At 37.6% G+C, this 72,089-nt stretch overlaps 1 pseudogene; it reads right to left on the reverse strand.

Moving 5' to 3' along the window:
* Window positions 1–24,721: 24,721 nt before the first annotated feature.
* LOC104417173 lies at window positions 24,722–51,061 on the reverse strand (annotated as a pseudogene).
* Between the last annotated feature and the right edge of the window lie 21,028 nt (window positions 51,062–72,089).

The raw sequence follows: 72,089 nt of genomic DNA on the forward strand, positions 1-72,089 counted from the left end.
AAATCACGTCTTTTACAAATGGTAGGTACTTGAAAATATGAGTTGCTATTAACAGAGCATTGCGAGGTAAATATTTTAACTATTAAAGTTCTTATTTGAAGAAGGCAGCCATGCATTATTACCACAGTCTCGTGATTGTACCGTGCCCACATAAGTAAGGTCCAAATGTACTCCTTTGTCTTATAGAGCTTTGAGTTTGGAGAATAGCTTAGCAGATTCCTCAAACCTCTCGTTGCTCCTTTTGTCACTTCACATCAATGATGCATAGTCAAGCATCTTTGCCTCGTTCACCAAGTGATCTGTTTGTCTTTTTTTTACTTCAATGATTAAATATCTACAAAGGATTCATAATCAATTGTCCCTCACCAATGGTGATAAAGTGCACTATGCTTGATTTGGGTTTCCACAACATCCTTTCAACAATTATTTACTATTCTAAAAAGAAGAGTAGTTGCATAAATACATAGATTTAATCGACAAAAATTGATGCAACAAAGTAATGGCCTTGAACTTACGTGCATGTTCTCAGCCATCGAATAAAAGAAAATTAATGTCAACTGTTGGATTTGGCATGACCATTTTGTTCGACCAAACCCCACTATGCCATACCTCACACCAAAAATAATAAGTTGTTCCATATCATTATTGCACTAACAAGTGTATAAATTATAGTTTGGATTCTCTAGCTTTACGCTTGTGAAATGAAACAATTATCACTAAAATGCAATGTTGTCCTTAGCTCATACAATCAGAATTGACAAGGTGAATTGGACCATATATCTCCAAGATGAAACCGGCCTAAAATTTTCCTGTGATACAAGTTCCACCAGTCGCTTCATGGTGGCATGTGTTCATGGAACCATTGTCACTCTTTGTGACATCTTGAATTTCCCAACCTATTTTCTACAGAATTAATCGGGCATTTCGTTGATGCGTTTATAGGGCTATTCTTAGAGCCGATCACTCTTGAGATAACTAGACTGTTTGGGTAAGTAATTAAGAAAATTTAAGGCAATAAACTTGAGAGTTTGATCAAGAATCGGCTTCTCGACCATGCTCATCTTTAGAGGCCATTGCGGCACAGTTAAAAATCAATTTAAGATCATGGATAGGTTTGTTCGACTGAGATGTATGGCCGATCGTGGGTGACTCCACTAAATTGGAAAATTCTCGTCAACCAACACTAATTTGATTTTACTGTCGTTTTGGTACCCTGTGTCAGTAATTGAATTCTCGAGATTTTCACGACAATCGACAGTCGCCATTAAGTCGAATGGGTTCATAGTTGTTTGAAGAAAATCGACCACGGATCACTTGCTTTAAAAAGTTATAAAAACTACCCGATAGTCCAGGTCATGCTAAAAACACGCTAAAAGGAAATTAACGGTCAATTCAAGTCCGATTTCAGAAATTGAAATTTCTACCATGTCACAATAAATTCTAGGATCCACGACTCAGTCTCAGAAGATTTTTCAGAGATCTCGAGATTTTTACAGAAAATGGATTCAGACGCCGTGGAAAAATAACGAAAATTCGGATTGGCCGAATTGAAGGGATTTTTGGCATCTTATCTGAGTGAATTGGTGAATGGAAGTTGTTTGGACTTTTCTGAATTCAATTGGGACCTCAACTGAATTTATTTGTTCAAAAATCGGATTCGAAGAAAATGAATTAAAATTCGGAATTGAAGAAAATAGCCGTTTTTGTTGCCGAGATTCTTTGTCGAGGGAAATTTTGTGCAAGAAAGCAAGTGGGGATCAAATACCTTAGTATGAGAATTTTCAGGGATCAAATTGGACTAAGCAGAAGCATTTGGGACAAGAATGATTGATTTTTAGGATAATTCCTTTTAATTCCCTTTAATTTCCCCTTTTCTTTCCCCCTTACCCCACTTGGCCGACACCCCCACTCATCCGCAATTCTCTCTCTCTCTCTCTCTCTCTCTCTCTCTCTCTCGTGCGGAACACTCCACGCCGACGTCCCCCTGCCGTATCCTATTTCCCCACCTCTCTCTCGGTTGCTTTGATTTTAGTCAAAGCTTATCTCATTTTTCTGCTTTCTTTGACCAATACTTTCATCCACACACTTCTCTCTTCCTCTGCACGTCTTGGAGCTTCGGTTTTTGCTGCACCTTCGTTCTTCTATTTTGGTTTCATCCGAAGTCTGCAGCATCACAAAATTAATAACAATCTTCACTCAAGGCCGCTGGATCGACCGAAGCTCGCGCGTCTTCTCTCCTTCGTCCGAGGTTGCTGCCATTCGCTCGTTCAACCCAACAGCTTCTGATTTGAATTTTTTTCAGCTTGAGCAGCAAGCTTGCGGGCCATTTTTCGGGCCTGAGCCGTGCCCCGTTGCCATCGCCACTTTGGAAAGGATTGAACCCCATCGCGTCCTCGTCGCATTGATCCGAGTGGATCACTAATCAAATGAGTAATCTCACTAATCCTCGCTTAGTGGGCTAATTATGCTTAAGGGTTGTTTAGTTTTAATTAATTAGGTTTAGGTGGTTAGATTAGTATGATTAGTGTTTATTAGTCAATTGTGATGCGAATTAGATAAATTGAATGTGTATTTAGCAAGTAGACATGGTCTACTATTTATTGAGGGTAACCCGGGATTTTTCTCGACCCTAATCGAGCTTCAATTAGGCTTTTCGGGCCTAAGTGGAATTTTTGGTATTTAAATATTATTTTTCGGAATTAAATTAAATAATTATTTATTTTCCAAAAATTCAACTGGGATGACTAGTGACCGGAATATTATGCTGATGACCATGGTGAAGTCTGTTTATTTAATCGGGCTTTATTTTGAGCTAAATTGAGTTTTTAATATTAATTATTTAATGTTCGAAATTAATTAATTATTTATTTATTTTTCGGAAATTAAGGTTGAGATGGCCGGTGACCGAAATTTTATGCTGATGATCATGGTGCAGTCCGTTTATTTAATTGAGCTTTATATTGTGCTAAATCGAATTTATTGTATTTATTTATTTAATTTTCGAAATTAATTATTTAATTATTTAATTTCCGAAAATTCAACTGGGATGGCCAGCGACCGAAATTTGGTACTGATTGTCACAGCGTCGTTTATTTAATTGAGCTTTATTATGTGCTGAATTGAATTATTTGTGAAATTGGGAATTATTCTTTAATGGAATAATCTTGGATAATTAATTGGAAAATAATCGGGTGTCGGTTGATAGCACCAAAAGTGTTTTGATGGATCCAAATAATGGTGGAGTAGAAATGAAATTATTATATTTCGGCTAAGGCCAATCGTGTACCCACGCACGATATTTTATCGATGATGATAAAAGATGAGAAGAAATGTTGTGTGATGTGGCTCGGCGATTGTTACATCGCTTTGGCATGTAGGATGCCTTAGAGAATGCACGTAAATTGTTGAATATTGATCATGCCTGTGTGGCGATAATTGATCATGCCTGTGTGGCGTAGATTGTGTCTGCGTGGCCGTATTTCTATGTGTCGAGTATCGTGCCTGTGTGGCGTAGATCGTGCTTGTGTGGCCGTATTTCTGTGTGTCGAGTATCGTGCCCATGTGGCTGAAAGTAATTAGAATGCCTAAAAGCCCGCACATAAAGTGTGTATTGTACATCACTTTGGCGAATGGATGCTCGAGAGCATTACTGTAGCTCGGTGACTGAGTGTACTATTGGGTATTATATAGTGTTGAGTGAGATGACCTAGAAATGGTCTAACTGACATGTAATCGACTAGGTCGATTGATCATTGCTTTGATTTGATGTTGTGAAATGACGGATTGAATGTAAATGACCGTGAGTGGTCTTGTTGGCGTGTGATCGACTAGGTCAAGTGATCGAGATATCGATCTGTGATGTGATTGCTTGGGTGCCTATTGAACCGTGCTAATATGCAGGTGGAATCTGAGATCAAAGTAAGTCCTCTGCCCTGTGCGTGTTTAGGCAGCCTATAGTATAATGGTTTACTAATCGGGCCTTAGTGGGGTAGAACTCGCTGAGACGTAGTCTCATCCCGGTATGGGGAAAACATCTCAGGACCTCGATAAGGAGCTGAGGAGGAGGAATTTGAGAAAGAGAACTCTGAGGTGAAACCCGAGGAGAAGATTATTGGAAGAAGAAGATAATCCCGGGAGGGGCCTTGAGTACGGCCTGGATGGACTGAGATTCCATCTTCTTTTGAGAACTCCATTTTGATGTGAATAGTTATGAAGTACTTTGGTTTGTGTTTTGTATAAAAGTTTGGTTATAAGTTTCAATATGAAAAAATATGGCCTTGCTTTTCTATCCCATCGATTTATTGTCTGGGGATTTATAACTGCTTCCGCATGTGCTTAATAAATGAAAGGGTCGACGATACTTAGTCCTAGGATATTGCATTATAAAATCGACCAAGTGAGAAGGATGTGTGCGTGCCCGAGGATCGGGGCGTGACACTCCTTTTTTCATTTGCCTTCAATGTCTTACTATCAAGCATCTTTGCCTCGATCGCCATGCAATCAATTTGTCCTTTTTTGGGACTATAATGATCTGAATATCTTCAAAAGATTCCAAATCAATATAGCTTTGTCATTGGGGAAAGAAAAAAAAGCTATGCATGTTGCTCAAGTCCACAAGATGCAATAATTTGATAAGACATCGGATAAATGGTGTCACGTCCTGAACCTCGAGCGTTTGAACATCCCTCGATGGTCGATTGAAAATGCGACGTCCCAGGACGCGTCACCGGCCCATTCTTTTTTCTTTTTTCTTTTTTATCTTATCAATTAAGCAGATGCGAAAACAAATTAAATAAACACCTGGCCAATAAACAAACATAGGGATAATAAAACACAACCGCGATTTTCCCATAAAAACCACGACTTATTTATCCATTGTTGTCCCTAGGAAGTTTAATGATTTACAAGTCCTTACACTAGCAACTTCCAACCAACCTTCTCAAAAATCTCAGGGATCAAGGTCATCTTAAACTTCGCTAACGGCAGAGCCAGCCAAAAGGTGTCGCATCTCGCGCCCACCGCGTCCACACTCGACAAATCTCGATGCTACGGCCCTGAAAAAGGTTGCCCATGACGGGGTGAGATAAAATCTCAGCGAGTCAAACCCTAAGCCCCGATTAGGACACAAATTTTCCTTGAAGGTGTCTTTGTTCTCTTTTTTGAGCTCATTTGTCATGCCCCGATCCTCAAGCACGCACACATCATTCTACTTGATCGATTTTATAATGCGATATCCCAGGACTACGTATCGCCAACCCTTTCATTTTTAATAGTACATGATGAAGCAGTTATAAATCCCTAGACAATAAAACGATGGGATAAAAAAGTAAGGCCATAATTTTCATATTGAAATTCATAACCATACTTTTATACAGAGCATAGCTCAAAGTACTTCACAAAACTATTCATAACTTTCTAGTTTCAAACTATTCACATTTAGATAGGATTCACAAAATAGGATGGGATTTCAGTCCTCATCCGGGTCGTACTCAGAATCATCCTAATCCTCTTTTGACTCTTCTTCACTAAGCTCACATCCTTCAAGCTCTTCATCTTTTACCGGCTCATTGTCCTCTTTTGGTTCCTTCTTCACAGGCTCATCTACTAGCCTGAAATATTGTCCCACAACCGGGATGAGACTATGTCTCAGTAAATTCTACCCCACTAAGACTCAATTAGGAAACCAATACGCTAACTAGGCTGCCTATACACGCACGGTCAGAGGACTTACCTTGGCCTCAAATTCCACCTGCAAATTACCACAATTCAATAGGCACCCAAGCAATCACATCACGGATTGATATCTCGATCAATCAACCTAGTCAATTTCATGTCAATCGGACCATTCATCGGTCATCTCAGTTCAATCAATCATATTACGACATCATATCAAAGTAATGATCAATTGACCTAGTCGATTACATATCAAACAGACCAACTCTAGGTCATTCCTAGACATCAACTCTCTCGGGCGTCTTTTCGCCAACTGCCATACCATCACCGATCATGTGCATTCTTTAAGGCGTCGTTTTCGCCAGTGATGTCCCAATCACCGAATCACGTATCATTTCTAGGTCACTGTTTTTGCCAAGGTGAGGTATGCAATGGACAACACTCGTGTGTTCTTTAAGGCCCTATTTTCACCAATGATTTTCTTATTACTGAACCACGTATGTCTATACTAATGCAGGTAATAAACAATACTCGTGTGTTTTTTAAGGCGCCGTTTTCACCAATAATTTCCTTATCACCGAACCATGTATGTCTATACTCGTACCTAATCGATCTCAACCAAGAGTATTTTTAGTTTAATCTCCCGATTCCTTTCGATTTACAACTCATCAAAGCATTATAAATGCTAAATAACCATACTCGGTTATCTACCGATCAATCATTCAATTTCACTCAATTTCAATCAATTTAGGAATAATTCCTCAAATTGCACAATTAATTCAATTCAGCACAACATAGAGCTCAAATAAATAAATGGACTGCACCACGACAATCAGCACGAAATTTCGGTCGTCGGCTATCCTTGCCTAATTTTTGAAAAATAAATAGTTAAATAATTAATTTAGAAAATTAATAAATAAATACTAAAAATCCAATTTAGGCCCGTAATGCCTAATTGAAGCCCGATAAGGGTCGGGAAAAATCCCAATATGCATTCAATAAATAGTATAGGCAGTTCTCTAGCTAAGTACACTAACCACCTAACTAATATGCAATGTAATTAACTAATAATCACTAATCCATTCTAATCTAACCACCTAATTGCATTTAATTAAATTTAATAAACCCTTGAGCATAATTAAAAGCAGGGGATCGGGACACTGTGACGGTGGACAAAATCGGGCTTTTGACGACACCGGCGAGCTTGGACTGGGCCTTAAACTTGGGCCCAACAAATCTCAACCCAACTGAGATTTGTTCTTGCATTGGATTGGGCTCACTCTTGGGCTTGGGCTTGGCTACGATTGGGCCTTCTTCGCAGGCCGGACTTGGGCTGAACTTGCTGATTGGGCTCAATGGAGCTGCTGGATTTTTGGGCCAAAAACTTGGGCTGATGTACTTATTTAATGGGCTGAGTTGGGCTGCTAATTCCACTGGGCTTTGTTGGACTCTTGGGCTTGCTGCAGGTTGGGCTAATCGAAATTTACTTGGGCTTGTGGACGGGCCCAACTGTTGGACCGTTGAAAATTTGCTGGGCCGAAGACACCCAGACCAGCTGGACAAAGGAGAACGCACGCGAAGCAGCTGTTTCGGTGGACTGTGGGCTGACGTCGACGCCTGGATTGGAGTCCACCGCGGGACTTCGAGGGAGAGAAGCTGACTCGGGGACGTGCGGGTGTTGGAATTGAGCTGCGGAGTCAACAATCTTGCTGAGATTGACTAAAATCTCGGTGGCTTGGTCTTCGGTTCAGCTTGCAGGGAGAGATCGACGGGGGAAATGGAAGCAGGCTGGTGGGTGTTCGGACGTGGCAGCAAAAAGGAGCGGCTTCAGTGAGTCTTCGGTGGACTGCTTCGTGCGGCTGGCGCTGTGGACGAGAAGCAGTCAAACCTCGGTGAAAGAGACACCGGTCTATTGACTCCACGGACATGTGGCAGCGGCTGGGAAAGATGGGCCGTCGGCGGAGAGAAAAATTGAAGGAAGCGGGCTTGTGGCGGAGAGAGAACAACGTGGAGATGCTGGTTTCTTTTGAAGGAGAAGCAAGGAAAGCGAAAGCAGCTCGGCACCATCAGGAGGGCAGCTCGCACGAAGAAGAGAGAGACCGGCCAAGCGTGTCCATGAAGCCAAGGAAAAAGGGACTTAAAGTCAACACTTATCCCCTCCATTGATCGCATGTCTCCTAGATCTTTATGCACAAATATCTCAATGTTTTCTCCTAATACTTTCATGTAATAAAATCCACAAATTACTCCAATTTGAAGCCAAAATCCAACCCCCCTTCACAAGCTCCGAATTTCATTATATTTGCTTCGATTATTCCACGAATTTCTCAATTCGACGTCCAATCTTTGACGAATAAAATTCCGAATGATTTTATGTAAGTCCCCAACACTCAAAAGCTTGGCTTGAAAGTCCAAATTTTCCCTGGACTTAACCCATCTGAATTTCTGTTAATTTTCTACGACGTCCGAACCGATTTTCAGTAAAAATTCCAGAATCTCCGAAAAATCTTCTGAGACTAATGCTTCGTTCATTTCGCGGAAAGAACTTCCAGAAAATATTTTCCAAAATTTCCGGTATTCGGGTGGGCGGAAAATACACGGTCAAAGAAAACATTTTCCGGTCAACGGAAAATCCCCTCTTGACATTGTGGAAAATGATTTCCTCTTTTGAAAAGAGGAAATCATTTTCCCGGCCTCTTTGCACTCTCTCTCTCTCTTGCTCTCCCTGCTGCAATGGCTTCGACGACGTCCTTCTCCGGGATCAGCCTCTGCCCTTCCCGGCCGCTCCTACCCACCTCGCCCGGCCGGGCGCGCCGCGCCGCGCTCGCTCCGCTTCCCGACGGCTCGAAGCCGCTCGAGAGGATCCGGCTCAAGAGGGAGCACCGCGGCAGCTTGCCAGGAGGCTCGCGGGAGCCCGCCGCCCAGTGCCGCTCAGCAGTGCGGTGTGAGGCTTCCGGTGGACGGGTGATTGCCCCCGATTCCTTTCCTTGGGATTTTTTTTAGTGCTCCGCGTGCTTGCTCGTGTGTTCGTTCATTGCTCTGTTTTGGGGATTTGGTTATGCTTGTTTGGGGTGATGCGATGAGGTCGCAGATGGGCAATGGAGCTCGCGGCTCGCTGGATCTAGCGGTAGAGCTCGGGCTCTCGATCCCGGGCGAGCTCGAGCTCGAGCTCGTCGCCGCGATCCGGCGAGCTCGGGTGAGATCGGCCAAGCCTCGAGCTCGCTGGATCTAGCCACCGAGTCTTGGTCGGCCGGGCGCGCCGGCCATCGTCGGGCAAGAAGGAGGTGGCAACGGCGGAAGGAGGAGGAAGGAGGAGGAGGAAGGAGGCGATGGCGGAGGAAGGAGGAAGGAAAAGAAAAAGAAATAATAAATAATAAATAATAAAAATTTCGATTTTTAAAAATATAAATAATTAAAAAATCGTTTTAAAAAATATAAATAAATAAAATAAATTTTTGGTCAATTAAAAATATTAAAATTCAATTTTTGATAATTTTTCCGAAATATTAAATGATCTAACGAATGGTGGAAAATATTTTCTACTCAAATTATAGATTTTGGCCGAATACCGGAAAATAGAGTCATTTTCCGGAAAATGACTTCCAGAAAATGTTTTCCGGAAACATGATATTTTCTGCAAAACGAACGGACCCTAAGTTGACATTCTTAAAATAGATCGTGACACCATAAAACTTTCAATTTCTGAAATCGGACTTGAATTCACGATTAATTTCAATTCGACGCGTTTTTAGCGTAACTTAGGCTACCGCGTAACTTTCAGAAACTTTTAATGCAAATGACTAGTGGTCGATTTTCTTCGAGCCACTATGAACCCACTTGACTCATTAGCGACTCTCGATTGTCGTGAAAATCCCGATAATCCAAATATGGACACAGGGTACCAAAACAATAAGAAAATCAATCTAGTATTGGTCAACAAGAATTTTCCAATTTAGTGGTGTCACATATGATTAGCCACACATCTCAGTCGAATCAATCTATCTCTGATCCCGAATTGATTTATATTTGTGTCGTAATGACCTCTAAAGATGGACACGGTCGAGAAGTCGATTCTTAATCAAATTCTTAATTCTATTGCATTAAAATTCCTTAATAGCTTCCTCAGATAGTCTAGTTATCTCTAGAATGATCAGTTCTAAGAATAGCCTTATAGACGCGTCAATGAAATGCCTAATTTATTCAATAAAAAACATGACTGAAAATTTGGGATGTCACATCATTTTTAGATTTTATATGGGTTCTTGTGATGTTGTGAGTTGCTAGGATCACTCTCTTGACTTTGCAATTGAAGAATGCAATTCTACTTCAAATTTTTCGAGATCGTGGCTTTGTTCTTCTTCAAACGCATGTTAAGTCAAGCCTGTGAAATATAGCCGCGAAGCTTAGGTGCAAGCTCATTCCTGTTGATGATCTCGAATAATTGCCGCAGCCGTAGTAGGATCTTCTGCTGCAATTTATGTTTAAATACATCCATAAACTTGAGGTTATTCATCTTGTCTTGTCTAACTCGGTGATTGTGATCTTGTTAATGTTAAATCATAAGCATTTAATTAACCAATCTGCAAATATATATATATATATATATATATATATAGATAGATATATGCGAGCATTTACTATATCAAATCTTAATTTTGATATATAATTCATGTTTACCTTGCTTTGACTGGAAATGACCTTATTAGCATAACCGAAGCATTAAATAAGATGTTAATATAACTATCAATAATGATAATTCCATCCAAATTAGTTAAAAAGAGAAATAATTCCCATGATCCCTTATTCTCAATTCTCAACTCAACATGCTAAACCATGAAATGTGGGGATTTTATCTTGCGCATGGATTTGCCTCCTGATACTTTTATATTCTCTTTGAATTGGACTTAACAACAAATTTGGATTCATGAAATTGAAGGTATCCAGTTGTACATCAAAATATTATATATCTTTTGAAACCTTTATTAATATTTTTGAGAAATTTAAAAATCTGATCATTTATGCTACAACCTTATTCAAATGGTTTTAATTGTCAGAAGTTTCATTATATCAATGTTCAACGAGAAATAAAATTTACGATTGACCACAAAAGAAAATGATTTTATGTTTCATGCCGAAGATGTAAGAGTTTTCCTAATGTGGACTATATTAATTGATATTGTAATTTATCGTTTTATGGTTACCGTTTAACGGAGTTTGGTCTAAGATGAGATAGAATGTTTCTTAATTAGTCTAATATGGGACTGGCTAATGTGGACCGAGTTGAGCCTAGCCCGTAATGAAGGAGACTGGTTGGAAACTCTATAAATAGTGCTCAAGTCTCTCCTCTAACCTTAATTCTCATATGTATCCTCACCTAAGGGGCGTTTACCTAACGCCAAACGTGAGGGGGCCACCTCATTAAGACAGTGATATGGAGGGCAATAGAGAAGAATGACTTGATGCGTGGATCCCCTTGATATGTGGGTAATCCCTTTTTCTGCTTCCGTTTTATGTTTGATGGATCTCAAAACAGGTGCGTTAATCTTTCTATTCAATTATGCATGTTCTTGTTCTGGTTATGGAGATATTGGGGTTGCGCAATTTGCGTCCAATAGAAGACACTACATAGCTTCAAGGCCATTCTATCCGGCGAACTTCGGTGTGAAAAGCTTCTGAGAAAGTGTGCGGTGGAATTGGAAAAAAAAAATGTGATGAGATGATTTAGTTATCAAAGGGTTGGAATGAATATATGAGGGCCAATTCTTGGTGTCTAGATAAGAAGGGGGACTCAATTTTCCATGAAACCGTATTCCATATAAGCAGCGTTCGATATAGAATATCCACCACCAAATGTCGAATGTCATTGAGGGTGGAAGATGATGGCCATGATGCTTCGATCTGAGATTGAAGTCTTGGGGAAATGAATTGCATTCACCTAAGTAGCATCCTCAGCTTTGCGAGTTTACGAAGTTCATGGCAGTCCCTATTTTGCATCTATTTCGGCACGGAGTTTGGGGAGAGACCGAACCTCGAATTGCTCGTCGCGAGATTTTTGAATGTGAATCTCTTAATCTACAAGCTCATTCTCCCAGTCCCCATGACAGTGTTGTTCTCTTGTTTGATTCGAATTCAATACAAAAACTGCCCACGTCATTAGGCAAAGATAGACTATGTTAGAGCATATTGATCCTCATAACATTTCCCTATTTGTAGCTCAACCGTGTGTGCATATCTATGTGCTAGGGGATCCCATAAACGTCATGCCAACGGAAACAAAACGAACTGGCCATACCGGATTTGATTGTGTTGAAAGTGATATTGGTGTTGTGCATATAGGCCATAAAAGCTAGACCATTAGAAAGACTCGATCTATTAATTTAAGTTCACTACATTGGTAGTTATGAGTGTCGCATATCGGTGTACGCCTAGAAAGTGAAAACTTTCTTCTCATGTTCTATCTGTAATTGATGCAGGTAAAGCTAAAAGAGCTAGGTGCGTGCAAAGCCCTTGAACCAGCTAGCAAATTTAAATACAACTTGTGGTAAGGCAAATATATTTGAAGAAAACAATGTGGTCAAATCCTTGTGAAAATGACTGCTTTCGGATTTAAATCACATAATCGAAATATAGTAAACGAAAACATCACCTAATAAACCAAGCTCATAATCAAGGCATCGAAAGTAAGTAAAATATAGAAAGTATCGTCCAAGAATTTAATCCGATACAGTGTTGGCTAAAGAATATATATTGTCTCATCATCAAGCCTCGGGACAAAAAACTCCATGAGTTGAGTCCAAAAATTAAACCTAAGCCTAAATGAAGACTTACGTCCAAGTGACCCTAAAATGAAATCATAATAATAATAATAATAATAATAATAATAAAAGAGGACTTTTTTTCTATCATTTAATTTAATTTAATTTAATTTCTTTATCCATTTCATATGAGAAAACACAACGTAAAATTTCAAATTATTTATAGATTCAAGAGACATGACTCCTAATCTTGAAGGACATGAATCAAATGAAATTCTATTCTTAAACCGTAACAGCCTAACCGAGACTTGCATTTCTCTACAATTTTATTTTTTATTTTTTATTTTTATTTTTTTAGTTAGTGAAAAAAAAAATATGAGAATTTATCCGGAAACAAATGTACCCCAAATATATCCATTCCAAGCTATCTGACTCCGTCAACGAGTCCTCTAAGTATGGGATACGAAATGAAAACCACAGCATCAGAAAAGTCACATTTCCAGAAATTTTCCACCTCTTGTGCACGCATCAGCAGACAATGAGGAAGAGAACAACACCCAAGGAAGATCGATGGCGATTCTGACGCTCCATTCTTCGCACACGACCATGCAGATCTCGCACTCTTTCACCACAGAATTCACACTTTAACTCGAACTAGAGAGATCCTCAAGCCATGACATAGCAATTTTCACATCATTTGTTGAGCATACGAACGAATTTGGCCATAATAAGGGCTCAATAAGTCGAGAGCAAATTGAATTGATGCAATATGATTTTGCATTTCAAGAATTGAATTGAAGTTACATACTGATCTAGTTCGAACGTTTCATCCAGCAAGTGATAGGCATTTCAATCAAGGTGCTCGTACGCAAAAATAAGGCAAAGATTCACATTTAGATCATCACAAAAATAACATTGTGAGTTCGAGTTGCTAATCGAGCTTCAATCGCAACTGATCTACTCACACAAACATTAGCTAAAGCTCACTGGCTCTCTTTCGTTCAGTGACAAAGTTCCCCGCAGTGTCCACCGTCGATAATCGGGGCCGGCGAAGGGGGAACGACCAAGGATTCGTGCACTTTCGGGCGTCCACCATCTTCATTTTCTCTCCCCTAGGCGTCTTTTCTCTTTTCCTTCTTCATTTTATTAAAGAAAAAGGAAAAAAAAAAAAAACCCTCCTTTCATTGACCCATTGATGGAGAGACCAAAGAGAAACGTTTTTTTTTTTTTTTTTAAATTCTAATCTCCCCTCACTTTTCTTCTCTTTTCTCGTGAATGCTGCCCCCTCCCCGCTTTTGTTGTGTAATGAGTCCCTTTTATAGACAAAGGGCTTGAACTATCCGAAAGTCAGCAAATTTTATCTCCTTTGATTCACTCTTAAAATATTTTACCCGTCCCTTTTTGGCTTACGCACAGAATCTCCCTTGATCATGCAATCTCTCTTGTTTTGAGACAAATAATATATCACTCAATATATGCTCACGTGCAATATTCATTCTTATTATTTCGATATTTCATCCGAAATCTTCTAATCTGCTCTGAAATATATCACTCAATATATGCCCACGTGCAATATTCATTCTTATTATTTCGATATTTCATCCGAAATCTTCTAATCTACTCTGAAATATATCACTCATATATTGCATGAATACATGATAGATTTACCGATATTGAAAGAATAATAATACAAATCTATTATGAAAATATCAAATCACCATTCCTCATAAGTCAATTTTCGATCATCAAAGAATAATGGATTTTGGCCAATTCCCTCTCTCTATGGGCTTAGTCCAACTCGTCAAATTAAAGCTCAAAATCATAAATTCAAACCAATCCGTTATCGGTTCAATGCGAATGCAATAACAAAATATAGAATAAATGCTTCTAAAACTACATCTATGTATTTTAATTTTAATTTTTTTGTTTAGGATTTAGACATTAAACCCTAATTTTCTACGTAATAAATAAATGATCAAGTTGCCAAAATTTATGTGTCAACAAATAAGAGAAAGAATTCAATTAATCCCATCCTCCTTTGTGAGTGCTCTAACAGGATACTTTCTCATGCTTTGGAGCAGCGGAAGAAGCGGTCTCATCAATGAACTTCAAAAGCCTTTATAAGTCCCGCGTTGGATCGAGTGAAACACCAGACTGAGTGAAAGATTAAAGCTCAAATGCTCATTAGTGTCTTTAGTTCATGGTGATTCTAGTTCTAGCTCCAACTCGATAGCATCGCCCCCTAGGAGATGATGCTTTGTAGACTCCGGGTGTAGTCTCCTTAGAGATATCCTAAAGGTATGTATAAACCCCACCGATTCATAAACGTTATATAATTTTTAATACTACATACGCCATTAATTTATTTAGATGCCAATTGTCTTTGCAAGTGATAATAAACATATCTAGTGATTATGGGGTCATTGCAACCCTTCAACCACTCGAATGAAGTTTGCCATTCATGTGCCATGGGGGTGTCTATGACCTCTTTGTTATTGGGTTTTGCTTAGTCCCCTTTCAAAACAAGAGGAAACACCTTATGAAGCATGGCCCTTATATGTCGGGTTGGATAGTGATAATGGGTCATCTTCCAAATTCCTCAGTAGCAAAGCATTAGCATAAAAGAGTAACAAAAAAAGAATTCAGTTAATCCCTTCCTCTTTCACGAGTGCTCTTACTGGAGACTTTTTCACACTTTGGAGTAGCAAAATAAGCAGTCTCATCAACGAACTTCAAAAGCCTTTATAAGTCCCGTGTACGCCAAGCTGAGTAAAAAATTAAAGCTCAAATTCTCAATGGCATCTTCGCTTCTTGGTAACTCTCTCTCCAACTCCAGCTCGATGACATCGCCTCTCCTAAGAGATATTTAGATATTTAAAAGGTATCTATATACACCACCAATTCAAAAATGTTATAATTGTTAATACTATATACGCTACTGATTCACTTAGGTGCCAACTATCTTTGCAGGTATCAACAAACGCATTTAATGATTATGGGGTCATTGCAACTATCCAAACAGAATCCACGGACAACTCCAACCCTTCAACCAACCGAATAAAATATGTCATTTTTTGTGCCATGGGCCTCCATCAACTCAATGTTATTAAGTTTGAGTAAAAAAAATGTTTTAGTTAATCCCCCTTAAAAATAAGAGGAAATAGCATGTGAAGCATGGCTTATATATTTTCCCTTAGATTATGATAATGGGTCATTCCCCAAACTCCTACTTGCAATAATGGCATTTCAAGCAATGGTTAGTCTACGAAGAGATGTATATTCGCAAGATTTGGCCGAAAGAGTGGGTACAACTGTATTGACTTCCAAAAAATGATGGGAGTATAATTTTTTAACCAATTGCAATATGGCTTGTTTTTTTTTTTTTTTTTTTTTTTTTTTTTTTTTTTTGTCATTCACCATGTTTATTATGTGGTTCACTCTAATTTTTGCTTCCATAAGATTCTCTTGAATGCTTTTGCGAGCTTTGGTGTGATTAATTACATATTCTATTTAAGTTAGTATATACTAATTTGAGATTTTTTGTGGCATTTTGCAAATTTTGTTTCCATTTGATGGAAGTGCACTAATTGAAACAAAACGTGCAATTGATCACACAAAAACCCATAAAAGCATTCAAAAGGACCTTACAAAAGCACAAATTGGAGCCAGCCATATGTTAAACATGGTGAGTCTGGTGCACATTTGTCTCCAAAAGGATATGCTGCTTATGAGAATTAATTACAATAAGTGACATGAGAAAACAAACTGTATTGCAATTGGTAAAATATTTATACTCTTACAGATATTTGAAAGCCAGTACAATTGGACCCGCTTCCGAATAATAAAATGGGCAAACGATAGATACTTTCCCAAATTAACGATACCTCCCCCTATAAATTCCTCGAGAGGGGTCATTCATCTTTCATCAAATCACTCTCTTTTCTTTCATCCAAAAAAACGTAACACTTTTATTTGCAAGGCAAGGCTACCACCAAGAGGGATTTATGTCTGACGCGTGTAATTCAACCAAATGGAGGAAGGTAAAAAGGAAATTATGGGAGAAAGGTACGCAAAAACTGTCATGATCATCGCAGTCCCACTCGCAATAATTGCGTTTCAAGCATCGGTAAGTCCACTGGGAGGCATATATTCATAAGACTTTGTCACAAGAGCGCATCTAATCGTATTGGCTACCAAATTTTTGTGGTAATATAAATTTTTTACCAATTACAATATGAATTGTTAACTGATGTCGCTTACTATAATTATAATGCTCATAAGCGGCATATCCTTAAGGAAGCGGATGTGCGCCAAACTTAGCATGTTTATCATTTAGTTGGTTCTAATTTTTGCTTCTGTAAGGTTCTCTTGAATGCTTTTACAGGTTTTTGTGTGATCAATTCCGCGTTTTGTTTCAATAGGTTGCACTTATAAAAAAAAAAAAAAAAAAAGAAAAATCATAGCTCTCCTTGTCAAATAGCAACAAAGTTTACAAAATGCCACAAAAAATCTCAAATCAGTATACACCAACTAAAACAAAGCATGCAATAGGTCACATAAAAGCCCATAAAAACATTTAAAAGAACCTTACATAAGAAAAAATTAGAATTAACTACATGATAAATATGGTGAGTTTTGGCGCACATCTGACTCCTCAAGGAGAGGCCGCTTATGAGAATTATAATTATAGTAAGTGATATGAGAAAACAAATCGTATTGCAATTGATAAAAAATTTATACTTCCCTGGATATTTGCAAGCCAACATAATTGGACCTGCTCTTGTGGCCGAGTCTTCCGAATATACGCCTTCCAGTGGACTTACCGCTGCTTGAAACGCCATTGTCACGAGTAGGACCACGATGACCATTACAGTTTTTAACATACCTTTTTCCATGATTTCCTTTCTTCCTCCCTCTCGTTTGGTTGAAAATATATGGCGAACATACAATTGCAATACAATTTGTTTTCTCATATCACTTACTATAATTATAATCCCCATAAAAAACATATACTTAAGGAGGTGAATGTGCACCAAGCTCACCATGTTTATCATGTGATTGACTCTAATTTTTGCCTATGTAAGATTCTTTTGAATGCCTTTACATGCTTTTGTGTGACCAATTGCATGTTCTGTTTCAGTGTATACCAATTTGAGATGTTTTAAGGCATTTTGTAAATTTTGTTTCCATTTGATGGGAAAGCAATGAGTTTTTTCTTTTACAAGTGCAACCGATTGAAACAAAATGTGCAATTAGTCACACAAAAGCCCATAAAAGCATTCAAGAGGACAGAAACAAAAATTAGAGCCAACCACATGATTAACATAGTGAGTTTGGTGCACGTCCGCCTCCTTAAGGATATGTCACTTATGAGGATTATAATTATAGTAACCTACATAAAAAAAAAAAAAAAACTGCATTGCAATTGATAAAAATTTATACTCCCGCGAATATTTGGAAGCCAATAAGATTGAACCTGCTCTTGCGGCCAGTTTTTCGAATATACGCCTTCTGATGGATTTATTGCCACTTGAAACGCCATCGTCATGAACCGAGATGACCATGACGGTTTTTTTTATACCTTTCCCCATAATTTCCTTTCTTGCTCTCTCAATTGAATTACATATAGCGAACGGGAATGCCTATCAATGATGGCCATGCCTTGATGAATAAAAGTGTCATGCTTTTTTGGGGGCGAAAATTACCCAAAAATTTCTAAGGTTTGTGAGGAATTCTAATTTTTTTAAGATTTTTTTTTGGAATTTTATTAATTTTTATGAATTTTCGAATTTCCCAAAAAATTTAAAATTGTTGAGTTGTTGATATTTTTATGCATTTTCTGGATTTTCTAAATTTTAAAAAAATTCTGAATTTTTGCAAATATTTAAAAGTTTTCTGAATTTTTAAAAACCCTTTTATGATTTTTTTAAATTATGATAATAATTTTTATATTTTTTATTAATATTATATAAGGGAAAGAGACTTCGACCGGGTAAATCCAGTCCGACCCGCTAACCCAATCTGCCTAGCCAAATCCGACTCGCTTCGAATTAAAAACTAGGTGTCTTTTTTTTCAATATATTTTTTTCTCTTTTTTATTTTCAGTTTTTTAATTTTTTTTTTTTCCCTAAATCTTCTTCTTCCTTGCGTTCTTCTCCGTCCCCGAACAACGCCTGCATCTTCCCTATTTCACCGAGACAGGCTTTCCTCAAACCTCACCCAAAAACAACACCGGCCGAAGCAGCCAGCACCCACACCCGTCACGGCGGACTACTCGTCTCGGCTTCCACCGAGCTTGGCCGGGAAGATAGAACTCGGCCCCATTGACCGGGCACCGTTCGAGGTAGCCCTGATGCCGACATCTTCCAACACCCACCCGTGCCAACACCATTAACCTTTCCTTTCCTCGAACCGTCCACGACCAACCCACAATACCAAAGAAAATCTACGCGGATCTGGCTTAGACAAAACGTCAAACGTCTGGGTGCGCCCACTAAAAAGTCGACCGGGAGATCAATCAACAGCCCAAACAGAAACAACAACCAAGAAAAGTCTAGAGACAACAAATTGCTGCCCGCCGGGGTTGGGTCGGAACTCGGGCGAACCGAAGAGCCGCGAGCTCCGATCCGGCGAGCCGAAAAACAGAGCAAAGGGAGCACGTTCGTGCGCTCGGGTGACATGGCCTACTCGCCTAGACGAAGGCGGCCAGCAGGCAGGCCCGAGACGGATCGAACCGTGGCCGGCCGCCCTGGCGTCGTCGTCGAGACGAGATCCTCGGGTCGAAGGGGATTGAACTGGAAAGGAGACTTACCGGAAAGATGGACGCCCGGAAGCGCGATCACGGGCGCGGCCAAGCTTCTCTCTTGGTCTCCACTCTCGATTTCTCGCTCTGCTCACTCACGACGCCCTCTCTCGGGATCTCTCCTGGTTCTCTCTCTCTCAAGGACGACGCCAGCTGCCCTCGTACCGCACGACATTGTCCTCGCCACCGTCTCGCGCAACGTTCGCTTGCCATCGTCGTGAGACGTCCTCCCCGTCTGTCCTTCTCCTCGCGTCGTCGTCCTTCCTCTTGTCCTCATTCGCTGCAGAGGTGCGATGGGTCCGTGATATCCGTCTATGGAATTTGAGTCGTGGGTTAATGCTTGCCAAAAAACCTCCTCTCTCTCTCTCTCTCTCTCAATAACTCAAATTCCAACCTTCACCCACAAACGCATACGGTCTTGATCGTGCGGTCGTGGGTAAACGCTTATTTCAGTTGCCAATTCAAGTTCATATTGTCTTGTTAGTTAAAATGCAAAGTTATTTTACTAACGTGGTTATCCAGAACGGCACACTTTGATCAGGATAAAATATTTATTTCACTTTAATCTTAAAAACTTGGATTTTAATCTTGACCCTTTTCTTAAAAAAAAATTGTAAGATCACTAAAGCGAACAAATAAACAAGAATGAGAAAAAGGATGGAAAAATCCAATAGCCACACCGTTCTGTGGTACTCGAGGGGTGGCGCCGCTGTTGCCGTAGCCCAGCAAGGATCCTTCCACCCATGTTGTGGCTAGGCAACTATGCCACCATCCTATCATCGCCTTTTCCACCCCAACTTCAACAATTTTTTTTCTCTGCCTTTTTCCCTCTAACTGTCCTTTCAATGAAAAATAGTTTTAATGATACTTTGAACTTTCTAAGTTTTTAATTGCTAGATAACATATGTTAGGAAGGCCAACCTAAAATTTTAAATTGATAGATAGAAGAAAACCACGTAAATATTAAGAGCATTAGTTTATATTGTCAAGCAATGTAAAACAATTGTGCAAGGCCCCTCTCATGTGCAAGCTAGATTATTGAGTGATAACACATGGAACTTTAACCATGACATGTGGAATTTGACTAATAGGGATTGAGACATATATTTGTGAAAGAGATAACACTGGCTTTGACACTAAGTTGGGAATGAAGACAATAGAAAAATGTAATATCGTAGGGAAAATAATAGGACTGAATCGTGCAAGCGCAAAATTCCGAAAACGACGTAGAGCGGTGTCTCTATCCACGAGTGCCTTTTGATTGGGCCACCGCAACGCTTGCTCGTCGGCGCCGCGATTTTCTCTGCTTCTGCAACGTCAAACCTCTCTCTCTCTCTCGGACACTATTGGTTTCGCCATCTTCGTGAAACCAAGAGGAACAGTCACTCTTGCCCTAAGCTTATCTCGCTCTCGCTTTCCAAATAACAACTGAAAATATGAACCAGAATTTTAGGGGAAAAGTACCAAAATAGTCCTAAATCTTTTGTATTAGTACCGATTTAGTTCTAAATTTTTTAATTGAATCAATTTAGTCCTAAACATTTTTACATTGATATCAATTAAGTCCATCCGGCTAATTTAAGCCAAAAATTACTGATGTGGCTGCTTTGGCGGTCTTATGTGGCACAATGTGGATAAATTTTAAAACTTTTTATAAAATTTTAGATTTTTAATTTTTTTTTTTTCTTTTCCTCACCCTTTGCCAATGATGAGGTTGACCATCGCCGCCACAGCTGGTCGGGGTGAGGGCCCTACACCCTCGTCAACCACCGGCAGGGCCGCCACGCCCTCGCCGGCCACGGTGAGGGCGTTGGTCCCCACCTAGATCCGGTGAGGGCCGAAACCCTCGCATGTTGGCCAACGAGGGCCTCTACGCCTTGTTGGCCATAGGCAAGGGCACAGCGGCCCTCACTTATGGCAGCTCAAATCCAAGCGAGGGCCGCCGTGCCCTCGCTCGCCACAAGTAAGGGTTGCCACACCTTGCCGGATCTAGGCGAGGGGCCAACGCCCATGGCCGGCGAGGGCGTAGAGGCCCTCGCCGGCCAATGAGCGAGGGTTTCGGCCCTCGCTTGAATCTGGCGGGGGCGATGCCCTCACCAATGCCGGCGAGGATGCGGCGACCCTCGCCGGTGGTTGGCGAGGGCATGGGGCCCCTCACCCCGACCAACTTGTGGCTGGTGATGGTTGGCCGGTCGGCGACCTCGCCGGCCAAGGGTAAGGAGAAAAGAAAAAAAAAAAAAAAATAAATTAAAAATCTGAAAAAATAAAATTGTAAAAAATTATAAAATTTGTCCATGTGGCGCCATATAAGACCGCTGACGGCCACATCAGCAATTTTCGGCTTAAATTAGCCGAATGGACTGAATTGGCGTCATATAAGACCGCTAACGGCCACATCAGCAATTTTCGGCTTAAATTAGCCGAATGGATTGAATTGGTCTCTCTCTCTCTCTCTCTCTCTCTCTACGTGGCACCATATAAGACCGTTGACGGTCACATCAACAATTTTAAATTAGCCGAATGAATTGAATTGGCGCCATATAAGACCGCTAACGGCCACATCGGCCACATTAGTAATTTTCGCAATTTTCGGCTTAAATTAGCCGAATGGACTGGCGCCAATTAGTATCTTTTCTCTCTCTCTCTCTCTCTCTCTCTCTCTCTCTCTCTCTCTCTCTCTCTCTCTCTCTCTCTCTCTCTCTCTCTCTCTCTCTCTCTCTCATTAATGTAGGAATTTTTCAAATATGTAATATTTGTATAATGTGACATGTTGATATGATGCAAATCGGTGGATAATAATGTTATTTAGAAAAATTAGGTATTACAAAAAATTTAAAAATCAATGAAATTTTTTTAGTAATATTTTTGGGTTTAGTATAGATTTAGAGTACATACATAGTTTATGATATTTGACTTTTTTTCTTTTGAAATGCAAGTCTCTCCTAACATCATTTGTCAAATCATAAAAAAATAAAAACACCCAGAAAAAACACAATGTATACACTTACGATAATTTTAACGCAATCTTTCAGACATTTTTTAAAAAATAACCTTTTACACTTATAAACAATTTTAACATGATTTTTAAAACGTTTCAAATAAAATCATAACTTTTTACACCCAAGATACCTTTAACAATACTTCTCAGATGTCTTAAAGAGAGCAAACAGTTTTTTTTTTTCCTGAGAGACAATTAATATCCCCTAAGTTTTCCTAGAAAGATCGCCGTTAAAAAATCTTCCATGACTGGATGTCAATTTATAACATCGCTACCACATCATTGCGCAATATTCTTTCTTCAAGATGAGGCGAGGTGCCATTGTGAAGAGTCAAACCCGGTTCATTTTAGTTGCTAGTGCGTCTTGACTTCTTATGTTCATCGATTTAATTTAGGACGAAACAGTTGGATCATATGGCATACACAATTAGAGTTTAAGTTAATGTATGCTTGGTCTAAATTAGTGAATTTTGTTCTAAATTGTCAATGTTTGAACGTTGTTGAACCTTGAAAAGAGCACGACATCGGTGGGAAAATCTTTGAAATAACAGATTACAATTATTGTTTTCAATCAAGCTGCTCTACTGTTCAATCAAACATATTAATATAGGTAGTTGGGAACAAATATCAAATAAATTTTTTTTATTATTAACATCAATCACCACTGAAGCTATTTGGATTCTTCATCTGCTGTAAGACAATTCATCTAATTAAGAAGCATGCAATCCCATTGCTTTTTCATCTTATACGATTAGCTTTTTTGCGCTCTGCCTTCACCCGATCAAGAACCTTGTCGAAATCCTCTTGCAAGCAAAGTAGCTTGACACGATTACACTCCGAAACAATCTTGTCTCGAAGCGAATCTTGGAAACTTTGGCATTTTGAAGATTCCAACATCGTGATGTACATCGTGATGTATGGCAAAGCATCCTCTTGGAGCTAATCTTGGTAAATTTTGTGCTTCAACATTTCGATGATAAAGTGAAGCTTTCTTGTAAACTTCGCCATTGACCACTTCTTTTTATTTTCTTTTCTTCTCAGGAATTGCTTGGAGCCTTAGTGCGTTCTCAATGCAAGAGACTAATGGGATTAAAACGTGTATATATATAAAGAGTAATCTATCGTCTCATCAACTGATAGGCTTAAAAAGATATGGATGATATATTCTATTCAGAATTTGAAATAAATAGTTGTCCGTGATTTAAATAGAAAAACATGAAGAAAAACGTCATGGAAGGACAATGCTGCTTGCGAAAGAAATAAAATCATATGTTCCGATCCAACCCAAGTAGCTAAGGTTAGATTACTCATGGAACGTTTGTTTTTTATTTTAAAGATATGCATATGGTGATCATGACGTAGTCTTTCATGGTATTCGATACCATTGTAATGATTTTCTCAAATAAATGTTGATTTAGGTTAATTACATGCGCTCTCATTTTAACTATTCTAATATGGTATGCGAAGTAGTTTTATCCACAGGACAAATCGTAACATAACTTAGTATTTTTAGGGTTTGCAAGAAGTAGTCAGGGAAAAATCTTTCCTTGCATCTTATATGGATAATTCCAAATTTAATTGGAGGCAGTGTTGCTTATTTACTTGAGGTTTAATATTTGAGCAAGCGGTTGTCATCCCCAAAATAATTAAGGATGGAGCTTTTTAATTTTGATTCACCGGAAGGATTTAGTAGTACATTTGAAATTCGCCTAACGTCTACAAAAGGTTCCTTAGAACAATTAAAATAGATATAATTCTCAGCATATCTAGTCCAATAAAAATATATTGGGCCTTTTTCCGATTCTTAAATGGATCGAGTAAAATCAAATAGGAGAACTCCTCATGGTTGTTTTAGTATTTTTCATTTTATTTTTTTTTTGGGTCGAAACAATTGTTTTAGTTGTTAAAAGATGGGAAAGCATTTTATGTGATGGTCAAACAAGTGGGATCGATCAGTCACGTTACCCGTTCGATATGCTTGTCATCCTACGTCAAACACACAAACTTTTACGGATAAATAAAATAACCAAAGATTGTAACCTAGGTTTATTACTAATACTGAAAACACTAATAGTTATGTGAAGGAAAGATAATAATAACTGAAAATGATCTAGTTTCCTTCATACATATTGTCGGGAAGAAATCGATGTAGAAAATTTTTCTCAAGTGACAAGCTAGGCCCGTTGGTTATTTTTTTAAGATTTGTATCGTATGACGGTCAGGGATACATAGCGTTTCCATATCGAAATGTAACTTGTGAACTCCAGCAAATTCTATAGCTTTTTTCTTTAGCATTTTTTGTTAGTCAAGTTGGATGAAGTTAATAGAAGAACTTAATTGTACCAATTTGACAAATTTTAAGACATAACTTGGTACTTTTTGTAAGTATTAGAACTCAATTGTACTTTCTTGGCGAGTTTTAGAACTTTCAGCAGACTTATCCTCATTGCAAATAAGGTGCTGAATTGAGAGGAGCAACATTCAAGACAAACATCAGTTGTATAGGTCCCATATCTGATCTTTATAGAGAGCCACAACCCTATCTCTTCTTCTTATCTTCATCGTTGGAATCATCAGATCACATTCAATCTGGAAAAACAGAGAGCGGTTATGGATAAGCAACAGCATCAATATAATAAAAGCATTTGAGGAATTCCTGGAATTCAAAGGTTACAGTGAACGGCTCATCCACGACAAGAATCGGTCCAATTTGGCTTATGCACTCCGAAGTCCTGGGTAAACACGCAATAATCTCGAAGTGATTCTCCCTGAAGAACAACCCCTCTTGTGTAAACAGATGCAATGGGCGTGCCACTACGGAAAAAAGCCGAGCCACATGAGGTGCGAGTTTGCTAAACACGGTAATATAAAGTAATGTACCCTGAGATCAAGATAAATCCTTCCTTGTTCTGGGACTACTTGAAGAAATAATCGGTCAAGAAGACATGGTTGGAAGTTGTCTAATAGTCATGGAAGCAGAGATCGATTACTTGTTCTAAGACATACATACAGAAATTGCAGAATGAATTTCCTATCATCAAATGTGCTCAATTCAACTCCCCAGATAACCATTGCCCTCAAAATCATGTGAATTCTCTCATATGATTATATTATATTTAGAGTAATAAAGATATCTTACCAGGTTCTCAATTCTTCATGCAGTAGACTGGCCAATTCTTCTTTACTAAGTTCAGAGGCATTGGCATCTACTATAGACATCTATTTTGCAGCCGGTAGGACCCCTTCTTTGTTTGGTACAATCATTGCTCCTAGACGTCGTTGATCCTGTATTTGATAGTTTTTTCCCTGGTAAATTGACATAGTAAATGAAGTGAGAAAAGACCTACAGATTAGAGAATAGTAACAGAAGAAATGAAAAAGAAATGAAGTATAATGCTTCCTTGTTACCTGCCCAATAACAACAATTTGTTGAATCAGGCTACTCCTCATTGCAGCTTCTTCGAGCACCGACGGTTCAACGTTTTCACCTATTTTCCAGAAATTGCTTCGAATAGCATGGGACGGGCATCCTGAATAGATTACTGAATGGAATGATGTAGAATCACTTTCAAAAAGCAAGTTTATGCAACAACACGTGCCAAAACCAGCAAGCTCCCAGATTACCAATAACATTTAGGTCAAAACCTAAATAGGATGCTACCGAGGACTTAAAAGTTGGTTGATATCACCCTAACAATCACACAACCATAAATGTTAAAGCAGGAGTTACAACAGAGACAATGGTGAAGTGGATAATAACTATTTGCACAAAAAAAGTCCATTTCATAGATGATATCAGAGTATTTGCCCAATTAGCATGATACCTGTGTAAAGGACTATAGTGTGCTGAGCACAGCCTTCAAAAACAATTGCGCCTCCGTAATGACGGCTTCGCCCTGAAGAGTGGCCAGGTGCAATCCAACCGATATCACCTGTGTTGAGCCAGCCGCTCTCATCCAAGCTTTGACTTGAAGCTAAAGGATTCTAATCCAATATCAACCATACAGAGTTGGTCAAATTATGTACAATAAAGATGACTATATATAAAATAAAAAGGTCCTGTAGATACAAGGAAAAAGAGTTTCATGGTGAAAAATGATAAAGAACTCGTCTTGTTGAGCAGCCGTTCATTGGCCAAAACACAGTCATCTACCCTTTTCCTTGGTATAAACAAAAATGTTTCTAGAATCTACACTGTTTTTAAGTGAGAAAGCATGTATAGTTATTTCATCCAAACCTGTTCTCCGGTGGCCTACAAAGTTCCAAATGTGAATTACACATTCATACTAAAGAAATAATTATTCGGCTGCCTATTCTAAACATGTATTCTCCATGAGATTATGAGACGTTTCACTGGACATCATGACTTTCTCTGTCTTGTCTAAAGGGGATCTTACCTTGTAATAACCCTTCATTACTTGCGGCCCCTCACTTTGATAATGCCCTTTGCACTGGGAGGGAGAGTCTCATCAGTATCAGGATCCACAATCATGAGTTCAGTATATCGAACTGGATGTCCACTCAAGCCAAGAACCTTCAAAGATAAAAACTTACAAATAAATCATACCATGCACAATATCTCACTCCAGTTGGTCAAGTCACTGAAGGTTTGATACATGTTCTTGAATACTCTTATGGTTGGTACTCCTATTGTACCGTCTAACCTTCTTCCAATTCCTATTATCTATTTCTTCCTTCTCCAAACGCCTCTAGACAGATGCAAAGCATGGAAAGGCACCACTTGATGCAAAGCTTCTATCAAGACTTAAAGGTGGATCATTGGAAAAAATAATATCAAGAATGAAGGCGCTACAAAAAGATACAGTGAACAAATCAACTGAAGGCGGTACGGTAATAGTGAACGTTTGAAGTCTAAATTTGTTGTTTGTCACCAAAAATTACTTAGCATTGTTTTAACTAAATGAAGGTAGATCCACAAATCTCACTTTAAACAGACGTCTGTCTTACAATGCAGGTAGGTCTTTGACAAGCAGCAACTGGTGAAGTTTCTGTCATACCAAACCCAACTTGTATTTTCACGCCAATAGTCTACGAAAGACATGTCTCAAATGAGAGTAAAATCTGTAGTAAAAAAAAAAAAAAAAATTAAAACGTCTTAACCAAATGAATGTCCAACCTCGAAGAATTTATCCACAAACATAGGCAAATGACTACTCCACTGATGCCAGCCCGCATATTCCAGAAAGAAAAGATCATTCACTTGCAAAGTTATGCTCCTTTATGTAATAGGACACAGGATGCAATTGTTTGAGACTGAATGAAGAAAGATAGCATCCTTAATAACCAAGACGAAAACATATATATATCTATTTTGATCATTCCTACAGTACTGCAGCAGACTGTAGAGGTACTCAATGACTACTCTTTGATGTCATAACACCAGATGTGAAGAGAAGTACCTTAGATATTCCAATGGTTGAACGAATCTTACTGTAAGTATCATCTAGGCTAACATGTGCATTGGCCGTAATGTAGCAGAAGTAAATCTTGCCCACAAACAATCCAATATTGAAACAAGAAAGGAGGGTTGCTTTGGGTCTCTTGTCAGATGTTTACCCTGCAAAAATCCGTCTTATACTGAAAGTCTGAAACTCAAGTGCAGTTCCTTTCACTAAATATTGATTACTAAAAATTAATTTGTTTCTTTTATTTGCAGCAAGAATTCATAGAATAGATAAAAGTATTAAAAAATTTCTTCATCTAACTTATTCCCTACATTGTAATGAATGAGTTGCGGAGGCTTAGGAATACCCCTATAAATGAACTAGCTTATTAAGTGAAGCCTTTCCTTTGATTGTTTTTGCTTGTAGTATATTGGAACATAAGGATCTGATGTTAGTAGTACCACCCGAACTAATGGACCTTAGGCTTGGATTTTCATGATGGCAAGTGCTACAATGTGCTTTACGGCACATTAAAGAGAAGGAAGCTTGCTTCAATAATTTGAAAAGACAATAACTCCAAGCAACTGAAGTCAGACAAGTTTCTAACTGAAGGCCATGAAGATAGGTCCAATCAGAAAATCTATCCCACTGACAACCACTAAATTGTGAAAGGAGTTAATCTGTGCGGAGACATTGACAATCAGAGTCAAGTACAGATAAAACAGTGCAGAAGAAAGCATTCTCCTTATTAGAAGCAGGGTCCATAGTGAGATTATGGAATTACAATGGACAAGTACAAAACCATATAAAAGGTCGCAACATGAATGCATAATTGTTGCTCATTATACTCAGACCAAACCCTACCGTACTAAATTGATGAAGGAATATTGATTATTGCTATAAAAGCTTAAACTAATATTGGTCTGACTGCCTTCACCGAGGCTTCTTTGGGTTTCTCCGGCACAAGTAGGCCTCTCTCTCTCTCTCTCTCTCCTGTGCTATGCTGTTCTCTACTTTTTATGATATATATATGTATATGTATGTATGTATATATATATATATATATATATATTGCTGACATGGCTGTACATGTCAACGCCACATCTGTGGACCAAAGGCTGAGTTAGATTGCCATGCCAGCTGAACAACCAAATTACTTTGAATAAAAGAGTACAATGACCAATTCAACCAAAATTAAAGTTCATGGACCAAATCGACCATTGACTTAGAGTTTAAGGACCAACTTTGGCATTGTCCCTAGATATAAATGAGGTGTTTCAATTTCATGCTTTAAAAACGATTGTCAATTAATAGGATTTAGCATAGGCCAATGGTCTCCAACCCTAGATTAATCCATGTAGCTCAACTTATGAAACCGAATATATTATTATGATCTTGACTTGTTTAAAGTACTTCCATAAGTAGACATGATCATATACCCTCTCGAAATCCATGAATGCCATACTGATCCTGATAAATGTCAGAGCTATAAGCTCGCGAGCAGTAGAGCCTGTAGATAACTGTTTTAGAATCCCCCTGCAGCAGCAAAGCAAAAAGCACAATTAGATTATACAATGCAAGGACTCCACATTTGTGAGTGCGAATACGAAATGACCAATTGTGGCTGGACCTAATATTCCATTATAAGTAGCATACAAAACCATGAAAAAAGAAATAAAATCAAATCTGACAATATGGGATCCAGTGTTATGATTGTGTCGTGTCAAAATATTTGTACAACACAGATCATTTTTACTCGAGCACCACACGTTTGTAGAACAGGTAATGTCACAATGCATGTTTAACATGTGTTCGAATACATTTAAACAGGTCCAGGCCCATTAAGGGCACGAAGAGGAAAGCCTTCATTATTAACCGATAATAGCATCCACCATCCATTGTCTCCGGACACCATTCGCCGACTCTAATCATTAACAGCTGCCATCGAGCTCCCATTGCTGGCCACCTCAAGCTTGGTTACAACTAAAACAGAGAGGCTCGGGCACAATAACAAAACATTATTGTCTAGCTATACAGACTTTGCATGGTAACTTGTCAGTCTCTTTGTTCTTTTATTTTATTTTTTCCCTAGAATTAAAAAAAAAAAAAAAAAAAAATTCGTTCGGTAATGTCAACAAATTTTCTATTCCCTCAAAAAGAAAAGTAACCTGATAATAGATTTGGAACAAAAATAAGAAATTAAAAAAAAAAAAAAAAAAGTAGCTTCTTGTTTCTAAAAACAATTTCGAGAATTACATCATTTTTTTTTTCTTTTCTTCTTCTTTCTCATCTATCTTTGTGGTTTGTGAATGAAATATTGAAATAGAACTGTTGAAAATAGATGTGGACATGGTAGCACTCGAAAAAACAAAGATCAGCAAAAGATCTCAATCAGCTAGATATAGTTATAGGGAGTATGGTGCAATCTTTACCACGATCTGTCACCAACAGCATAAGAATATTTACATAATGAAAGCTATGCAAACCAAGAGATTGACTAGAAGAATTCCAAGAAGCAAATCATGAAGACATTTTTGCCGTCGTATACACAGCACTGGTTGTTTTGTTGCAAAGAGAAGTCTTTCACCATGAAATGGGGCAATTATGCTGCCATCTTCCACCTCTTAACTGGTTGACAAAAGTGCAGATTTTGACACTGTCCTCCAATCCCAACTAGAGGCTACAACAAAATATATAATGAATTTGAAGTGCTACTACTACTAAGTCATGTCCCTAAGAAGTCATCAATCAAGTAAAGATAACTTCCTCGTTGCTATTCCATTATGTAGAAGTTGATCCCAATGTGGTCAATACTTACTACATGAGGGATTTGATTGCTGGTATTGTGATTGCCTTCGTAGAGGAACTATAGGGTTTGCACATCTAGTTGCCGCCTTTCACAGTAAATATCGAACAACCTAGATAACCTCTCTCTCATGTCGAACAACATTTTTCCTTGTATTTACAGAATAGGATTTTGCTTTCCTTTTGTATCCGGCTTATTGGATGCTAATGCCAACGTGAATTGGGGCATTATGAAGCAATTAAAAATACTTTACGTGGCTTGAATACTTGTGACATAAGTACATATCAATATACGTTAATTTAAGTTCATTTTTCAAACAACTCTTATCTTTTCATCAGGCCACAAAATTCAAGTATTATTTTAGTATTTCAAATGAATCGTTTCAACTACCGTTTCAAAGAGGGGCATCCGTCGACAACTGAATGTTTTTTTTTTTTTTTTTTTTGACAACACTGGGCACACATTTTTTTTGAACAAAAAAAATAAAGACTAGTAGTATATAAATAAACGATAAGCAAATAAACAACAAAAAAATTTAAAAAATGAAAATAAAAGAAGAAAAGAAGAACAATTTAGTTTTGGTCCCACTTGCACAGCCCACAAACGATCCAGGCACATTAAAGGCACGAAGAGGAGAGCCCTCGTTGCCAATTGACAATAGCATCCACCATCAACCATCTCCGGACATCGTACGCCATCTCCGATCATCAACAGATGTCGTCGAGCTCCTATTGTTGGCCACCTCAAGCTAGGTCACAATAGAAACAGAGAGAATCGGGCACAACAACAAAGCGTTGGTCTTTAGCTATTAAGGCCATGCATGGTAACTTACCAATTTCTCTGTTTTTTTTTTTTTTTTTGTTCCCTCAAATAAAAAAAATAATAGAAATTCGTTTGATAATATCAACTAATTTTTCTATTTCCTAGAATAGAAAAGTAACTGATGAATAGTTTTGGAACAAAAATAAAAAGTAAAAATAATAATTTCTTATTTGCGAGAATAATTTCTAGAAATAAATCTCTTTTCTTTTTTTCTTTTCTTCTTCTTTCTCATCTCTCTTTGTGGTTTGTGAATGAAAGAAAAAAAAATAGAATTACCGAAAATAGCTATGGATGTAGTGGTGCTTGGAAAAATAAGGATTAGGAGAAGATCTCAATTAGTTGGACATAGTTACAGAGAGTATGGTGCAATCTTTATCACGATTCACATTTGGTGATAGCATCACCAAAAGCATAAGAAGATTCACATAATAAAAGTTGAGCGAACAAGAGATTGGCTAGATGAATTTGAACAAGCAAATCAAGAAGACATTTTTGCTATCGCCTCTTACATATTAAGTTAACATACAAACATATATCAAATTTCATAGTATGCACAACACTAGTGGTTTCGTTGCAGAGAGAAGTCTTTTAGCACAAAAATGGGGTCACTATGATGTTGTCTTCCACCTCTCAATTGGTGAACAACGGTGCAGATTTCGACACTATCCTCCAATCCTAACTACAGGCTACGGTGAAATATATAATAAATTTGAAGTGCTGCTACTACTAAGTTATGTCCATGAGAAGTTACCGATCAAGTAGCGATAGCTTCTTCGTTGTTATTCCATTATGTAGAAGTTGATCCCAGGGTGGTTGATACTTATTACATGAAGGGTTTGATTGCCGGTATTGTGATTGCCTTTGTAGAGGAACTGCACAATTTGCACATCCAATTGCAACCTTTCACAGTCGATGTTGAAAAACCTAGATAGCCTCACTCGCCTATCGAATAATGCTTTTTCTTGTATCTATAGAATAGGATTCCATTTTCCTTTTGTATTAAGCTAATTGGATGTTAAAAGTAATGTGAACTAAGGCATTATGAAATAATTAAAAATAGGATTAATACCTTGAAAAATCCTAAACTAGTACACTCGTGACAAATTTACCGTAAACTATTTTCTTTACCACCAAAAACCCCAAACTAGTATACATTTGACAAATTTACCCTAAACTGGTACACTTGTAACAAATTTACCATATGTTAGTTTTTGTTAAATTTTACCATCAAATTATTAAGTTAAATGACATATGATAATTAACTGGTATATCAATTTGAGATTTTACGCTCCATTTGTTATAGTTTACAATTTTTTTGTTGTATTAATCCAATTTAGCAGAGGGTATATTTGTCACAAATTTACCAGTTTGGGGTTTTTTGCGGTCGAATAAATTAGTTTTGGGTAAATTTGTCATAATTGTACCAATTTAGCATTTTTTTATAATCAGTCGGAGTAAATTTGTCACAAGTGTACTGGTTTGGGGTAAATTTGTCACAAGTTTATCAATTTGGAGCTTTTCAAAGTATTAACCTTTAAAATACTTAAGTTGCTTGAATACCTGTGATGTAAGTACATTTCGATATATGTTAATTTAAGTTCATTTTTCAAACAACTCATATCTTTTCATCAGGCTAGGTTCGTCAGCAAAATTCAAGTATCATTTTAGTATTTAAAATGAACCGTTTCGATCACCATTTCAAAGAGGGGCGTCCATCGATAGCTAAATGTTGTTTTTGTTGACAACACTAGGCACACATTTTTTTTTTTTTTTGAACAAAAAAAAAATGAAGGCTAGTAGTAAATAAATAAACAATAAGCATATAAAGAACAAAAAAAATAGAAACAAATAAAAAGAAAAGAAGAAAAATTCGATTTTGGTTCCACTCGGATAGCCCACAAACGATCCAGCCCAGCAAAGGCAGAAAGTGGAGAGCCTTCGCTATTAACCGGCAATAGCATCCACCATACACCATCTCCAAACACCATGCGTCGTCTCCAATCATCAACAGCCGCCATTGAACTCCCATCACTGGCTGCCTCAAGCTCTGTCACAACTGAAATAGAGAGACTCGAGCACAACAGTTGATGTGTTTTTTATTTAATGGGCCAAGCCAAGCTCATCCGCCCATGGTAGGCCAAATCCAGCCTATAAGGGAAGGATTCATAAGAGAAATAGTAGTTATTTCTTAAGTGAAAATTACCGCAATATATAAAAGAAAAAAGAGAACATTGAAAACTATAATAGATAGAAGGGATAAGTGCATTGGAAGTCCTAAAATTTTTCATGAAAATGCAATTAAGTCCTAAAACTTTTAAAAAGTGCAATTAAGTCATAAAGCTTGTCACAAAGTGAAATTAAGTCTTAAAACTTTCAAAAAGTGCAATCAAATCCTAAAACTTATCAAAGTGGTTCAATCTAAGTCCTTCCATTGATTGCACTTTTGAAAGTTTTAGGACTCGATTGTACTTTCGAGACAAGTTTTAGGACTTTATTAAACCTTTGAAAGTTTTAGAACTTGATTGAACTTTTGTGACAAGTTTTAGGATTTAATTGCACTTTTTGAAAATTCTAGAACTCAATTGCATTTTCTTAATAAGTTTTAGGACTTTTAATGCACTACTTATCCCTAGATAGAACGTAGGGTTCCCTTTTTTATGACAGTAAAGTCTCTCGGCGAATGGAACTCCAAAGGTTTCGATTAATGCCTTTGAGACTGCAACAAGTATTTAATCTGTGGCAAACAATGTATGTTCATCTTTGTGAAATGCCTTTGGATCTGTGTTACATGTTTCCTCGACATGTTTCCGCGTTTGTTTCCAGTATTCAATCATTCGAGTATCAATTCACCTTTTGAGGAATCCATTTTAGACATTGGTATCAAAGCGATGCTATTCATGTTTCCCAATCATTGTTGACGTTTATAATTGGTTTTTTGGCTGAAATTTTGAGAAACATTGCCATCGGACGCTCATAAACAAAAATCCCAACACCTACGTACTATTCGTCCTCCTTTTTTTATTTTTTGTGAGTCAAAATTTATTTTTCATAGTATAGGGTCGTAGTTCTCGTTGGGACGAGAAAAACAACCGGTGGAGCATTGGACACTCCCTTATATATGACTAGAAGAAGACTAGGTCATCGACATGCATTGTACGTGCTGAGGAAGTTCCTAGGCGCGTACGCTACACACACACGACAACTGCTAGTGCACACGTGGCATGCATGCAGCAAGAATTTATGCTTTTTCCTCTTAGTTTTTCATGAAATTATGGTTTTACCCCTATTAGTTGTTTTTACAATTATGTCATTATTTGTTCCTTGATATTATTATTTTGCCCCTCATTGACCTACTCCCCCTTGACGTGAGCAAGATGACCGTTGACCCAACCCAGTCTTCCGTTGACTGTCATTGACCACCATTGACCGTTGACACAAAGAGAAAGGAGAAGAATGTGTTTTTCAATCATGTTCATTACCATTTTTGTTCTGCATTTGTTGCAGGAACAATGATGCGTTTCATATGTACACCTATATTCCCTAGAACGGATGAACAAAAGGCAAGACTTGAAGGGCTAATAGAGGAATTAATTGATTATCGGTGGAATGGCAGTCATATAGTGTAAGGTCAACCAAATAATACAAAGAATCATCTGGAATGGTTACCTAATGCCGGATTTTTAGAAGATGTTAGCCCTAATGAATACTCTTCCATTAGAGTGGCATGAAGTGTTAGATCAATGTGGTCCTGAATTATAAGAAGCTTGAAGTGGCTTTTGTGAGAGAATATTATAAGATTGAGGTGATAAAGACTTCAACCCTCAAGTTGAATGTAACTTGGTGCAGAATGAATGCGCCTTGGAGGAGCCATAATGGTTCTCTAAAAGTCTTTTCGTGGTTACTCAATGTGCCTTTAGAATTCTTAGGGGAATTTATTAAGAGATTAGAAGAGACTTTCCCAGTTAATGAGATTGATGAGTATCTTTAAATTTATTTATTTATTAATTTTCCTTTGATTAGTCTAAGATATTTTAGGTGTAAATGTTTCTTTTCATGTTGATGTTGACATCTACTAAATATGTTACTTCGTGTAAATGACATATTTAGTTGATGTCAGTTCAATGTTATTTATTGTCGTAAATTATTGTTTAAATTTATAATTATTTGTGAGAAGTTCAAGAAAATTTTAGTGACTTTATTGAACTTATTTTTGCATAATTGACCATATCAATGATAATTTAAAGTCAGGATTTTTGGATGATGATTGGAAATAACCTTTCGACTCTAAAGCCTTATTTGATTTTATTCATTAATATGATTAATTTATGCAAAATAATGCATAAATGTTAAGCATTAATAATTTGTGTAAATATGTCCGATTTGTTCAAATACATTGGGTTAAGCTTCTAAGAACATAATGGCTAAACTGGACAAAGAAGAGAAATTGGACAGAGAGAATTATGAGATATTGAATATAAAAATTCAATATGTGCTGGAAAATAAAAAGCACTAAAAGCTCTTAACCAAGTTATGAAAAAACTTGAGGATGCCGTGTCCCACGCTGAGCTAGCAGAGGACCACATTTTGGCAGTCAAGCCAAAAATAGATATTTGTGAAGAAAAAAGAAGAGAACTTATAATTTTATTTGATTCAACTTAAATTTGAAAATTCATAAGATACTTAATATGATTATTACACCAGTCTTCTTTAAATATCATTTCACACATTATGTTGAAATTCTTCTGACTATTATTTGTGTTGAAATAATAGTGGGTTTTCTTTATCATACAACAAGTATATATATATGAATGTGTGTGGGGGGGGTATTATAAGCTTGATACCCCAATTCTTTTATACCAAAAAAAAAAAAAAAAATAGGCATTCTCATGCGTGCAATAAAGAAGAGAAATTATAATTTTATTTTATTCAACTTAAATTTGGAAATTCATAAGATACTTAATATGATTATTACACCGGTCTTCTTTAAATATCATTTCATGCATCGTGTTGAAATTCTTCTGACTATTATTTGTGTTGAAATAATAGTGGGTTTTCTTTATCATACGACAAGTATATTTGTGTTGAAATAATAGTGGGTTTTCTTTATCATACAACAAGTATGTATGTATGTATGTATGTATGTATGTATGTGGGGGGTATTATAAACTTGTTACCCCAATTCTTTTATACTGAAAAAAAAAATAGGCATTCTCATGCGTGCAATAAAGAACATAAATTATAATTTTATTTGATTCAACTTAAATTTGAAAATTCATAAAATACTTAGTATGATTATTATACCATTTTTTTTAATTACCATTTCATGCGTCATGTTAAAATTTTTCTGATTATTATTTGTGTTGAAATGGTAATGGGTTTTCTTTATCATACAAAGAACTGTGTGCGTACACATATGCACGGTATTATAAACTTGTAACCCAAATTCTTTTATACCAGAAAATTAAAATAAAAATGGCATTGTCGTGCGTGCAATAAAGAATAGAAATTGTAATTTTATTATTTGAATTAAATTTGGAAATTCATAAGATACTTAATATGATTATTATGGCGGTATTTTTTAATTACCATTTCACATATCGTGTTGAAATTCTTTTGATTATTATTTGTGTTGAAATAGTAGTGGGTTTTCTTTATCATACAAAGAAGTGCGCGTGCGGGCGCGTATATATATATATATATATATATATATATATATATGTATGTATGTATGTATGTATGTATGTATGTATGTATGTATGTATGTATGTATGTATGTATGTATGCATGTGCAATATTATAAACTTGTAACCCATATTAGTTACATTACATTAATCATCAATTGGTGTTAATTGATTATATTTCTGTTAATTAGTATAATTTTTGTTTGTAAATAAATTTTAACTAGTGGATGAAACTAAACCCATATCATTTAATAAAAATGTAATATCTTAGAAAATTTACAATTCATAATACATAAAAGTTGAAAGGACATCAATTCAATACAAAACCAATGCGTAAAACAGGAAAAATACGGATTTTGTAAATATTCAAAGATGAAATGACCGTTAAGTTTATTGTATAAGTTTAACCATAAGGAAATGTTACTACTCAATAAATGAGAATTGATGTTTTGTAACTTGGCTGAGGTGTCTTAAATCACCTCAATGATTAGAGAACTTATTTTGACTTCGTTTCTTTAGCAAAAAACGATTGCTTGTAGTACTTACAAAAATAAATAAACAAAAATATTTTGATTATCTATGAAAATATTTAGACATAAATTGTTATGCATAAAAGAAATATTTTTCATTGACTAATATTTCAAGCATTATAAACAATTAATTTTAGGAAAATATTTTCTAAATCATTCATTTTTTGAAAAATAAATGGACCATTAGTATTATGGATGATGTGAAAACTAGTAACTATACGATTTATTTGTTTTGCATTATTCACAAAACCAAGCATGCTACTGAGAAAAGTCTATTGGTCCTTGAGGAACTATATCCCAAAAGATTAATTTTCAATTATTCATTGAAAACTTTTGAAGTCTCCACTCACCAAGGTACTAACAAAAATGTAGGTTCTTCAGATGCACGATGTTTCAAAAGGAATGTTGCTGTACGAGGAACAAGCATTTTTTAAGATATAAAGGCTAGATTTCAAATTAGATTCTTAAATATTTCCCTCTTTGTTACATTTCATGTTTTTCACAAGTGAGTAGTATCGTGATCCATAAAACTGAGTTTAATGGCATTTCCATAATTACTTTATGCTAGAGGGAGTATTTAGTCAATTTGTAAGTGTTGAGGGTATTTTGGTCATTTTTCAAGCCTATGGGTATTTTGGTTATTGTCATGAGATTGGCCCAAGGTGGTCCAAGCCAGCCTCGGTGAGAGACAAACTACATAATTTCCTATGTTAAAGATAATTATCATACTTTCTTTTGATTATCGACATCTCTCAAAATAGCATGTATGTTAAATATTTAGTAGTATATTGTGCATAATCTTGATTAAGACATTATCTTAGGAGAGTTATATGAAATAGTTTATAAATAGGATGATGTACTCTTCATTCATGTGTACGTTAAAATATATACAAATTTCATATTTCTTTCTTCTGTTTATTTTTCTTATCATCATCATCATCATCATCATCATCATCATCATCATTATTATTAACTTGTTAAGGATATTTAGCACTTTCTATTAGATATTTTTCAATGTTAAAGATAATTATGATGTTTTTTTATTGAGTATTTGAATCTCTCAAGGTTATATGTATATAGCATATATATTACCACTTGATTATGCATAACCTTGAATTACAGGATTCATTGACATTTCCCTCTTGTTAACAATTTGTTGCATTTTGTGTTTTTGTATGTGAGTAGCATCATCACCAATTTCAGAGGCATTTCGATTAACAGGAGCAATTAGGCAATTTTCTACGTCTTGAGGGTATTTTGGTTATTATCATGAGATTGGCCCAAGGGGGTCCGAGCTAGCTTTGGCAAGAAACAATCTCTATTATTTGCCATGTTAAAGATAATTATGATACTTCATTGTGATTATTTATATCTCTCAAGATTGCACATATATTGCATGTATATTATGCATAATCTTGATTGAGATATTATCTTTGTATCGTTATCTAATATAGTTTATGAATATGATAATGTATTCTTCATTAATATATGGGTTACTCTAAAACCTCAAACTCGTACACATGTGATAAATTTACCCAAAATTATTTTTTTTACCATGAAAAACCCAAAACTAGTATATATGTGATCAATTTACTCTGATTGACCATAAAAAATCATAAACTTGAACATTTACGACAAATTTACCCAAAACTAATTTATTCGACAGCAAAAAACCCAAAACTGGTAAATTTGTGATGAATATACCATTCGCTAAATTGAATAATACCACAAAAAAATTCACAAAAATTGTAAACCGTAACAAACGGAGTGTAAAATCCCAAATTAGTATATTAGTTAATTGTCACGTGTCATTTAATTTAAAATTTGACAGTAAAATTTAATGAAAACTAATGAGGGTAAATTTGTCACAAGTGTACCAGTTTTGGGTAAATTTGTCAAAGGTATACTAGTTTGGAATTTTTGGTAGTCAAAAAAATAGTTTAGGGTAACCCACCCGTAAGTAGTGTAATTGGTTGAGATCTCTCCTCCAGCAAGGAGGTCAAGGGTTCGAAATCCTATGTTATTAGCGATTAAAGCGGGGGGCCCTGGTGGTGGGTTGCTGGGCTAGGTATAGTTGCTTTTGGGCGTCCACCGCGGAGGCTCGTGGGACCACAAATCAGCGTAAGCCAACAAAGGCAGGCTCCGGCGGATCCTCGGTCACAAAAAAATATATTTATAAATATAAATATAAATATAAATGTAAATACAAATGTACCAATTTGTGATTTTTCAAGGTATTAATCAAACTATTTTTTTGACCATGAAAAATCCCAAAGTGGTACATTTGTGACAAATTTATTCTGATTGATAATAAAAAACGCTAAACTGGTACATTTATGATAGATTTACCCCAAACTAATTTATTTGACTGCAAAAAACCCCAAACTGATAAATTTGTAACAAATATACCCTCTGTTAAATTGGTTTAATACCACAAAAAAATCACAAAAAATTGTAAACTGTAACAAATAGAGCTTAGAATCCCAAATTAGTATAACAATCAATTGTCACGTGTTATTTAACTTAATAATTTGATGCTAAAATTTAATGAAAACTAACAGAGAGTATATTTATTACGAGTGTACCAGTTTGAGGTTTTTGGTGGTCAAAAGAATAATTTGGGGTAAATTTGTCATGGGCGTACCAGTTTGGAGTTTTTCTGGGGTGTTAATCCTTATTTGAATCTTTCAAGCACATATATTGCATATATTTACCATTTGAGTATGCATAATCTTGAATTACAAATTGGATTCATAAATATTCCCCTCTTGTTAACGATTTGTTACATTTCATGTTCTCATATGTGAGTAGTATCATCATCCATAAAACTGAGTTTAAGGGCATTTCGATAATTACTTTAAGCTAGAGGGAGCATTTAGTCAATTTTCTAAGTCTTAAGGGTATTTTGGTCATTTTACAAATATTTCTGATTTTTCTAAACTTTATAATTTTTTATGCATTTTATGAATTTTCTGATTTCTTTTTATGAATTTTCTTAATTTTCAATTTTTAATTTATTATTTATTATCTTTAAATATTGAAGATGGACTTTGTACCGCATTAGTTGCTGGTCTGACCTAGACCCTAATGGTCCGGGTTGGGTCCGAAAGTGGACAAGGCCCAGTTCAATTTTGTTAAAAAGGGCCTAGCTCAATTGAACCCACTACTACCTCACCTACGACTTTTCAGCCCAGCCTCTATTATAAACCCTTTTACTATTTCTTTCTTTCAATTTTTTTCTTTTTTTTTCTTTTTTCTTTCCCTGCACGGATCTTCTTCCTCTTAAACCCTCTTCCCCCCGCACCTTCACCGGAAGCTATAAAAATTCCCTCCCGGAATCCATACTCTAACAACAGCAACTTTGCTATCTATTTTCAATATTTTCCTCTCTTTTTTTTTAATGTTAGGCTTGCCTTTCTTTTAATTTGCACGTGGCAAGTAATACATGACTAAGCAAGAAGAAAACCGATAAAGCAAGTTATCTTGCAGTAGAAAAGCTCACCTTTAAGTCTATCTCTCCAATCTAGTAAAAAAACGTCATCCATGACGAGACTAGAGGATTTATAAGAAATTATTTTTTTGTAATCTGACTCAATGTAAGTGCACTAAGCAAGGAACGAACTTGAGAGTCCGCATTTAAGATTCAAGATGACCATATCCGTTGGTGGGGTTTTTAACATATGGGAAGATTTTGACGTCTGTCTGATGCAAATGCTTACGGACTTTCATAATTTTTGGATGATTATTCTTCAATTTTTTTTCTTGTCTTGGTCATGTATGAGGCCGATTAATCATTAATGCGCATCACACATATAAATTCATCATAAGCTGAGCTACTAGGGTTTTGAGTTTTGTTTTCTGGTTCTTTTCTAATATATTGAACGCCATGCCTTCACCTTATTCAAGGCGCCCTTGCGAGTGATTTTTTTTTTTTTTTAGATGCGCTGTCGGGTTCTTCAAATAACTAGCAATTAAGTGAATAGTTAATAATTGTGCATATCATATTTAGCTCAAACCTTATGAGATAAATGTAGGATTAGGTGAGGATACTAAATTGGAGATTAATATGCGGATTTCATGGTTTTTTTCGGTCGAAGCACATTTCATGATTCAAAAGATACAAATTGCTTATCACCGTTGTCAAACGTTGAAATTAACTTACCATAGTTGCAAAAATCTTTAGGACAAAATATATACAAAAGATTATTTCTTTCGTGGTTTGAGTTAGTGATTACCATCTAAAAAATTGTAAAACGCTGAACCTTGAAAATAGTATGACATTGCTCCGAAATTCATTGAAACGAAACAGATGCAAATTGTTTGTTTTTCAATCATAGCACTCTGCTGTTCAATCAAATAGAATAATACAGCTACTGAAGCTATTCAGATTCTTCACATGCTCTAAAACTATTCATTTAATTGAGGAGTACATAATCCCATTGCTTATTCCTCCGCAACAGATGCTTGGCCTCTTGGCGCTTTGCTTTTGCCTTGGTGAAATCCTCTTGTGCGCAAAGTTGAGGCCGAGTCACAAGACTCACAGCCATCGCCTCCGAGCAGTCTAGGATCCATGTCTCCGGGCCACAGCCCAAGCGTCGGACATGGGGTTCATAACCAGGGTTTGTTAGGTTCAATGTTACTCAGAGGTCATTGCTCACCAAATGATCCTCTTGTGCTACATATCACACACGCCCGTCTTATAGTTCATGTGATGGTCAAGTCTATAATTTCTAGCTATTGCTGGAGTAGAGTGTCAATAATAGTGTATGTACATGCGACATGCATTTTAATAATGATAATGCAACTACTGGTTGTAGTTCTTTGGTCACCAATTGTTTCTGTAATGAAAAACTTTTCCGGGTTTCTCCTTGCTTAATGACCCTAATTTGAACATTAAACAATCAATCCCTTCGTCCTAATTAACATGAGGTACTGAAAACATCTAGTCAGCTAATTATTGCGGAGAGAAATTATTTCGAGGCAGATAATGCATTTGCGCTCCTTGAAAACTTCTAATCAACAAGGTTACTGTGTAATACCTATTGAAAAATATCGATTAACAGAATGTAGGTTTTTCTAGATTCTTATTAATAGAAAATGGCGGATATATTGCAGACGAGAGATCCTTTAGCGACAACCACGACTTGTAATTAAGCAAGCTGAGCTATCAATGAGAGGACCAGAGCTGACCTGAAGAAACTATCTCGTATAAATACAATGCTAATCTGAAGTATAAAAATTGGTATGAAAAAATCTGGTGACAAAAAATCTTATATTGTCTTGTAAAGAAGGAATAATAGAATGTTATGAGAAGAATCAAATTTGTGAGTTCTAACATCAGTTTGTCTGAATTATTTAAGTCGTGCTGCATTTGATACCCTCTATGTATTTCAGAAAACCTGATAAATTACTATATGTTGTGGATGTAAACATGACATATCTTTCTCTGAGTTCAATATGAACTGAGAGAGCCTTTTTTTCAGCCAAACAAGTAAGCAAGCTTAATGGAACCAGAATGAAGTGCGTTGAAGTTAATCTTCCTGAGTAATTGGGTTGCGGTCACTTTCACCGTTGCATTTGCACCGAATCGAGGTAAATGTATTCCTCATTTCATGTAGGTCAATGTATTTTTTTTTTTTTTTTTGGTTCAATCAAGTAGCCCGACATGATTTGGCTTTCAATCGGACCATTTTGTTACATTCCCAAACAGATGAACAATGGCGTCATAGTACTTTTTTTTTACCACATGATCTCCATTCATACTCGCGAGGCATTTTAGCAATTAAATCAGTGAACTGGGGCAAAAAACAAACAACTTAATTTAATGTTCATATTGCTTCACCCAATGGAACTCGATTGATTTCAACATGGAGGAAAGAAAAAATAACTGAAGACAGCCATATCTCCTTAGAGATAATTGGGAGGTTCTATTCTTTCCAATTTGATTACTCTAACTTTTCTGAAGCACTCGAAACAGACAAAATGGTCATTTTGGAAAGACGATTGACAATCGCAGAAATAATCACCATTCAATTTTGGGTTCGTTAAGTTAATATCAAGAAATTGTGGAAAATTGAACTAATTGAACTAAATCAGACAAAAATACAAAGGAAACTTAAATTGTAGGAAAAGCCACAATGGAAAATAGAGATGTCTGATATGCTATCTTTATGTGTCTTTCTTCTCCTTTTGTTACAACTTATACGTACTTACAAATAACTGTTTATTCACCATACACCGACAGGAATTTAAATAGCAATGACTGCTCTTGCCTTTGCAAGTAATCATCATATTCTGCCCTTTACTTGGAATTGTGAAATGACTTTGTTACTTGCTATAAAATTCTATCATCTCCATGCTTTCAATTTTACTTCTTCAACTCTTCTTGAAAAGGACAATTAGGACTTGTTTGATAATCGGCCAAATAGTAAAAATTTCTATTCTTTTGTTCACATGAGTAATTTTGGAACAAAATCGTGTTTGGTAAATTTTTGTTCTTGGGAACAAATTTCTATTTTATTGTTCCCGGAAGTAGATTTGAAAAAAAATTAAAAACAAAACATAAAAAGTTGATTCTTGTTTTCGGGAACAATTCTAGAATCAAGCCCATATTTTCTTTTCTTTTTCTATTTTTTTTTCTCGTTCTTCTTCTCTTTTCTTCTTCTTCGTCTATTGCCACCGCTGCGGTTGTCATTCACTACTGTTTGCCATTCGCTGCTCACCGCCACCAGTCACTGGCAACCAGTCTAGCGAGCTGGCTGGAGGCTCACCAGGCCAAGGCAAGGTCTGGCGAGCTCGCCAAAGGCAAGCCCAGCCACCGGCAAAGTTGAGCCTTGCTAGTGGCCAAGCGGGCCTCGCCCAGCCCGACGAGGTGCGCCTAGCTTGGCAAGGTCGCTCACCTAGGCGACAATGAGGCTCGGGCGATGAGGGCCAGCAACGCTCCAATGAGGTTGCCGGCCCTCGTCTAATCGGTCGCCCGATCATCCCAAGGCCGTCGACCGGCCACTTGAAGAAAAGAATAGGAGAAAGAAAGGAAAAAATAAATGAAGAAAAAATAAATAAAAGGTAATAAAATTATTTAAAAATTAAAAGAAAATGATTTGGAATAGAAATTTTGTGCACGATACCAAACACAATTCTATTTTAGGAATTGAAATTTTGTACAGTTATCAAACGGTTTAAAATGTTTAGAAATTATTTCCGGGAACAGAATAAAAAAGAATCATTTTTTATTAGAAATTATTCTTGGAAACATAAGCATTACTAAATGCGCCTAGACACCAAAGTATTAGCAAAATGCATATAATTAGTATTTAGTAGAGGTTACCCCAACTCTTTATAATAAATGAACTCAAGCACCATGCACAAAATCATTAAAGGGCCTTGGAAGACCTCATACTAAACAGATGAAGTTTATATGTTTTCTGTATTATAATTGAATTATTTTTTATTGTCAATCTTTCAAAGCTGATTTGGTTGATAAGATGTCAAGGGAATTTCGGCACAGGATTTAGAGATGATCAATTAAACCACGACTTGCAAATTGTTCTGTGATTAGGATCAACAACACAATTTAAAGACTTAAACTTAATTGATTTATGAAATTTACATATTATTTTATAGATTTTAAGATAATTCGACTTTTTGGCTCATATATCGAAAAGAAAAATCCTGCTTTTGCTCTTCTTAGTTTCAACTGGTCCGGGGGATGCTACAAGTGGAACAATCCGTCAACAACTGATAGAATCTCTAGAAAATCCTGTCTTGAAGAGTCAAAGGTCACCATCAAACCAGTCCTAGACGACTCTATTATAGTTTAGTTTACTCCACCGAAATTCCATGCGCACTAAACTGATAAATCAGCAAAGTGAAAAGGTTTTTGTCTCCAATTTGTGGATTATAAAATGTTAGTGGCAGGCGGTCGGGAGGGTTCCGCCGGTGTTGGAGCCAACCACGCCATGTTCTTCAGTCAGATTCTTTAAGTATTTAAATAAATAAAAATATCAATTTGCTAACTGGACAAAAGGAGTTCCATTTTGATTGGACGGTTGCTAAGGGCAAGAGAATCCCAATTTGGAGGCTCATTATTTGGTCCATTATTAGTATTCAGTAGATGTTACCCCAATTCTTTATCATAAATGAATTCAAGCACCATGCACAAAATCATTAAAGGGCCTTGGAAGATCTCATACTAAACAGATGAAGTTTATATGTTTTCTGTATTATAATTGAATTATTTTTTATTGCCAATCTTTCAGAGTTGGTGTGGTTGATAAAATGTCAAGGGATTTTCGGCACAGGATTTAGAGATGATCAATTAAACCACGACTTGCAAATTGTTCTGTGATTAGGATCAACAACACAATTTAAAGACTTAAACTTAATTGATTTATGAAATTTACATATTGTTTTATAGATTTTAAGATAATTCGACTTTTTGGCTCATATATCGAAAAGAAAAATCCTGCTTTTGTTTTTACCAAAAAAAAAAATCCTGCTTTTGCTCTTCTTAGTTTCAACTGGTCCGGGGGATGCTACACGTGGAACAATCCGTCAACAACTGATAGAATCTCTAGAAAATCCTGTCTTGAAGAATCAGAGGTCACCATCACACCAGTCCTGGACGACTCTATTATAGTTTAGTTTAGTTTTTTTTTTTTTTTTTATCCTATTATAGTTTAGTTGATTCCACCGAAATTTCATGCGCACTAAAATGTTAGTGGCAGGCGGTCGGGAGGGTTCCGCCGGTGTAGGAGCCAACCACGCCTTTTTCTTCAGTCAGATTCTTTAAGTATTTAAATAAAAAAATATCAATTTGCTAACTGGACGAGCGGAGTTTTTTGATTGGACGGTTGCTAGGGGCAAGAGAATCCCAATTTGGAGGCTCATTATTTGGTCCATTTCACTAAGTTGTGAAGGACTAAACAATAGAGAACTTTGATCTAGTTGTGACAAAGAGGAGTGGTGGGGTTTTTCTTATGAAAGTTTGATGGTTGCGGTGCATTTGACCCTTGGCCTTTTCCTTTCCTGGAGATTTGCTGTCCCTATTAGATTTTGTAAAATGATTGTGAAGGTGCTTTCGTGATACTAATTTGGCAACCTTTTCTCATATTTTTGGGATATTTTTCTGAAGAAAGTTGCTCTATTGAAAAGCAAGAGTTCAATTTCTCACATGCAATTGGATTTTTTTTTAGTTAATTACCTTGGATAAACAGTGAATGAGAGTACTTAACAAGGGTCGATAATCCTCGAGTAATGAATTGGACTAAGAAAATAAAGTTTGGAAACATAAACTTACACTTGAGAAGGGCCAAAAGGTGAACTTAAAATTTTCACGCCAAAAGTTTAGAATAAATTAGTTATAATTTATGAAATTGTCTCAAACAAAATTGACTCTTAAAATCTCTAAAATGTTCAATTAATTCTTTTGATTTAATAAAATGTAAATAGACTTTCATTATCTCTATCAATTGGACCTTGACCACATTAATATAATGTATAAATGTGAATCCAAATGGATATGCTGACCGAGTCGAATGTGAATTTCTCTTAATGATCTCTCCAGGTGAAGGTATCTTACTTCTACTATGTGATCAAACTAGTGATATTAGAGTAGACGGTTGTTGGTAGGCCACTTTTGATGTGCATCAACGTTTGGAGAAATATATCAAAAGATGAATCTTGGATGTAACTCCCAATTGAAATAATGGATGGCATCCCTTGCTTCCAATTGATCTTGGCTAGTCCAAGGTGATTGAAGCAGAGTCAAGGGTAGATGTTTTGCTCACCAACATCTACAATATCAGGTCGAGTTAAAGTGGATATTCGAATTGAGATGGCTAACAAGTGAGGAGGGGTTTTTTTAAGCACATGTTTGAGGTGTTTGGCCAAAAAAGTTTCACATCGGACATGTGGTGTAAAGTGAAACGGTTAATATTTTCTAGTTAAACAATAATTATTGGCTTAAACTTTTAAATGAAGATTGTTCTAGTTGGATACATTAATGAGCTCGAACTTAAACTCCCTTTTGGTGACTTTCCTTGGTGAAAATATCAAGATTTTGATTGCCAGAACCAATAATTTGTTACTATCATCATGGATCATGTCTCATAATATCATAAAACTAAATATAGGATCTAAACTTGAAACTATTGTTTATGGGTGATTTACGAATGTTAGGATGCATATATATATTGAGGAATATACGAAGAGGGGAAGAAACGATAAATAAGCTTGATCTTAGTGACTGAACTACAAGATGCATTGGACTAGGCCAAGCTCCATGCAATCTACCTCAAGAGCACGGTCAACTGACTACTCAAGTTGGCCATGTACTTGTCAAGCTCAAGAAGCTCAAGTATCGAATTTCAAGAAAGATGGGATTGTCAAATTCATGCCTTCGGAATATCCAGTTAAATATTCCATGCCGTTTAGGAAGCTTTTTCTAACACACACGCACGCGCGCATATATATTGCCCCTCGCTCATCAGAGGTCCATTCATTGCATAATGGACGTAAATTCTATCAGTGGAGGGCCGAATCGGAGAAGTCAAATATATGATCATAGTACCAAGGTCCACAGAGGATACATGATCTTGAAAAGCAAAAAGGATGAAGAGGACACTCAGTGGCTATCAAATGTTGGAGATTTGGTCAAATTCCGGCTGTCACATAAGCCGTTCGTTGGGAGACGGTAGTAGGTCGGGCGGTTTTTTAATTGACTCTTGCACTAACCCTTTAGTGTCCTTCTACTGTTGTCTATAATTACATTTATCAGAAATATCAGTAGCTTGGATATGTACTTATCACCTCAAAATGTAAATCACATACCACAAAATTCTCCAATTGTCTAAGGACTCTTGTGGGATACATATGTTGTCCAATCATTTTCACAAAATTCAATTTTCTCACCGTATTGGTTTTGACGGTTATTTGAATACTGCTAATAGAACAGCCTAGATGTTTTCCGAAACTGTTTGTTTAATGTCATTTAATGTGTTATGCGGTCTTATAATTCTTATACATATATACCATTTACATCCTTTTCTAATAGTCGAACCACTGGCCGCGCACCTGTTTTGATGGGTCACGAGAACAAATCATATTTGGCCAACGATTTACAGCATATCTTTTGCATCATCAATCTTGGCTAGAATTTCCATTCAGTACCAATGCATCAATCTAAGATAGCTCAACTTTATTAAGAAGAATATGCGAATCCATCAAAAAGTTTCTTAGGAAGGAATAGCTTCATATAATCACAACATGCACGCAATGCTCAAATGGATCTCCTCTATTTTACTAACCCAGACATCTACTAATCTTTTTGTGCAAATAAATCTTAATAATTCTTTTGAAGAATGAGATTTTCTGCCTCTTTGGTACAATGTCAAGCATAATCTTTCCGAAAAGAGCTATGATAGCTCCGTCAACTGTCTTTGGCAATCAAGAAAAGGCATACATGACAGTAGAAAAGATGCCGCGTGCTTGCAATTAGCTAATAGTAACATATGCTTCTTTTTAAATTGGTTTTTGGTGAGGGACTTTACACTCTCTTTGTAGTTCTTTCCAGATCCTATTTTCAATTTGTTGTCTAGAATAAAAAAACAAGTGTTAAGTCTTAAAAGGAAAGCTAAAAGCTGAAGGAGAGACCGTGTGGAAAACAAAAAAATAGCAAATCCTATGGATGTTTTAGAAATTGCCACCATCTCTGTAAGATAGAAACCAACAATTTATCCATCATTCTTTCTTTTCTTTTTTTGGTTGAAATGTAAATGTCATAGAGCAACTGAAGTACAACAGTTTAGGGGCATCCCACAACATTACAATTATAGCTAATAATTCAAAAGGATGAAGATAGGAACTCTCCACATAATAGTCAATACAAATCTGTCGTGGAAAGTCTAATTTTTTGGTGGAGTGAAGCTCTACCTCTTATTTTTACAAACCTTGGCCAAAATAATATGGATTGACTTGTTTTGAAATTGTCTATGGTTGCGCTTCATCCAAATATAATATATGGTTGCTAGGGAAAAAAACCTTGAAAAGTCTCGGTGCCAAATATTTGCCCTTTTTTACCCTAATCATCCATTGAAGTTACTCATTCCATCATTCTAAAAAACGCCTAATCCCACATTGCGCAAAGAAACTCACCAAATGCTGCTTGTCCATTCACACTGGAAGAATAGATGTGCTCTATCTTCTACATTAGCTTTGCAAAAGTTATAGTGGATGTCAACAAGGTCATCCATCATTCTATGATATATGTTGTCTATAATCTATCTCTGTAAACTAGCCAATCAATAAAATTGTGTTTTCTAATGCCATTGCTCCAAATTAGGTTGTACCACTCTAGAACCAAACCCCATATTTGAGTTCATCATATATGTCACAGCAACAGTACCTTGAGTTAGATATAATTGAGGTTAGAATAGGTCACAATTTGAAGAGACATCGCCAACAAACCATACTACTAATGTTGAATTGCATAATTGGAGTGCCTCTACATTTTGTGTTGTGAACCCAAATGCTTTAAAGGGGAGAGGATGGATGATTAATGTAACATCCTAAAATTTCAGTTATGTTTTCAATTGAATAAATCGGGCCTTTCATCGACGTACCTATAATGCTATTCTCTAAGCTGATCACTCATAAAATAACTAGATTATCTAAGGAAGCTATTAAATGAAATTTAATGCAATAGACTTGAGAATTCGACCAGGAATCGACTATTCAACCGTGCTCATCTACAGAGATCATTACGGCACATTTAAAAATTGATTAGAGATTAGAGATAGGTCATTTCGACTGAGATGTGTGGCTAAACGTGAGTGATTCCACCAAATTGCAAAATTCCTGTCGATCGGTACTTGATTGATTTTTCTGTCATTTTGGTACCCTGTGTTCATATTTGAAACCTCGAGATTTTTACTATCATCGAGAGTCATCAATGTGTAAATTTCTAAAAACTATCTAGTAGAATAGGTCACACTAAAATCGCGCCAAATTGAAATTAACTGCGAATTTAAATCTGATTTCAGAATTTAAAGGTTATATCATGTCATGAGTCATTTTAGGAATGTCGACTCATCTTCTGAAGATCTTTATGCAAACTGAGATCTTTGGTGAAAAGTCAAATTAGGGCCATTTTTATCCAGAAAATTCAAGGGACCATATTTTATCGCGTTTTTAGGATGCAAGTTGGTTTTATTGGTGAGGAAAAATGTCAACTTGATTGAGGACACCATGGTGGATTTTAATTAGAGATGGATTGAATCCAAATTGAGGGAAATGTTACAAAATTTGTAGCCCCCCTTGGTCCACCACCTTTGAACCATCTCAATAGCTTTTAAAGAAAGCTTGTGGACTGCAAGAGTGTTGAGGAAGCCAGCAACTGGTGGGCCATGGTCAAGGGGACAAAAGGGGTGAGGTTGAAGCCATATGGGACCCTCCAAGCTTTGTTGTCTCCCCTCTTCTCCCTTCCGGTTGGTTCCTCCATTTCCAGCAAGCTTGAAGCCTCCAAGAACCAAAGAAGTCGACCAGGAGCTCCCCTTGGCCGTTGAGTAGCCCGCAAAGCCCTGAAACTCCATCGTTGCCTGTCATGCGCCCAGCCACGAGCCCGTGTGCGTCGTGTGCCTGTCCGCGCATCACCGCCGTCCCAGCTACATCATTCGCTCCTGCTTGCCGTCCAACAGGTCGCCTGAGCTAGTGTGAGGTCACCAAAGCTCAGCTTGCCACCGTCCACCAACCACCTAGACCCATAACAACTCCACCGTCTGTCCCTGCCCATTTCAGCCTCAACCAGCTGTCGGTTCCTCCTTTCTCAGCGAAGAACAAAATCCAAACCCAGCAAAGGTCTTGAAGTTCCAAGGCCCATTTCCAAGCCCTTCCTGGCCTTGCTTGATGTCTCTGCTTTGGAGTTTGTGGCTCGTCTCCGCCTAGCTGTCCTAGTGAACTCATCGGAACTCAAAACCAGTGAGTTTACTCACTAATCTCCACATAGGGAGTTATTTATGCTTAGGGGTTAATTAGTTTAGGTTAAGCTTGGATTATGTGGTTAGTTAGAACGGATTAGCAATTTAATCGTTCGATATTGCATGTTAAGTGGTTAGAGTAGTGCAATTAGCAAGTAGATAAGTCATATTATTTATCTAGATAGGTTTGGAAATTTTCTAGGCCCATTTCGGTATTTATTTAAGCTTGTCCGACCTAAGTTTGTATTTTTAGCATTTATTGGCATTTATTTAATTAATTTTCGTAATTAATTAATTAATTATTATTTTCGGAAAATGTGCGCTAGTTTAGTATTCAAATAAGACAATATTGCAGCTTTCAATATAGCAACACTTTTGTAATATGGGCAACCGATAGTAAGCCAAAATTTCCCTTAGTGAGTATTCATAATAAGCTGTGTAGCACCAACACGGATATGCAATACGCGACATGACATGTTGATACGTCATTTCTCAAAAAATAAAGAATTTCGACACGTTCCAATACGTTATATATTAAATAAATATTTATAAATGCATAAATAAATAATAATAATAAAAAGAGCATAGAATTAATTTATACTAAAAATATTAATCCAACATTTGTTAATATCATTTATTGTTTTAATTTGACAAAGATTGAACGAGAAATTCAAAAATTGCAAACATGAAAGAGTAAACTTGAAGGAACATGTCCTGTTTTCTTATACTTGTCGGAGATTAGTGAGATTTCTTATAGTTCTAAACAGAGTTCGAGTTCATGATATGGAGCTCCTCTGCAAAACAAGGTTCGAGAAAAAAAAATTCAGAACAAGAACTCTCAAAGTATGACCAAAAGAAAAGGAAATTACTAAATTTGCCATGGAAAATGTGAGAGATAACTCACAAACCAATAACATAGATCAAAAGAGATAACTCGCAAGCGATGCTTGCGAGAGGCGAAAAGAAGCAAACAAAATTATAATTTAAGTATGTGGGGGCAACAGAACGATGCCAACGAGAAGAGAGGCGTTCCATCGTCACTCACGGGAAGATCAAAACTTATAAGTGAGAAACTTGAGAGTAAGAATTTTCTTCTTTTCCCTTTAGTTTTGTTATTCTCATTACTTTTTCATATATTTACATTTTGACCCCTCAAGTATTGAAATTTTTTAAAATTGACCCCGTGAGTATCGGAATTGCATGTCGGAATTTCAGACTTGCGTGTCAGAAAAAGTTGATCACATGTCGGATTTTCTTACACTTGTTGATTGCGTGTCGGAACGTGTCGAAGCGTGTCGGATACGGCATGAAGGCTTCCGGAGAGTATCCATGCTTCTAAGATAATAAGTGCCCTTAAAACACTCTTTAGCACTACTCATATTCTTGAGGAAATTTACACAATACACAAGTATGGCAAATGCCATATGTCAATAAACAAAAGACGACCCTATATTGCATGTGTTATATTGTCATTTGTCAGGCGTTGTTAATGTTGGAATATATCCGTAGTGGATTTTTTTTTAGTTAAACTTTATCCAAATACTTAACGAGTTCATTTAAATGTGTTGAGGATCATATCTTAATCATGTTGATACTCAGTTTTGATTGTACAAGCATTTGAGCTAAATTTCACAAAAGTGTGTAAATCTACAAAAGAAAGAGTTTGAAAGCAAAATCTTGGTTCTGCAAAACAATCAGACCTAATCAACGGGTACTTTTCATATATAGATTCGAAGATCATTGGAGTTTCTAAATTGAAGACCCATCTCAAAACAAAAAGGTATGACATTCCAAGATTACTTAGCCTAATTCGCTCAAGAAATTGGTGAGATGGCATAACGAGAACTTGCCATTAATAAAAGTAACCAATAGAAAATTTGATTAATAGCCTAGTTTGAGGGAAGATTCTACACATGTTTTTAAGAAATTTTTGCCAAGATTTTTATGGAGAGAACTAGATGACATAACGCCTACTTGATTCATGTGCAACATTCGAAGTGGAGCTTTATAAGTTGGAGAAAACTTGGCCAAAAGCCATACAGTCAAAAAGGGAAGCGACAAGTTAGGGTAAGCATCAGTCCAAGGTTGACCCTGGACCAGCCTTAGATTGGCTCAACTCAGCCGGTCTTTGTTTAGTTTCACAGGACACTGGGTTGATCCTTAGTCCTGGGACCTCAAGATCTTGTACTATGTGGATTGATCCTTGATCATAGGAGTTTAGGGTTGGTCTAACTCGGACCAACCCTATACATTTTATTATATAATATATATTAGATGTATTCTATATTATATATCTTATATATTATATATTATAAATTTTTGTCTACTCTAAACCCTAGCACCTCTTCCCATATTCTCTTCTCAACTTAGTTTGTTGTGTAAATTAGAAAGTAGAACAAAACCTAGCCCTAATTCGACCAAGAAAAGAAGGAAACCTTCTTTACTCGCCTTGCTCACTTGCTCACCTTGTGGCCAGCCTCTCTTAACTTGCCTTGCCGCTTGCCTCTATTCCCTCGCCTCGCATATTCTTTTTTCTGGTTTGTTGCTTTTAGCAAGTGTACATTTCTATTTTATCTTATCTTATATTTATATTTATGTTAGATATATATTAGTGTTCATAGTTTGGTTGCTCAATGTAGCATGGTTGATGAGTATGTAATTTGTAATATTATGTTTGTTCTTTTAAGGAAAACAAAAAATGAAATAATAAATAATTGGTTGGACCCCGGTTGACCATGGAAGTGAACCGAACCCATAGGGTTGTACAAGATCATAACATAATTTTGTCGAACTCAATATGTATTAACAATTGTTTATATCCATCCTCTTACATGATATATTCTGAAATGAACATATTCAGACAACATTAAGCTGTTTCCTTGAAGTGCTTGCTTAAGTCAAGGAAATGCAATTGGGAAATGTGTGAAGATGGACTTCTGGTGTGAAGTACATAAAATTTACACATTTCATTTGGTGTTACTATCTTGGAAACACAAATCTTGTGTTTATGACAAGCAAAAGAATTTGACTTATTTGACGAAATGAATTTAAGCAGTTGTAGGATGTGGGAGATATAATTCAAAATTTTAAAATCTACAAGAAATTTGTGCAATCATACCATTGTTATGTGGGTATGGTCATTATACATCTTTACCACTAATAGATATTACTAGAATATTAGACAAAGTTTGAAGTTGAAAATGATGTTAAGTTTTCTTTGTTGTAAGAGATGATAGTGCTTAACAAAAATTTTCCTTGAAAGAACAAACATACTATTTCAAATATATGAATATAAATTTTGTATCGTTATCAAACACATATTTTTGCTCAGAAATTTGTGGGGAATAATAGAGGTAGAAAATTTTATTACTGAAACATAAATTGTTATTTAGAACAGATTTTCCAACTGAAATGTCCTCTAAATATGACTCACTGCCCGAACCTGTTAAAGCGAATATTGAGTCACGATTCCCACTGCTAGAGAAGTTTTCTGTTGTTAGAATAAATCTAGATTTACTAAGAATGGTCTACTAAACAGTACACAAAGTGATGCGACAGAGTTTTGTCGGATATTATATATGAAACCACCCATTTACTTAAATGCTATCATCGCCTCACAACTTAAGAAATGAATTTTAGTATACCAAGCATAATTTTTTAATTTATGAGTTTTGTAAATGTACTCTTGGGACACACTCATAAGAAACTAAATTAAGTATATTTGATCGGTGTCTCAAAAACATTTCGGTAAGACGATCCTTTTTTTATTAGCAATGAAACAAAAGAATCTAATGTGCCTTTTGGGCGGCTAAGCATACACATTCTAAACCAATTTTAAAAGCTTAATGTGACAACCATCGAGAGATTGAAGGGTCAACAAAGGACAGAGACCTTTGGTATTTCACTTGAATTTGTCGACCAAAGATAATGGTACGAGCTTGCACACGAGCCGACAACATTTACACTCTTCTCCTCCAAGTGGAGAGTAAAGAAAGCCCTAAATGTTTGGTGCATGTGGATTGTGGTGGCCTATCATATGGTCATTTATATGCTAAGCCCTTCATCTCTTGATATTTCTTCCTTATTATAAGGAGGGTCTCTTTAACAAGTATTTAACAAGTATTCTAAAGAAATTATCAAAACAGCTAGGATACATATATAATAAGTTCATGAGAAACGTTGCAAGATCAGTTCTAAACCTACTGTGTGAAAATTAATCAAGTCACAAACCTTTTAATTGGATTAATGTATTCTTAAACCTTCAAAGGAAAGTGAAATTAAATCGTTTTGGTCATGTCTCACCCGATCCATAATATATCATCGAGGACTCTTCTCTTAATTAAGTCAGATGAAGCATTTGATAGTAGGGCAAGTGAAGAGCAGTGCGCAAGATCATTTCAACGTGTGCTTGAACCTGACGTATCCTTCTCACAACCTAATTCCATGGTAGGGTGGTAATTATTAGCCGTACTTTGTGGTTACTATGTAAGCACTTAAAATAATTTTCGAAACAATTAAACGAGGTCAACCAAGAACAGTCGTTGTCATATTACATGCATGATTCAAAACTACAATAGTTTTCTTCACCACAATCGAAAGGTCAAAGCGAGCAGTGGCCTATTTTTAGTTGGAAATTCTACGATGGTAGTTAAAATCAACAAAGTTGGCGCGAGTTCCTGTCCATTCGAGTCTTCATAAGTATTAGAAGTGGCAATTATCACCATCCACTAAGAAGAACCAAAATGAAGTCCACGTACATAGTTTTATATGTAATTGGTCAGTGGTTAAGATTCTCAAAAAGTCACTTTCTTAGGCCTATAAATAGCAATGCGGAGTTCAAGTGCCTCTCATTCGGTCGACTATATTCTGTCTTACATATATCTTCTCAGTGCTTGCTTCAAAGTAGAAAATCAAACTTCCTTTTCCACACTTCTCTGGCTATGGCTGATCTCAAAGTCATATCAATATTTATGATCATTTTCACCTTCATTGCGTTCGATGCAATCCTAACTTCCGAGGGAAGGTCGATAAAATCGGCATGGGAGGACAAACTCCGTGCAATTAATTACGACCAAATGGACAAACAAGCATCACAATTTCTCCCGCTGAGTCAGTCTCCTACGAACGATGATCATTTTGATGAGGGGGAGGAGATGGTTCCTTCGCCTATAGCACATGATCAGGCGGCCAGTTTGGGCGAGTCAGAAGCAGTGTACAAGGATGATTTCCGCCCCACAGCCCCTGGGAGCAGCCCCGGATTGGGCCATTCTTTCACTGGCTTAAAGAAGGAAGCTGTTCGACCGGAAGCTCCGAGTGGTGATGAGGAAAGGCTAATCGATGCGGGTCAACCAAATGATTTCGAAGGCACAAGACCGGGTCACAGCCCCGGTGTCGGCCATGATTTTCAGAATGAGGAACCAAAAGCCTAAATACTTCAAAATAGAAAGTCAAAGCTGTGTTATGTAAGTCTAGTCAATTCTGCTTCAGTTAGGTCTTATGTCCCGAAATCTTATTCTTCAGTTCCTCCGGACATGATTCTGCTTTGTGTGTGTAAAATTATCTGTCAATTTGGTATTGAACTATATAATTATTTAATGAAAAATAACGAGGTTTCTTTAGAAATTACCCGCTATATCATACACGTTGGATGTTGTATGATATTTCAGTTTTCCATTGTACTTCTTTCTTCTCAATCTTCCCCAATGTTATGTTGAGGCCGGGAGAAGTATTAAGACGGAAGTTTTTTGTGTTATATTCAGATTTTAAATGGAAATAACCACATGAATGGGCAGAGATTTAACATAAAAATGGCTAAACCTCGTACAGAAACGACATCGACCACTTTTGACTTGGAAGTTGCATAAGGTATACTGTACCAATTTTTATATGTTTCTGGAAAGAACTTAAATATTGAAACTGTCCTATGTCATCTAATCTTTCAGAGTTCTCTTTGCATATAACTAGTGCCCTACAAATGCATGATAGAACATGAATGTATCCAAATCAAATTGGTGATAATAGACGGGAAAACAAACCGAATAATAATAGCAGCGAAATGATGTAAAGGAAAAAAAGGAAGCACATTAATTGAACTTGTGAGCGATGCTTTGACCATATACATAATCTCTTTACACAGTAAAGCGAACCCAAAATAGATAGTCTTAACCTCAAACTTAGATCAATAAATTCCATAAAAAGCCTATACGGGTTATGGTAAGTTTTAAGTGCCGTTACTTCTTCGGAAAGTGGTCTCATCCATATTTTTTTCTATGACCATCCCTTTTACTCAAGCCGCGGCCCTCTCGCCGGTTATAGGCATGCTTTTGTTTACTCAATCTTTGCTTGTTAACTTGAGTTCAGAAAGTTTGGAATATGGACACTTAACTTAATCGTGCATCTTATTGCACGTATAGTTGGCCGACAACTTATTTATCATCGTTCTAAAAACAAATGATAACAAAACAGGGAAATAAAATAGACAATCGATTTGTGCGATTCAGTCGATAGGACCTATTCCTTACAGGGGAAAGCAACACATGATTTTATTATAAATTAAGTGATAAAATCGAGATTACAACAATACTCGAGACACTCAAACACACTTAGTGTGCCCCAGCTCCCAATTACATTTACACAGTATTTAGCATCCGTAATTCCTCAAGAAACAATCTCTCAATCTCACAAAAGAATTCACAAATCTTACCCACAAGATTTTGCTTGACTTGAATACTTAAAGCTCCTCTTGGACTGCTTCAAAGTGTAATTCACAAAGAAGTCATCTCTTGGATGCTCTTCAAAAAGAAAATCTACCTCATATAATGAAAAAAATTTGGATCCAATATAGGAAACCCATACAAATTGGGAGCCCTACTTGAATGGAGTTTCCTTTATGAGTTCAATTTTCAGAGAAATTTTCAACATCTTCATATTGGCTTGTTGTTTGAGTTAAGTCACAATCGTTTTGCTGGAATTTGAACTTCACTACTACTCTTCCCTCATCCTCTCATGGGATCAATTACAAGAGAAAACTTTCAAGTCCAAGGCCAAGTCAGGCCGGAACATCACTATAATTGAGGGTCTCATTAAAACACCAACTCCATCTGCACCTTTAGTTATTCCACAAGGATTCTCGAACATAACCTCCTCGACCGTAGACATCCTCAACCACAAACACTAGGCAGCCAGTGTAGTATTGATAGATACAAACAATTGCTCTATTTCATGTTTCCTCGGTAAAAGATTTGCCGATGTTGATTTTGGGAGTACGTGGTGCTAGGGGTTTGCACCGTTGAGGTAAGTCCCTTTCATGGCATTTATTCCTTTTCACTTTCCCTGTCTAGTGTGTGAGGGTTTTATTCATTGCAATTGCTACCTCCACAAGGTGGTTTGGACCTGGGTTCTGTTTTCTTAAGACAAAGTGGTTTTGAGTTTATAATATGAGCCATAGAACCAAAGCAACAAGTTCAAACAAAGTTGAGTTCTTTGGATTGTCGTTGAAATGCAATAGTCATTCATTTAATCTGGTTTCCCCCTATCTTGTGATTCTAATATGCAAAGCGGGATTTGACCAAATAGCTTTCATCCATGGACAGAGAAGTAACATGTGCTTGGATTATAGAAAAGTATTTTATGTGTTGGTCGAACAACTGAGGTAGTGGGATCGATCAATCACATTACCTATGTGCTACGCTTGCTATGCTAAAACACAGAATTCTATAAATAAAAATATAACTGAAGATTAAAACCTAGGTTTCTACTATTTAAAAAAGCATAAATTTTTATATAGGAAAAATACTAATCTTTCATACCTAAAGTAGAGGGAGAGATTGATGAAGAAATTTTTCTCAAGGGACAAGCTAGGCGGCTGTTTTGTTTTGTTTTTTGTTTTTTTTTTTTTTTAAGCTTTGTATCATATGATGGTTAAGGATACATAGTGTTTTCACATTGAAATATAACTTCCAAACTTTGGCTATAGCTTTTCCTTTAAATTCTTCTTTTTAAAACATTAGTCATTGTCTATCAATTTGGATAATTACTTCGGTAATTCCTAAAAAGTATTTGTCGACACCTAAATTTTGATTGGATTTTTTTAATTTGGCATTAATTTCTTCTTTTTAAAAAAAATTCTTTTTTTTGGATAATAAATAATAATAATAATAACCACAAAAGAAAAAAAAAAAAAGCAGCAGCCAAAGGGGCCTGGGCCTTCAATCCCGGCCCCTGCCCTTTTTATCCGCGCAAGTGCCCCCAGGGCCCAGCCCGGCCTTTTTTTTCCCCTGGCCCAGCTCTCTTTCCCCTCCTCATCTTCTTCCCCTGTTTGTCTACTTCCCCGACCGGATATGCAGCACCCGCCGGAGGCCGGACGCGCGCGATGCCGGGACGCGGGAGGATACAGCGACGTGCGCGCAGGCGGTGGGGACGCAGCACTGATGGCGAGCAGGCCTTCGTGGAAGGGGAAGGACTGACGCCGGTTCGGCCGGCGGAGGAAGGCCAGTCGGCGCATCAAGGACCGCCGGCCTAGCCTCCGCCGACCGGCCCTCCCGCGCCTATAAATAGGGCGTCGGGGGGAAGCCCAAACCACGGCCAAGAGAGGATCCAAGGCAGCTACCTCCGATCACCTCCCCCGAGAGACATCGGAGGAGGTCCGAGAGCCGGCCAGCCGGAGATCCAGATGTGGTCCTGATCCGAGGGGATTCCAGATTTGCGAAGAGGAGCTGAGCGAGAGAGAAATCAGAGGGGAGAGGGCCGGATCTGGTCGGCCAAGGTCCAGATCTGGGGGGTCGATCCAGCTCCACCGCAGCCCCGACGCCGTCCGCCGCGTCTCCGCCCGCCGCGTCGCCGCCGTCGAGTCACCGCCCGGTGATGTCCTAGCCAACCTCCCCCTCCGGGTCGTCGGTCAGATCCGGGTCGGAATCGGGTCGGACCTGGGTCGCTCGGGTAGGGTTTTTAGGAACCAGGTCGTCGGTCGTCTGGCGCGAGCTCAGAGGCGCGTAGCCCCTTTTTATTTTTGGGCTTTGAGTGAAAAATTCTGGGCCGGGCCCATGCCTCAGGCCCGGCTGGGCCGACGGTTGGCCGATCGGGCCGGAGGCCAATGAAACGGGTCAGCCCGACCCGGGGATCCGACCCGGGTCGTTCTTAAATATAATAATAATAATAATAATAATAATAATAATAATAATAGTAATAATAATATATTTTAATAAAAATAAGAAAAATAAAAAAATGATTTATTTTTAAAAAATAAAAAATATCCTAAAATATCCCATATTTTCCCAAAAGCACAAAAATAATTAATAATTCCACAAAAGATTAAAAATAAAAAATATTTTTTATGTTCAAAAAAAAAAAAGATTCAAAAAACTATTTTTCCTCCACAAATACTTGGAAAATTCGTCAAAAATCCAAAAAGCCTTAGGCTGCGGTTGGTCAACCGAATAAAACTGGATATGATATGTTTTATCCTATCTCGTGTTTGGTAGCTGTCTAGGATAGAATAAGGTCGGATATAGAAGGGATATATACCGGATAAAAAAATCCGAGAGGGGGTGGGATAAGGTCGGATAGGATTTCTTTTATCCGAAACATAAAACCCTATGCTTTTTTTTTTTTTTCTTTCTCCGTCGTTCACCTGACGATGACTCTCTGTTTCCAAAGTATCGACGTTGAAGCCTTCTCCTCAATAGCTCTCCGATTCTCATCGAAATTTTACAAAAGCGACGAATTTTCAAAGGTAAATAATCATTCTCTCTCTCTAACGTTGATTTCTAAAGTAGTTGTGGATTGTCTTCCTGTTTCATCTATGTTTCAGCTTACATAGGTCAGAATTGTAGTTTTAGGTTTTTTTGCTGGTTGATTAGAGATCATCTTCTTGGTAGTTTTGAATCTATAGATTTATAAAGGCCTTTCTGTTTTTGTGCAAAATATTTGATATCTTCAACGCGAATTGTTCGTTCTTGGTTCTATTCTTCAATACCCAAATTTCCAAGGCTCTTGCATCTCTCTCTCGTGAGATAATTAAATAATTGTGGAGAATCGACAATATTCCTATGGTGGTTGACTCAAAAGATTCGCAATTGTTCCTGTCTTGCCGTGCTTTTTCTCTCCCTTCTCCAACCCCCCTCCCTCCCCCAACGCCTTTCCCACGACGACCACGCATGAGAGATGCAAATTGTGGCCATAACGATGCCGTGGGTCAATCTGTTCAAGCAGGAGACTATCAATAGTATTCTTTATTTTTAGATCTCCTCTTCTTAGAAAGAAAAGTGACCTTGCTGTAGCATGTCTCAGGAGTTTAAGGGACTTACGGCTTCAAGCCAGTGCTGTAATGCTAACTTTTGAGCCTTCTCGTCTTTTGACAAACCTTTTCCTACCTGAAAGATAATTTATCAGCGTCCTAATGATAATTGTCACGTAAGTGAAAAACAGGAAAACAAAACTTTTCCTACCTGAAAGATAATTTATCAGCGTCCTAATGATATTGTTAATTGTCACGTAAGTCAAAAACAGGAAAACAAAACGGTCTCTTTCAAAAGATTGCCTTTTATGTACCTTGGCGACTCTAGTTCTTGCCCTCGCCCACCGAGAACCAACTGTTTCAGGCTTATCATCCTTGTAGAATGATACGAAACTATGCTTCAAGGCTGCAAAGTCTATTGCCTTCCACCTAAAACATTAGCATATATCTGAAAGTTTCTTTGATTATAATTTTTGCACACTCCTTCTATTTGGGACCTTTCATGTAGCATGTGTTGGAGTTCCATTATAAATTTATTTAGGAATAGATATATCAATGTTTATGTATATAACTTGAAACTGCTATTGAAAACATGACATTCAATGCTACATTGTTCTACTCTTTAGAGAATTAATCAAGATCATTGATAGATTGCAGTGAATTAGGTTGTTAACAAGGACCGATTAGCAAAAAGTAAAAGTATAACTCAAATGTAAAACCCTATTGATTATGCCTTTATAGGTCATACATTATGTATTGATCTTCTCACTCAGGTAAATCTCAAGTAAATTTCTTTCTAGTAAGAAAAGTTCAAGTAATGAAGGAGATCCCCGTATTTAGTAGAAATTGCAAGATATTATCGTATGAAGGAGATCTTGTATTTTGTTGTGTGGGTTGAATATCATGGCTGATTGAAGGTTGAGCTAGTTTTCTTTTTCTCTGTTTTTGTTACTTTAAGAAATTTGGGATTGATTTGATGGGCATTTCTGCTTTTGCCCCTGTAGAAGAGAAAGATGTAAATGGATTGATCAGCAGGGCCAAAATTAAAAGTGAATTGAGGCCTGAAGGATCTTTGTCATTTTCTTTGGCGATACTTGAGACGCCATTTTGCTTGGGAGAGTTTATCAAAGTCTGACATGCCTTTTATTGATTTGTTTTCCACATCTTTGACGGTCAGGTGATCTTGCAACAGACAAGAGGGAACGTGTTAGTCATGAACTCTTTTAGGAGTTGGACAATTGGGAATGATATAACATTACCCTCCATTGGTTTGCAAATGATTGGATAGACTTGAGTATGAGGAGGATATGAAGTCTTGCACTTTTCATTTCGTTAGGTCACTTGCTCTCTCGTAATTTGCAGGCGTAAGAGAAGCACAATTTTTTTATTTATTAGTTTTTACATATGGCAACTAGTTGCTGCTCCCAAGACTCAAACCTTATTCGCATATGGACCGTGTCATCCCCCATACCACTCGGCTAAGGCACCGGTAGTGTTCGTAGGGCGTTTCTTTTTCATTTAACCGAATTGGCTCTTGGACGAAACGTCCTTTCATACCAAGTTAGGTAAATCGATATGGGTCACTTGATTTGCCCAAATTAACCATTCAGCTTGATTCTTGAATCCTATGCTTTCTCTCAATAGGAGAAAATATGTCAAAAGCGAGTTCAGAGAGAGAGTATTGGAAACAATACCGAGTTACCCTTCCCCAGAGTTTGTATTTACTGATTCCTAGGGATATTTGAATGTCGATGATAGCCTCTTCATCTTGACTTAGTTCAACATCTCTTTTGACTGACCTTTCTCATGTGTGGCCATGTATGCATGATTGATGGTTGTTGATTTCTCTTAAACGCTTTATTTCTATGGAATTTTTCTTTTGTTTTTGACCATATGAGCCTTCGCAGCATTTGGCAAAGTCATATACCTCAAGCTTACATGGAATCTAAGATGGACAATCAAAACCTCCAATTCTATGATGGCAATCATTTCTTGAGGAGAGCACGTGTCCGGAGCAAGAAGTGAGGTTTCCAAGCCCTAACGTCATCATCAAAACTAGGGGGCTAGAGACCTACTTCGATTGTCTGGATTTCCTCCCCTCTTTGAAATAGGATGATCCTTTTTTTGCCCCTGCTTTCTTGAAAGAGTGTCTTTGAACTCGACGAGTTCACATGATGTGCCAGCATCAAATGCCCCCTATCATGCTAAGTCTGTGGCACCCCCGAAACGGCCCCCGATCCGTTAGGGTCGCCACAGTTTGCTTACTTTACACTTGCCATAATAACACGTCACTCTGATACCATTGAATTATAGTGGGTCCAAATATCCCGAGGGTTTATATTATCTCAATCGGTCCCAGCGCAGTTCATATAACGGAAGCATATTCGACATCTCCCTAACCCATACACAAACTAAAACACTTTTATTTACATAACTTTGACGGACATCATGAGTCGGTACAACAAAAGGCCAATGCTTTACTAAGCTCGGCTATAACCCAAAAGAACTCAACTCCTCATCAGCCATGTACACCGATCCATCATCCAGTGTCGACTATCCAAAAAGTGTCACCCGCTACCAGTCACACGCGCAATCACACCCAGCCCAGTGCATCGGCTGGTGGCGGTGGCATCATCCCCATCATAACCCCATCGCGGCGGACATGCACGGACAGGAACTCCTGGACTATAGGGCCATCAGGTAGACCGACATCATACATAGCTAAAACTCGAACACGGAGGAACACCAGACCACGAACACCCACACAGGAATGCTCCGAACACTCAACCTCAACGTTGGATGGTAAGTCATAGAAAGTACCACACGTGACCGGTAACAGAGGCATCTCTTAATCTGAAATGTTAGTTTCCAAAAAATGGGTGAGTACAACCACTCAGCAGTAAAAGATTCATCAAACTACATAATGCAACACGCAAGACAACCACAATTTCCTATGACATGCACATATCATCCATGCAATCATGCTTATATTTCCATGAGATTCATTCTTTAAGGCAATTTATGTTCCATGCCATATGCACATACATGCGCATGATTCATATCATCCATACATTCATGTATATGTCCCCATGAGATTCATTCAACGCCTTCATGATCGCATTCTCAATGTCACATAGTATCAACTCAATTTCATAGGTAATTCATGCATCATGCCATATGCACACACACATGCATGATTCATTTCCCATTTTGATATTCAAAAGGATCTCATTTTGCTCCAGGGATCAATCTTTTTTGCATCTTTCGTAACTCTCGCACCCAACCTGGCATCATGAGACCTCCGGCACACACCTCCGGGCATCCGACACACACCTCCAGGCATCCCGCACCCCAATTGGCATCACGAGGCCATTCGGCACACACCTTCGGGCATCCGGCACACACCTCCGGGCATCCAGACTCTCCCGGGGCATCGTCGACTCAAGGGTCTGACGGTATCATCAACATCACAATGTATTTTCACATATATGTCTCATTTTCAAATTAGCATTTGATGCAATAATGTCAAAGGTTTAAATCAGCTTTTTGATGTCATATGATATGCTAAATTTTACCACATATGCTGTATAAATAACAACCCAAGATATCACATCTCATAGAGCAACTTATTTGTTCTTGAAAATAAAACAATTTTCGGATAAAATAGAATGCACTTCTTTAATTAAAATTCTAAAAAAATTAGTAAACAATCTTAATAAAATATAAAAATTTAACATGTTTTAAACGAGATCTAGAGAAATTTTTCATGGAGAACATCATGTCAAAAGAACTTCATACGAGTCACTATGGTCCATGCATCACAGCCTCAAAATTTCAAACATCACCATTGCACAGTTTTATTCACAAATTCGGTATAAACCCTAAATCAACTCAGAAAATTCTAAAATTTTTATATGTTATAGAAAAAACCTAGAGGTAAAAGTTTCATGAAGAATGAAAAGTCATATTCATGATAGATCAAAATCTATAACCACCATAACTCTTCCTAACCCTCGGTAACGATTTCCAGATTTAACAATTTCAGAGAAAAATCGTTTCACCGACCAATACTCGTCCGTTTCTTCTCAAAGTTTAGTATGTTACTCCTCAAGATGTCATCTACAACTTTCATTAAAGACACAAAGTCAAACTTCAACTAGATAATTTTATAAAATTCACGGAGTCGCAAGGGGTCGGACTGTTCTTACATGAAACAGCTTACTTGTTCTAGGAAAACCACTACAATTCATTCGAATTTCAACATCCGGCATCAAGATACAAGCATCTCCAAGATCTACCACATTTCACTAGACTACCACAGCACATCATCAAGTAGATCAATGGACTTCACTTGCCTTAAGTTCGCACAAACACAGCAAGCAAACGGCGACTCAGGGACTTCGGGGGCGGCTCAACTGATGGCGGAGCTATGCAGTGTCGATGGTGGCAACTGGTGGACGCACGGTGGGGCTGGTCTCCTTCTTCCCTCACCAATGCACCGTCACGAATTCCCTCTTTCTCTCGAACTCTCTCTCTTTCTCTCGGATTCTCTCTCTCGCTTGCTCGCCCGCTTGGTCTCACTCTCTCTTTCTCGATAGCTACCTCGTCCATTCCGCCCCTCTCTCTCCCCTTTTCTTTCTTTCACCCTCATGATGGCGGAGCTATGCAGTGTCGACGGTGGCAACTGGTGGACGCACGGTGGGGCTGGTCTCCTTCTTCCCTCACCAATGCACCGTCACGAATTCCCTCTTTCTCTCGAACTCTCTCTTTCTCTCGGATTCTCTCTCTCGCTTGCTCGCCCGCTTGGTCTCACTCTCTCTTTCTCGATAGCTGCCTCGTTCATTCCGCCCCTCTCTCTCCCCTTTTCTTTCTTTCACCCTCATGATTAGCTAGTAATCATGAGGTTTTGCATGGGAATGGACAGTTGGTTGATCTCTCTTGCCACTTGTCAACTTTCATGCAAAGAGGTGGCCTTAATGGGCCGGGCTTAGGCTAGGCCTTGGTCGACCGAATGGGGGGATGGTGGGCTGCTGCTTTGGGCTGGTTCGGCCTTAAGTGTCTAGCCCACACTTGCTCCCATTTTTCCACTTTAATCCCCACTCATAATTACTTAATTACAAATATTCACATTGCCCTAAAATTTTGCAATATTAATCGATAGAAATCTGACTTATTGAGTACACGGCTAAGAAATTTCCTTATCAATTTATCCTTTAGTACAACCTAGATACATGGACATAGGATAAATTTCCAACAAAACAATTGTCCATTAAATGCTTAGCCTTGTTTAATTGTAATCCATTAGTCTAATGACCATAATATAGTTCGATGGCGCTTCCATCACCTATTCATGGGTCATGTTATATCCATGGGTTGTTATGAAATTTTAGGATACCACAAAGTCGAAGGGGATGGGGGCGATACTCTAAGACATGAAGTGAATAAGTCAGAAAAACAAACATGATTGTTTTGATAGAAGTTTTTGATAATGAAATATTTTTTGTTTTCAGAATATATCTTTGGGAGGGAGAAAGCATGAGGAAGCCCAGCCCTCAGTATTCTCCTTGGATGATATTTTCTTTTTATGGTTGGATAGCATCATCGGGCTAGTTTGGTGTGTCTCCTCACGCCCGCAAAATGTCTTCAACTTTATTTAGTAATAGGTGAATTTACATTTTGGAAGAGTGATTTCAAAAGTTAGTTCTTCAAGTGGAATTGATGTTGAAAACAAAACAAGCCTAACTTAAGAAAAATGTACAGGTTCCCACGTAGGGAATATGCAATAAAATTAAAAGGGTTCTACTTGAGCGGGCCTGCACCCATTTCCCCTGACGGTCCTTCGTCGATAGCACCCATGAAAAGGTCTCCAAACATGGTTGTTATGTCATTTGGCCATTCTTTCTTTGTTGCTAAAGGTGGTACTTCATTGCTTGAATAATACTCGGCCTCTACCAACCTTTGATAAATGTCAGCGATATGTGCTTCGACGTTTTTGATCTGATTGACTTCAGAATTGAATACCGCGTTTACTTTGTTGGTGTGATTAGGGAGTGGATTGCTCTAGAATGAGAAAGCTTTAGTGTCTAACAGATTCTGGATTTGACTCTTGAGGGTGAAGCACTCATCGGTCGAGTGCCCCACTTCTCCCATGTGATAGTCGCATATCTTTGACAGGTCATAGTTGGAAAAGCTTTCAGCGTTGGGTTGTTTTGGCTCAATCAAAAAGAGGTTCTTCTTCCGGAGGACTACAAGTACTTGTGATGGAGATCTAGGAAGAGGAAATTGTCTCTTGTTGCTGTAACGCTGGGACGGCTGGCGGCTGGTGGTCTATTGTTGTCTTGCACTTGTCTGAATTGTTGGAGGGTGATTGTAGGTCGCATTGACATCTACTAGGGGTTCTTTATCTTTCTTCATGCTGAACTTGCTTGTGGGTGCAGGTTCAAGTGAACCAACCATCCCTCAACCCTATCTCGATTTGCTCCTCTATTGGAATGAGTTGATTAAATGATTAAGTGATCGTGGTTACCATTCGATTGCAGTACTCGTAGGGGAGTTTTGATGAACATTATTCTCAGCTCAAAATCGGTTGGTTCAGGACTGATTTGGGCAGCTAGATTCCTCCATCTAATATTATATTCTTTGAATGATTTGTGTTTTTTTTTTGGTACGCTCAAGATCCTCACAAGAAGGGGTAATGTCCATTATGAACTTATATTGCTTGAGGAATGCCTCACTCACTTCTCTTCATATTTTGAGGAGGTTCATGTTCTTCATGATGTACCACCTGAGGGCTGGGCCTACTAGACTTGATTGGAACAACTAGATCATTAATGGTGCATTATTAATGTATTGGGTCATCCAAACCAAGTACATTTGCAATTGAGCCCTCGGGCAAGTCGCGCCATCGTACTTCTCAAACTTAGGCATTTTGAATTTTTCCGGCATTTTGACCTTGGAATAAATGGAGAGGTCTGTCAAAGTAGGGTCTTGGAGGCTTTGCAATTGTTTCAGCCTCTCCTCAAGCTTTTCAAGGCATTTGTCATGCTCAATTTTAGACAAACTATTTGGCTTAGCTTTCTCAATCGTGGTTTGGTGCGGATCATCCTCCAATTTGGGCATGTTATCGTCGATATCTCCACCTTGATCACCCTTGATGGAGGATTGTGGTAACAATACCTCAATCGAGGCTAGGGTGGGAGTAAGTTTGCTCTAAATGGAGTTTATCTACTTCAAGAGTTGTTGAAGCACATTAAAGACTTGTTTCATTTCACTTTCCACGACCATAACACGACTTGGTACATTCTCTTCAGCCATTCTTGCTCTTGCTTTTGAGCGAGTTTGGATCGGCGAATGTTGATGTTTCGTGATTACCTAGCCATGAATAAACAAGCATGTGTGAAGACAAGGCGTAAATAGGGAGTCAGTCCATGATGACGACCTAATCTTGCTCTTTTGTTTATTCATGAAAAGGTAGAAGATTTCTTAAGCATGGATTGAAAGAGGGCATGTGACATGTTATGTCATGCCCTGATCCTCGGGCACGTGCCCATCTCTCAACTGGTCGATTAAATAGCGAGGTCTCTGGATGCATCGCCGACCCTTTCATTTTGATACGCATGCAGAAGCATATAAATATTCCCCAAACAATAAAACAATGGAATAGAAAAGTATGACCAAATTTCGAACTTTAAAGACAACCACACTTATATACAATGCAAACCATAATGCATATATATATACAAGGTAAACTACTAAGCGAAGTTCTAAACAACAAGCTCACAACAAAGTCTACAGACAGGGGTGGGATTTCAATCCTCATCTGGATCCTCCTCTGGGTCCTCCTTTGGGTCCTCTTCCTCCTCAGCGATCTATCCTTCCATGCTCCAGTTAGAGTCCACTGCTGAGTTCACCGGGGAGTTAGAATCGCCCTCGAGCTTGGGATCCTTCGCATCAATCACTGATCCACCCTTAGGATCTGTTGTCCCCTTCTCAAACACTTCCTCTAAAACTTACAGAGGTACATCAGATTCCGGCATAGGGCCCACCATTCGTCCATCATTGTGATGGCGATACCACAACCGGTATTTGTGGGGCACCTTTGGGGTTCACCTATATCAACCCAAACGGTGAATTTCACCAGTACATGGGTGATGGTGTATAGGAATGTGACAACCTATTTCAGTGATCTCTTCGGGTATACAAAAATGCAAGGGAGGAGATGGAGGTACAACCATCTAGGGACCTGAAATGTTGTCCCACAATGGAGTGAGACTACGTCTCAGCAAGTTCTACCCTCCTAAAACCCGATTAGGAAGCAAATACGCCATAAGGGCTGCCTAAGCACAACATGGGTCAGGGGACTTACCTTGGCCTCAGTTCCACCCTGCAAATTAATATCATTTACAAATGTCGATTACATGTTATCGCGACCTTCTCCTAATTGGTACATTCAATACTATCTATAAAGTCCTATCAAATTAGAACTACTCATCCAAAACTAATAAATAGATAGTATAGCTTGCCCAAAACTGATAATGTAATATGCTGTAGATATGTTCATAAAAAACTGATAGATTAAGGCCCTTGGGCCATCATAGTATACTATATATGCTCGCCCAAAGCTAATAATATATTGCTCACCCAAACATGATAATATGGTATACTATATATATGCTTCCCCAAAGTTGATATAATATGCTTGCCCAAAGATAACAATTTAGGGCCCTTTGGCCAAAATAGTATACCACTCCACTTATATAGCCAATTTTTTATTTTTATCATACTCGATAAAAATAGCCGTGCATGGGTATATGATCGGCCTTAGCCAAAATACCATAATTTCACTTTCACAATTCCCACCATTTTATATAGTTCACCAAAATATTTTTGGCATTGTGAACTGATGCTCGGTTATTTTCCAAACAATTACCAAAATAATTAATTTATGAATAAAATCCTAAAATCACAATTAAATCAATTCAGCATGAATTATAGCTTAAATAAATAAACAGATTGCACCACAATAACCAGCACAAAATTACGGTCGTTGACTATGCTAACCTAATTTCCATAAAATAAATAAATAAATAAATAAATAATTACGGAAAATATTAAATAAATGCCAATAAATCCAACTTAGGCCCGTAATGCCTAATTGGACACCGAAACGGACCCGGAAAAATTTCAAGGTTCGTTAAATAAATATTAGAACGTGTCTACTTGCTAATTGCACTAACTAACCACTTAACATGCATCGACAATTAATTAAATTTCACTAATCTAATCTAACTAACCACCTCATCTATCTAAGTCTAAACTAATCAATCCCTAAGCATGATTAACCTACTAAGTGAGGATTAGTGAGTTAAACTCACTTGTTCGACAAGCCGGTCGGTTCAAATTGACGGGGACGCAACGAGGCTCGATACTCTCCAAAGTGGACCTAGCTTTTGGGGCCGGGAAGTGGGCCAAAACAGGCCTACACAGTGCTCAAATACCCACTTTTCCTACTCTATGTCCGTTGTTGTTCTTGGGCAAGCAAGGTGGATCGGTAGCTGCGCTTGCTTGAAAACAGTGAGGGAAGGTAGGCGGGGACAGTAGCGGTCTTGGACGGGGGAGACGGTGGCTCACGGCAGTAGCAGGAGCTCCGGCGATGCTCTAGGAGCTTTGAAGGATAGCAAGCAAGGTTGAACGAACAGATGAGGTGGCGGAGGAGGGTGCAGCTCGAGCGCGACTCCGGTGAGTAGTGAGCCGCATCCCTAGCTCTGGCAGTGGCTGCGACGACTGCTGGCTTCTTCTACTGAACTTCTGGACTTCAAGTAGCAGCAATGGAGATGGGAAAGGGATTTGCTTGACTGCTTGAAGGGGGGAGGAAACCGATTCAACAAGTGGGACCGGTTTTGGTCCCCTTGACCAGTTTGTCTCAATCCATTTGGTCTCCCACCACCAGCTAGTGTCCACCCATGATTTTCAGACCCAATTGCCCCCTTCTAGAAGCTTGAAGAGGTCCAATAATCACAGCCATGGGGGTGCTACGACTTTCAAGTAATTTGGCTTCAATTGGACACTTATCCTTGCTTGAATCAACACAATTCGGCCTCAATAAATTTAATTGATGCCACACCGATCCAAATGGTATTTTTCCTCACCATCACCACCCACTTGCTTCCCAATTTTGCGATCAAGAATGATCCCTGACTTTTTTTGGACAAAAATGGCCCTATGATAACTTTTTCCCAAAAAGTCTCGGTTTACAGAAAAATCTTCTAAGACCGAGTTGACGTTCCTAGAATTAATTGTGACACGACAGAACTTTTAATTTCTAAAATTGAACTCAAATTCGTGGTTAATTTCAATTTGACGCGTTTTTAGCGTGATTTAGGCTACCGGGTAGGGTTTCGAAATTTTTAG

The sequence above is a fragment of the Eucalyptus grandis genome, chromosome 7 (genome assembly GCF_016545825.1).
Source record: "Eucalyptus grandis isolate ANBG69807.140 chromosome 7, ASM1654582v1, whole genome shotgun sequence".
NCBI lineage: Eukaryota > Viridiplantae > Streptophyta > Magnoliopsida > Myrtales > Myrtaceae > Eucalyptus > Eucalyptus grandis.